The following is a 71,160-nucleotide window of genomic DNA, read 5'->3' as shown; positions in this document are numbered from 1 at the left end:
TTAACTGACATGGGGAAAAGATTAACATTATACATATTAGTGAGGTACCATGTAATGTCTGATAAGTTTATACGTGGTATAATGTTTAAATCAGGTTAAATATTTATTTCCTCAAACATTTATCATTTCTTTTTTTAAAATATTTTTTTTAATTCATATATGACAGCAGAATGCAGTACAATTCACATTGCACATATAAAGCACAAATTTTTCATATCTCTGGTTGTATACAAAGTATATTCACACCAATTCGTATCTTCATACATATACTTTGGATAATAATGTCCATCACATTCCACCATCATTTCTAACCTCTCCATTCCCCTCCTACCCCTCTGCCCTATCTAGAGTTCATCTATTCCTCCCATGCTCCCCCTTCCTATCCCACTATATAAGAGAAAACATTCAGCATTTTGTTTTTTGGGATTGGATAACTTCACTTAGCATTATCTTCTCTAACTCCATCCATTTACCTGAAAATGCCATAATTTTATTCTTTTATTGATGAGTAATATTCCACTGTGTGTGTGTGTGTGTGTGTGTGTGTGTGTGTGTATATATCACTTTTTTTATTCATTCATCTACAGAAAGGCATTTAGGTTGATTCCATAGTTTACCTATTGTGAATTGTGCTGCTATAAACATTGATGTGGCTGTGTCCCTGTAGTATGCTGTTTTTAAAGTCCTTTGGGTATAGACCAAGGAGAGGGATAACTGGATCAAATGGTGGTTCCATTCCCAATTTTCTGAGGAATCTCCATACTGCTTTCCATATTGGCTACACCAATTTGTAGTCCTACCAGCAATGTGTGAGTGTACCTTTTTCCCCACTCCTCACCAATACTTATTATTGTTTATGTTCATAATAGCAATGGTACAGAATAGAGGACATAGAGACTAACTCACAAAATTACAATTATCTTATATTAGACAAAGGTGCCAAAAACATGCATTGGAGAAAAGATAACCTCTTCAACAAATGGTGCTGGGAAAATTGGAAATCCACATGCAACAAAATGAAATTAAACCCCATCTCTCACCATGCACAAAACTCAACTCAAAATGGATCAAGGACCTGGGAATAAAACTGTAGAGACCCTGCGTCTAATAGAAGAAAAAGTAGGCCCTAATCTCTATCATATCGAATCAGGCCCCAACTTCCTTAATAAGACTCCTATAGCACAAGAATTAAAATCAGGAATCAATAAATGGGATGGATTCAAACTAAAAAGTTTTTTCTCAGCTAAAGAAACATCATTTCTTTACAGTAAAAACTTTCAAAACTCTTTCTTATAACGTTTTAAAATATGTATTATCATTATCTGTGGTCACTTCAGTGTGCAATGGCACACCAGAGCTCCTTGCTCCTATCCAACTGTAACTTGGTTCCCATGATCACCCTCTCCCCACCTGCCCCCACCCCTTTCTCACTCTTCCTAACTCTCCCCATCCCTCCCCTCCCCCACACTCCCAGACTCTGGTAACCCTCCTACTTTCGACTTCATGAGATCCCTGCTTTAGACCTTAGCTTCTTCAGTAACAGACACGAGGTGGGGACAGCAGGGAAGAGGCCTCACCAGGAGCACAGAGATGGTGGCGATGCCCCCTCCTCTTCCCACAGTGGCAGTGCAGTATGGAGGTTAGGGAAGAGGTAGTCCCAAGACCAACACCTGAGTCCAAGGACAAAGTGTCAACCAGTTGAGTTTCCAAGGTCAAATTGGTTGTTATCTGTGATCTGTGAATCGGACAACAGCCCATCTACAGAAGAGAGAGGCTCAGTGAGCCGAGTCAAGGGCGTGGGCTTTTTAGCAGCATGGCTGAAGAAAGCAGAAACGGAACAGAAATTAGGGTTAAAGCAGAGGAGATTTAAGTATTATGCAATGTACACTGACTGGGCCCCTTTGGGTTAGCTGCTGTGAAGCTCCTGTTTTTCTTAGTTTGATTATATAGCACTGAGGACAAGCACTGGAAGGATCTGTTCAGGTGGGCCTGCGATAGGAGTTCAGTTCAGAACAATGAGTCCCGTGGATTTCATTTATCACTGGGAACTCTGTGCACAAGCTTAGCTCCGTGCTTCCTCTGCCCTTTGCCCTCGAATCTGACCCCTCAGAAAGGTGGGCTCTGGTGAGGCCGGGGAATGTAGAGTTAGAGAATGGGCAGTGGAGCCCAATGGTCTTCATTCAAATCTCAGTTCTGCAGTTGAATGTGGTTACGCATCCCTGTAATCCCAACCACTCTGGAGGCTGAGGCAGGAGGACCACAATTCAATGCAGACTCTTGTCTCAGAATTTTGAGCATTGACAAGGGCTAGAGAGAAGGCTCAGTGATAGAGCACCTGCCGAACATGTGAGGCTCTGGGATCAATCCCCAGTCCTGCAAAAAAAAAAAATTTAACAACAACAACAAAAATAATTGTTACCTCTGGGTGACCTTAGGTGAGTTAATCTTTCTGTGCCCCAGTTTTCTCATCCATAAAATGAGGCTAAGAATAGTATCCACCTCTGAGGGAATTTGTGAGCATTAATTGATTTATCATGATTGCAGAAGAGAGCCTGGCATACTGCAGGTCCTAGTTGTGTTTGCTGTTATTCTTTCCAAGACATCTCCAATGTACTTCTCGTTATGCATTGTTACAAGACTAGTTCAAGCCACCATCATCACTTGCCAGGACTTCTGCAGTAACCTCCTTGGCAAGTGTCCTGTTTTTATTCCTTATTCTCTCTTTGTTGGTGGTGGTGATGGTGATAGGTTATTTGATGTTGTTTTGGGTACCAGGGATTGAACCCAGAGTTGCTTAACCCCTGAGCCATATTCCCAGTCCTGGTTTTCATTATTTTTTATTTTGAGACAGGGTCTCACTAAGTTGCTTAGGGTCTCGTTAAATTCTTGAGGCTGGCTTTGAATTCTCGATCCTCCTGCCTCAGCCTCCCAAGCTGCTGGGATTACAGGTGTGCACCACCGAGTCCAGCTCCATTCTCTCTTTAACCCACTCTCACACCACAGTCAGGGAGACACTGTGAAACTGCAGGTCAGTCCATGTTACTCCTTTGCTTTGAAACTTCCAATGACTTCTTATCCGTGGCATTTAAGATAAAGTTCAAATCATTATACGTGGATTTCAGCAAAGTCCCTTATGTGGTCTCCTCTCCACCTCATTTCTGCACCCACTATGTTCACTGCACACGACATTTCTTTTCTTTGACATGCCGAGCACATTTCTGGTTTGGGCCTTTGCACCAATAGCTGTCCCTCTGCTTGGATATCCTTTCCCCTCGTCTGTGCATGCCTAGATTCTTCCTGTTACTCGGGTCTCAAAAGAGGCCTTCCATAGCCCCACATCATGTGGCATCTGATCACTAACTTGGTTCAACCTATTTTAATTCTCTGTATATAACAGTTCAACCTGTTACTATTCTCTTGTCTTTATTTATATTTGTTAATTTTGGATTTCCCCCAAATGCAGGGACTGAGACCTTTGGACACAGACAGTGTATTTGGAAGGAATTGTCAGAAAACACAGAAAGTGAGTCAGGGAAGGTGCTAAGCCAGGAGAAGAGGATTATCAGCCTCACTGCTTATTCTGCAGCTTTGCTCCACCAGGACCTATTGGAAGCACACAGAGTACTTTCTAGAAGATGGGAAGCCAAAGCCTTTATCCACTCACTCCCACTCCCCCCCCCCCCGTAGGGGCTGCCTCAGGGGTTCTAACTCCCTTGGTTTCCAGAATGCATGTGCCTGGGGTCAAGCCTGTTCTAGCTGCACTGAGAAGGTTCTGGCACCCAGCAGGGACTCAGAACTTCCCCCACAGCTGTGGCTCATAGGTAGAATGAACAGTTGTAGGGCAGGCACAGGTGTTGTCTGCTGCCTTGATCCATTCCCCCCACTAAGCTTTTCATAAGTGGAGGTACCTTGGTTCTGTTCAGTGATATATTCCGGGGGCCTAGCATGGTGCTAAACACGTAGTAGGTATCATACATATTAGTTGAATGAATCTAACTAGTCCTTTCATCAAACCAGGACAGGCACCGTTGTTGTCCTCTTTTTAAATGGGGTAACAAAGACTCTGCCTTGCTTTGGGGTCACCTGGCTCATGTAGGTAGCTTACCTGGAGTACAGATTCAGACTTTCTGCCCTCAGACCTCAGGCTGCTTTGCCAGTAGCTACAGTTACTGAGGGATAGCATTAAACTTGATCAGCAAAGTTTGTGTTGGCAGTAGAATGTTTCTGGATTTTTTTTTTAGAAATTGTCTTGCTTACATTGTGTTCTGCTTTAGATCTGAAATGTTCCCCAAAGGTTCCTGCGTTGAAGGCTTGGTGTCCCAGGCAGCCATGTTCAGAGGTGGGGCTTTGGGGAAGTGATTGGATTATAAGGGCTCTTATCTCATCAGTGGATTAATCTGCTGAGGGATTCAGTGCTGAGTGGATTTTTGGACTCTTGCAAGGTGATAGAAACTCTAAGACATGGGACTTAGTTGGAGGGGGTAGGTCCTCAGGGAATGGGGGTGGAGAACATTTTGTCCCTAGCCCTCCCTCCCTCCCTACCTGCCTGGTTTGTGTCTGCCATGGGGTGAGCAGCTCGGTTCTGCCTTGTGCTCCCAGGCAGGCTGTCCCGCCTCACCACAGGCCCAAACCGTGGGTACAAGAGACCACAGACTGGAACTTTGTGGGACCAAAGTCCTCTTTCCTCCTCTGAGCTCATCTTCTCAGGTGTTTCCTCAGTGACAAAAAACGAACATGTGTGGCATAATGGATTTCATGTTGTATTAGGCTGTGATTGAGAGAATTAATAAGAATGAAAAACTCAGAAGGTTCCTAGGCCCTGGAAGGACAGGATAAAGACGTGGGGTGAGATAGTGGGATCCTGGAGCACGACTCCATTGGAAGGGCACCTCTACCTGTTCCGCAGTTAGACCTTCTATCAGGGTCAGGAAGACTTTTAGGCAAAGGGCTAGATGGCAAATAGGCTTGTCAGGCCACAGAGTTTCTATTGCAATTACTCATCTCTGCCACCTTAGCAGAAAAGCAGCCACTGAGAATTTATGATGAGGTGAGCATCGTTGTATTCCAATAAAACTTTATTCACAAAAAATAGGGGCCAGGTCAGATTTGGTCTATGGGTTATAGTTGGTGTTTAAGAATACAAGTCAGATCTGATATTTTGAGAGAAAATGGAAATCAAGATTTTTATGTAAAATTCCCCAATTCCAAAAACAGTACGAGCTGCCAGTTTTCCTTAATTTAGTGGACTGCTGTGTTGCTCAGAGGTTTGTACACTTTCATTCATTCCATAAGACATAAGTATCAACAACCATAATACCATGGCACGTTAGAAACACTGCAGTTCCAAAGAGACAAAGATTCCTCTGAAGCAGGAAATAATAAAGACAGGTTTTATGGGAAGGTGGTTGGTGGGAGTTAAAAGTTAGGTAAAGATTTTCCATGAAACAGTCGGGGTTGGGCACATTCCCAGAAAAACAACGGCCTAAGCAAAAATATTTGGGAATCACAATATTCATTTGACAGGGAGTAGCAGGTGATAAGGTTGGAACAGCAGGGTGGGAGACCCACTGACTAGGGATTGAAGTCTGGTGTGAGGACTGTGTGCAGTGTGCTTAGAACCACTTTTTGTTGTTGTTGTTTTTTAACAAGTTCAGTCATTTAATAAGTCTGAGTTCATTTTCACCACATGGTATTGGACACGGTCATCTGTTGAAACAGATTTTTTTTTTAAACAGATCTTAGTTTTAAAAAGTCATAGATACTGTGAGTACATTTTTCATGTATATTTATTTTTTAATGTAGTACTGAGGATCGAACCCAGTGCCTCACATATGTGAGGCAAGCACTCTACCACTGAGCCACAGACCCACCCATAGAACCACTCTTCAGGAAAGTTGGTGTTGACAGGACACATTAAGAATTGGGGCACAGAGCAATCAGAACCAGGAGGCCGGTTCAGAGACTGTTAAAGTAGACAGTAATTGTTTGTTTGTTTGTTTCTTTGTTTCTTTTTTTTTTTTTTTTTGATGCTAGGTATTGAACTCAGGGGCACTCGACCACTAAGCCATATCCCCAGCCCTATTTTGTATTTTAATTAGAGACAGGGTCTCACTGAGTTGCTTAGTGCCTCATGTTCGCTGAAGCTGGCTTTGAACTCATGATCCTCCTGCCTCAGCCTCCCAAGCCACTGGGATTACAGGCATGAACCACGATGGTCCTCAATGGTTTCTTGAAATAAACTCTGAGCTCACAGTCAGTGTGCTGGATTATTAGTCCTAGAACTAGAATCCCAGGATGCCAGAGCCCTGAGGAAGCGCAGGCCTACCCCTCCACCCCCACTGATAGATGGGGGAGCTGAGATCTGAGAGGAGATGTCACATGTCCAAGGCCACATAGCAAGGGAGGACTGAGGCAGGCCTAGCACCCGGGATCCCAGGAGCACATATGCCAATGTGCTTTGGAAATCATACATTGCCACAAAGGAAACTGAGTCTGACCACGTGTGTATTGGAGGTCCTAAAAATCAATGCAAAAAAAAAAAAAAACCATTTAAAGACAGCAGGAGGGCTCGGGATGTGGCTGGCTCAAGCAGTAGCGTGCTCGCCTGGCATGCGTGTGGCCCGGGTTCGATCCTCAGCACCACATACAAAGATGTTGTGTCCGCCAAAAACTAAAAAATAAATATTAAAAAAACTCTCTCTCTCTCTCTCTCTCTCTCTCTCTCTCTCTCTCTCTCTCTCTCATTCTCACTCTCTCTTTAAAAAAAAATAAATAAATAAATAAAAAAAATAAAGACAGCAGGAAAAACACATGTAACAGGTCCAGCAGAGCAGAGCTTGTTAGTTTCAGCACATAACTGACTCTTCCTTTCCCAAAACTCCAACACATCAACAGAAAGATGAGGTAAAGGACAGTTTGGAGAAGAAGAAATACAAATGATAGATTTGGGGTAGGGGGAGTTGGGAATTGCACCTAGGGATGCTCTACCATTGAGCTACACTCCCAGCCTTTTAAAATTTTTTATTTTGAGACAGGGTCTTGCTGAGTTATCCAGGCTGACCTCCAACTTGCAATTCTCCCACCTTGGCCTTCTGAGTAGCTGGGATTATAGGCAAGCATCACTGTACTCGGCTCCTACTTTTTTTTTTTTAATGGCGACTTAATCCTGATGAAGATCCAACTTTCTAACATGGCTGTTGATAGGGGATGTTCTGGTATAGGCTTCCTAGAGGTCAATTTATAATCTGTTTCAGAAGTCTTAAAACTGTTCACACCCTTTGTGTAAGTCAGGGTTCTCCAGAGACTCAGAACCAATGGGGGTTGATTGGTTGACAAATTAATTATGAGGATTAGGCTCATGTGTTTATGGAAACAAGCCCCAAAGTCTGCAAGGCAAGTTGTATAGTTCAACTGGTTCAAGTCCAAGTCCTACAGCCTGAGAACTAGGAGAGCTGGTGGGATAGTTCCACTCTGAATGCTGGTGAACTTGAGTCTGAGGGTAAGAAAGAGCCGTGTCCCAACTCAAGGGCAGTCAGGCAAAGAGAGAACTCTCTCCCACCTGCTTTTTTTATTCTATTCAGGCATAGGACTGATTGGAAGAGGCCCACCCACAACAGGGAGGGCATCTGCATCACCCCGTCTATCGACAACGTTAATGTCTTCCAGGAAGTCCTCACAGCCACACCCAAAACAGTAATCCACCAAATATGTGGGCACCTCATTGCCTGATCAGGTTGACACAAAAAATTAACCATCACATCCTTCATTACAGCAGTTTCACTTCTAGGAATGTATCCCCAGTATGTAATTGAAGAAGCATAAAATCATTACATTTTTAGAATCTTCCTCTCCATGTTGTTTATAACGGAGAAAATCCAGAAACGTTGTAAGAGTTATAAGGTGTTTTTAGTCAAATTTTAAAATATTCAATAACTTAAAAACTGGTTAAATTATCCCTGATAGAACTTTTTTTTTTTTAATTTGGTACCAGAGATTAAACACAGAGGTGCTTAATCACTGAGCCACATCCCCAGCCCTTTTGGGGTATTTTATTTAGAGACAGAGACTCACTAAGTTGCTTAGGTCCTCACTAAGTTACTGAGGCTGGCTTTGAACTCAAGATCCTCCTACCTCAGCCTCCCACGCCACTAGGATTACAGGTGTGCACCACCAAGCCCAGGTGTATGATAGAACATTATGCAGTCATTAAAATATCTTCAAAGGGGCTGGGATGTGGCTCAAGCGGTAGCGCGCTCGCCTAGCATGCGTGCGGCCCGGGTTCGATCCTCAGCAGCACCACATACCAACAAAGATGTGTCCGCCGAGAACTAAGAAAAAATAAATAAATGTTAAAATTCTCTCTCTCTCTCTGTCCCCCTCTCTCACTTTCTCTTTAAAAAAAATAAAAAATAAAAAAAAATAAAATATCTTCAAAAGGCATTTTTAAGGTATCTCATGAAAAATGCTCATGAGATCATTTTGGGCTTAGAAGCAGCAGGATACAAAACTCCGTATATGTGAGATAGCTTAATGATCCCATACTAATTTTCGCTCACTCTTATGCAGCACCCTCCAAAGGCCAAGCATTCTTGCCATTTGATCTTCATACTATAAAGTGGGTACTGTTGTTATCACCATTTTGCAAACAAGGACTCTGGGGTTAACTAACTTAGCCTGAGATCACCAATGGGAAAGAATCCAAACCAAGGTTGAATCAGAGGCATTCTTACTCTGAGTCTTAGCTTTCATCCTTGAGCTGGTGGGAGGCAGGGTAGGTAGGTAGGGGAGGGCTTGGGTGAGGACAATACATCACAATATCCTGAGAGGTGGGATCAAATTCCATATCTCCCTTAAATGGGAACTTCTTCCTCAGGATGCTCAGCACTAAAACCTGGGCTCAATCTGACTCCCTTCTCTCTCTTCCACCCCACATCTAGTCCATCACCAGATCCTGTCAACCCTTATTTTCAACTCAGCTGTGGATCTGGTTCCTTTCCTCCTCTGCTACCTCCACCTGGTCCAAGCCACCGCCCCTCTTGTCTGGGTTACAGCTGTCTCCAATGGTCTGCCTTGCCTCCCACTGTCCCTGTACCCAGCCAAGGATGCTATTGCACTGATATGAATTGTTTACCTGCTGGGGGGGGGGAGGTGTCAAGACCTTTCGTTATATTTAATCATGCTCTAATAATGTTAGAAAGAGAAATGATATTTACATAATTTTAAAAAGCTTTAATATTTCAAGGCATTTGCCTTTAACCCCAGCCTCAGACCTCTCATCTAAGGAACTGCTATCCTGATCCTCATTTTGAATTCAAGTCTCTGCATATCTGGAAGCTTTGGTAGCTCCTTATAGAAGGTGACTTTAGTGACATCCTGGTGGCCCAAGGAAAGCAGTGCCCTTTTGCTGGCAGTTGGGGCTCCTGGGCTTGAGGGTCCCATGGGCAAGCTTGTCTGGTCACTTTTTTACTGTCCAGTCTCAGTCTCCTTCCTGTTCATTGTCTGTCAGGGAAGGGAGGTCTGGCAGGCTTTGGGAGCTTTGAAGTTAATGGTTCCTTTTATTTTCTCCTCCTGCAATCTGGGAAGTTCTTGGCATCTTGTTCCATTATTCCCCACAGAATCCTAGTCAGACTGGAAGGCTCCTACTGCATCCCTAATCCTGGTTCCCAAACCAGGGCTGGTGCTGTGTGTGTGGCCCGTGCAGAGTTTCTTTAAAAAGCCAATATGGACCATTCAGGAGATGTCCCCAGTCCCTCAGGGAGTTTGCACAGACTTGCATTTGGTTCTAAAGAGCAGTGTCCTAGGAAGATACTAGCGTGTTCTATTATTATTATTATGAATGACAAAATGATGTTAGAGAATAGTGTATGCTTCCACTCAAAGTCAGAACAACCCTTTAATGAAAGAGTGGTTCCTTCATTTTACTAATATGAACAAGGCCCTAAGCAGCTTGTCTGAGGTCTTGCAACTTTCTGGGGACAACTCCTTATCAGTCCAAAGTTTGGGCCAGAGGGTTCCTTTAGCACCTTTAGCACCCCCCCCCCAACCCCTACTTGCTCTGCCATTCACATGTCCACTGTTATTAATTCAGTAAACTCATATCAATGCCTCCTTTACTTCAGGCTCTGTGCTAGGCACCAGGGATACAAATATGACAAACGCTGTCCTCGTCTTCCAGGAGTCAGGCCTGTGTGAAGGCGGATACAGATGGACATGGGAGAACTAGAGGAAAGGGGATGGCTAACTCCTTGGGGACGAGGGACACCTACTCTCATCTGGGCCTGTGGCACTGTGCATGGCAAACAGATTTTATTTGCAAACAGATTTTTATCATATTTATTGACAAAAATATTAAAAATTATCATAAAATTGAAGAATAAGTTTTTGAAAAACTAGAAAAGGGGAAATTTTGGCCCCAAAGAGGAAACTAGGTAAGTGCCAGTTAAGAGTAAAAATGGAGCTGGGGTTGTAGCTCAGTGTAGAGCACTTGCCTAAGTATGTGTGAGGCACTGGGTTGATCCTCAGCACCACATAAAAATAAATAGAGAAATAAAGGTTAAAAAATCTAAAAAAAAAAAAAATCTGTTGGTCATACTTAAAAAAAAAAAAGAGTAAAATGGCATAGAACATCTCTGGAGGGAAACATAAATGGATTTCTTCTGGGATGGAGTTCATAGGAACAGGATGAGAACAGTATTGACTACACAATTTGTGGAACCCATTGCAAAATAAAGATACTGGACCCTTTGTTCAAAAAGTAGGAAAAAGTGTTATGAAAGGTATTCAGATAAACAGTTTTTTCCCTCCCTCCCATCTTTCTTGATTTTTTTTTTTTTTTTTTTTTTGGTGGTACAGGGGTGGAACCCAGGGCCTCACACATGCCAGGCAAGAGCTTTACCAACTGAACTATAAATATCCAGCCCAGTTTTTTTTTTTAATAATATGCTATTTAATGTTCTCAGTAAAGGAAAATTTGAAATATTAGTATTAAAATTAGTATTGATACTTTTGTTGTAGAATAACATTGGTGTTAATAATTCATCTTTATGTTGTAAAATGCTAGTTTTAAATGAAAAAAACTAACTCATGCTGAATCACTGAAATTGCACACCTATTTTGCAACTGATACACACATACATATTTAGTTCTAACCACAAACAGTAGAAATGCTGCACAAAACTAACTTGATTATTTTTATTGCCCCTCTTGATACATACATGCATATCTATTCAATATTCTCTACCTTTGGCTTACTAAAGAGTAAAGAAGAGCTGAAGGAAGATGAACTAGTGATTAACCCAATATTCTTTTCCTTCTCTGTCATGGTACCTGGATGCCTAAGGCAGGAAGTTAACAGTCATATGAAAGCATATAACAGGGTTTCTTGATAATCCATGTTACTTAGAATGATATTGCTTTTTATTACAGGGCAGAATTGTGTACTCCAAAAGATAACCCTAACTCTTAATACCCTATATTGTGACCTTTTGCGGGGGGGGGGGGATAGGGTTGTTGCAGATGTCATTAGTTACAATGAGGCCATCCTGGAGTAGGGTGGGCCCTTAGTCCAATATGACTGGTGTCCTTATAAGAATAGGTGAAGGCAGGAGGGAAGAAGGTCAGGTGAAGATGCAGACAGTTTGGAGTCTTGCAGCCAAAAGGCAAGGAACAAGGACTCCTGACCACTACCAGAAACTAGGAAGAAGCAAAGAAGGTCCTTCCCTAGAGTCTTCAAGGGAGCATAGCCAGGCCTGACTTCAAATTTCTGGCATCCAGAACCAAGAGAATGCATGTCCACGTCCTTAAGCAATTTTGCTTGTGCACTTTGTTACAGCAACCCTAGGAAACAAGCAGCACCTTCCTTCTGGGCACAAAGCAAATTCTGGTTCAAATGGAACCCTCAGCCTCCCAAGGCTATCACTGCCTACCCTCCCCTGCAGCTTGTAAACCTAACCCACCTGCTTTGTAATCCCTTGGAATCTCAACCCACACAATGCTTCGTAGATCCATGGGAATTCTGTGCTCATGAGGCACAGGATATGAAAGGCAAACGAGACTGCAAGGAACAGCAGACACCTATTGCACTTATTTGCTCTGCTCTCCTGCACACTCCACTGTCCTAACAAGCTTCATTTATGGAACACAGGTTCAAAGATGAATTCTTCAGGATTTCAGTGGTGGAGCATTGAACTGAGCACAGATGCTATACAACTGCATGGGTCACACGGAGAGGCATGAAGCTGACGCTGGGCATAGGGAGACTTTTCACTTATTCCTCTTGTATTTTTGTCACATTATATCCTTTTCTATTATTATTTAAAAAGGTAATATGGGACATATTCATAAATGTCCTAATTTTTTAGTTCTGTTTGCAAATTGTTGCTTTTTTTTTTTTTTTTGGTATTTCCTGCCTGATTGTCAGGCCTAATCTGCAGAATGATATCTCAAGAATTTCTAGGCAAGCATCACAAAGGATTTGGCAAATGTTCTTTTGATTATGTAGAGGAAACAGCTAGGAACAGTTTAAAGGGGTGAGCTTGAGTTTTGATTAAAGACCAAAGTGATAACAAGGCAGATGTCTTCCAAGCCAGACTTCAGGTGTTTGGTCCTAAATAGCAAGTGCAAACCATTAAGACCTAGAGAAAACACTACTCAAAGTATATGCCTCAGGGTCCCCTGGAAAGTTGTGTTGAAAGAATTTATATCTTTGACCCATTTGCCCAGAATATCCACTGCAGTGTGGTTCTGGCAGCAAAAGCTGGAAACAGCCTCAAAGTCCAGCAAAAGAAGACCAGTTACATACATCACTATAGATCCATCCTTTGGGACTATGGGATACCATGCAGCTCCATGGGCACTGCCACAAACAACCGAGTGGGGAAAAAGGGGGTTCATAAAAACATTCATGTTATGCTACCATTGATGTAAAAGGAAAAAAGGCATGAGGGTCTATGTTGGTAAACGCATAGGTCACATTTTAAGGAAACATAAGTGATGGTTGTCCTTGGGAAGGAGCTTGAGGTCTGGGACCAGGGTGACAGCATGTGCATTTTACTGTATCTGTGAGTTTGTATCATATAAAAAACAAGAGAGTCAAATCTATTGCCAAATTTGCAGTCAATAAAATAATACTATGGTGGAAATATTTGATCAATTTGTCTTTAAGGAAAGTTGGAACAAGCAGAGAATTCTCCCCTCCCCCGATTTAAACATAAGAAATCTGAAGACAGGTAGAATACATTTGTTTTAAGTGTGTGCTTCCCTGTCCATGAGGTTCAGGGGGTGAGGGTGGAGCCAGGGTAACGGATCCATAGCAAGTTTAGTTTTTGAATGAGTGAGTGGATGACAGAATATTTCTTCTTGGCTTGGCTAGGGATGGAGCCGATGAAAGAGGCTACTCCAGCTCCCTGCTGCCCAGCACAGGAAGCCTCTCTCTGCTAAGGGCACTTTTGGACAGTGACTCACCACCAAAGCCATCAGTTTATTGGTGCAATGTATTTTTACTCTTCGGAGATAAAACTGGGAAATGAGGGGCTCCTGAGAATGTGGAATACAAGAGCACGGAAGGAGAATGTTTAGAATCCTCTTAAAATAGCCTCTGGAGAAAAGCCCCAAGTATCTGCTTCCCTCTGTTATCAGCACTCCTGATAACTGATAGCTGAGCTTTAGGAAAAGGGGACCACAAACTACCTAATAAGAACTGCTGTGTGTGTGTGTGTGTGTGTGTGTGTGTGTGGTGGGGTGGGGGGATGGGAGGTTGGGGGGGGAGCAAAACAAAAATGCAACCACCACAAGTTGTTGAATGGAAGGCCTCTCTAGTAAAATCTATGTTGTGATTTTAAAATAGCATTCACTGGGAAAGATAGTGGAATTAGTTGGATGTAACGTTCCTGCGTTCACGTATAAACACACAACCAACATAACTCATCACGTAAGACCACAAGAATGGGAAGTTACACTCCATGTACGTATGATATGTCAAAATACACTCTGCAGTCATGTACAACTAAAAAGAACAAATAAAAAAAATAAAATAGCATTCACTCTTTTTATGTGGTTATGGAAGTAATACATGTTTCTTGTAGAAAATTTAGAAAATTGAAGATATACTAGAAAAAAGTATATTAAAATTTCCCATAATTCTACTGCTCTGATTACACAGTTGAATATGAATGAACATGTATGAATGTAGTACAATTGGAATTATACTGTAGACTTCTATTTATTTAACGTATCGTGAACATTTTCCTAATTAATTATACATTCCTTTAAAAAAATTTTTTTAAGATGTGGACTGTTGTTAGCCAGGTCCTGTTCTAACAGTTTGCTATTAAAAAAAAAAAAAAAAAAGCATTTTGATGAAACCTCTTCTAAATAAATCTTTGTGCTCATCTGCTTTTTTTTTTTTTTTAAGAATAAATTTTCAGGACTGGAATAGTTGGGTCAAATGATACACTCTTAAAACTTTTTGATTCATGTTGTTGTTCAGACAGATGGCATTAATTTATATACCCAACAAACTGTATATTTGCCAACTTTGTGTATTATGCTTTCAAAACTCTTTGCCAAAAATGTACCCACTGTTTTATAAATTTTTACTGTGCTTGCTAGTGAGTATAGGCACTTAAAAATGATATTTACTCATGCACAGTGGTCCATACCTATAATCCTGGCTACTTGGGACACAGGCAGGGGGATTGAAAGTTCGAGATCAGCTGGGGCAATTTTGTAAGATCCTTTCTCAAAATAAAATAAAATAAAAGGGTTGTGGGTGTACCTCAGTGGTAAGGGACTTGCCTAGCATGCATGAAGCCCTAGATTCAATTTTCCATAAGGCAAAAATTAAAAAAAAAAAAAAAAGTTTACCTGTGTGAATTTCTTGTGGATTTCTTTGATGGCATGTCTGTTCAAGGTCTTCCTTCATTTCTGCATGTAGCATGGTTAGTGTTTTACATATTGATTTATAAGAGATCTATATACTAAGATCAACCTTTTGTCACATGTGTTAAAAAAAATTCTCCTATTTGTCACTTGCCTTGTTGGTAATGATATCTGATGTATCTAAGTCTTGCATATTTCTTCAAATTTATCTACTCATCCTTACTCTTGTTTTCTTCCTATGTCTTAGTATCTAGACCTTCCCCTCTGAATAATTCACCTATATTTTCTTCTAATTTTTCTGGTGATTTTTGTTTGTTTGCGATTCTTACATTTTGCTGACAATTTAAATAAATCCTTACTTTTATACCTTCCATTAATTTCTGCAATTTTACCTAATTTATTAAATAAAGAATTTATCCATTTATCCCTTTCCCAACAAAAATGAAATTCCATAATTATCACAGTGGATTTCTAGATATACTGAATATTTATAGATTTTCAGTTATTCCCCTGATGCTTAATGTATTCATTCTTGTGACAACATTGGTTGTAGTTTTCAATATGATTTAAGATTGTGGGGGCTGGGGTTGTGGCTCAGCAGTAGAGTGCTTGCCTAGCACGTGTGAAGTGCTGGGTTCGAACCTCGGCACCACATAAAAATAAATAAATAAAATAAAGGTATTGTGCCCGACTACACCTAAAAAAATTTTTTAAAAAGATTTTGTAAAAATATAAGTATCTTCTCATTTAAAACATTAATTTCTTAGCTTTTCTCACTGATATCCTTTCATTAGTATGTTAGAAAATTGTTACATTCCCTCTTACCCATTCTGAACCATTAGGATTTTGGTAAAGTTTATGTTTTTACCTCTTTCCATACCTTCTAGTATTCCTTATTATCTTTCAACCTTTGTGATTTCTTCATTAAAGGCCTACACTTTTCTATTGGCTTATTCTAGGAATTTTCTTTCACAAGGGCTCATATTTGTTTTATGTTAAAATTTTTTTTTACATAAACAAATTTCATTATTACAAACAATTATAATGCACTCATTAAAAAATAGAAAAAGAAAAAAAAAACAATGCTTTTCAAGGGGCTGGGAACACAGCTCAGAGGTATAGTACTTATCTAACATGCAAGAGGCCCTGGGTTGAACCCAGGACCACACATAAGACTGCTGTTCATTCCAGGCACCTAGTGGCACCCACCTGTAATCCCAGCTACTTCGGAGGCTGAGGCAGGAAGATTGCAAGATCAAGACCAGTTTTAACAATTTAGGGTGAATTGCTATCTCAAAGTAAAAAGGGTTAGGGATGTAGCTCAGGAGCAGAATGCTTGCCTAGCAGGAGATATCCTGGGTTTAATCCCAAGCACCATAAGGGGTTGGGATTGTGGCTCCGTGGCAGAGCGTTTGCTCTGGGTTCGACCCTCAGCACCACACAAAAATAAATAAATAAAATAAAGGTATTGTGTCCATCTACAACTAAAAAAAAAAAAAATTTAAAATAAATAAATAAAAAGTAAAAAAGTATAATTAATTAATTAATTAAACGTGCTTTTAAAGGTTCAATTGAAATTTATCAAAGTTGACTTAATCTTTTTTTCGTGGGTTTTTGCTTATAGACAATCAGACAGAAACTAAAGACTCTTCCGTGTTCACTTTATACCGGGCATAGTGATTATTCTCTTACGTGCATTATCTCATTTAATGATAACATATCTCCAGCAGGTTAGTGCAATTTATATTCCCATTTTACATGACCCCAGACTCTTGAGAGGAACTTGTCAAAAAAATCACCCAGTTAATAGGTAGATTTGATCTGAAGTTCGTGATCTCCAAAGATCTCACAAAAATCAGGACAGTCCTATGCTGTGCTACCAGATGGGCTGATTAAAGAAAGCGCCTTTCTGAAAACTACTTAATTGTAAACACTGCTTTCCATCCACTAACCTTTCAAGGAGACTAGTTTTCCTACAATGTACGGCTCGGATCCATACTTTGCCCAAGCACAATAAATACCAGTGAGGAACTCATGGATAACGAGGAGTGGCTTTTCCAGAGCTTTTGTGGGAAGTTTCTGTCGTTTGAAAGCCACCTCCTCATCCCAGGGCGGGTTTAAAAATAAAAAAGAAAGAAAAAAATAAACAAAACAGGTGGAACTTATCGCAGGTTGGCTAGAGCAATGCACGCGGAAGGCAGAACTTTCTGGGGACAGCCTGCCCGCGCGTTTCACGCGTGGTGCGCGCAGGTGGCGCCGCGTCCCCACGCTCGCGGTGCAAGCCGACGGGGTGCCCAGGAGCCCACCACAAGTGTCCGCGAAGGTGAGAGGAAGCTTTCTACCAAGGCGAGGGAGGAGGGCGGGCAGGAAGCCCAGCCAGCGGTGGGGAAAGAAAGACTCCAATTCCCAGCCCCCAGCCCCGCGGGGAGCGGGGCGCTGGCAGCGCATGCGCGAAGCCCGGCCCCCAATTCCCCCAGCGAGGGAGGGAGGCCCCCGGCGGTCGCGAGCTGCGAGCCGCGGCGGGACCCGAGCGCACGCAGGGGCGCGGCGGCGGCCCGGGACCCGGGCTGCGGACGCCGCAGCTGAGAGCGCGGAGGGCCCGGGACGAGGTCCAGCCGCGTGCAGGCACCGGAGGGCACAGTCCTCTTGACCCTGGGAGGGGCCCGGCGCCCGCAGCCCCCCACGCCCGGAGAGGGATGCGTGAGTTTCGCCCCGGCTCGAGGGCAGGATGTGGGAGCAGGACAAAGGCTGGGCGGCGGGGGAGGAGTTGGGGACGGCGAGCCGGTGGCCGCCGCCGGAGCTCCAGCCTCGGGCGAGCTAGCGGACTCGGTAACTTTCTCTGCAACTTTTGCAAAAGGGAAGATAAAAATTCTGCAAGTTGTTGCACAGCTCCAGATCGCCCCGGGTCCAGCGGGCAGAGAGGAGGCGGCACCCGTAGGCTTTCCAGGACAGGAGGTGACCGCCAGCTTCGCTGAGAGAGGCAGGAGGGGCGCCCGTCTGGGCCCCTGACCAGGGGCGAGGGAGGATAAGGGTACCGGGGTGAAGGGCGGGGGTCGGAGCCGGCTATAGGCTTCGGCCACTGTAGTTGCCTGTGTCCTGGCAGGGTACGCCCCAAGATCCCGATAGCCGCGGACCGCAGCGCTGCAGTCGCGATGATGGATGAGCCGTGGTGGGAAGGGCGCGTCGCCTCGGACGTCCACTGCACTCTGCGCGAGAAGGTCAGTCCCTCCCCGCCCTTGTCACTCGCGGGACTGGGTATTTAAAGTCGGCCTTCTTTCTCCATTCCTCCTCCCACCTCCCGTCGGTGTCCTCAGGTCGCCCCGCGTGGGAACTCAGAACTTTGGGTGCCTTTCTCGGGAGTGCTGGGGTGTGTAGGGGTCGGGAGTGAGGACTAGAGCAATATTAGGGAACTTGAACTAGTTTTTGCTGATTAGGAGCCTAGAGCTCCCAGCCAGGACGATTAAACGGAGACAGTCACCTTACCGCAAAGGCAGTATGTCTCATAGGATTGCCACCCCTTGTTGGTTTAAATTGTATAGGAATAGATCTTTAAACATATTTTAATTAATTTTAATATGAAATCTATAGGCATTTATATGTGTTGTGTGCGTGTGTGTATACGTATATATGGAGGGAGAGAGAGAGAGGTTCTACATAGGATAAATGATGCTGATTTTCTATTTATTGTGGTCATGATATAGCAGTTCCTTTTAAAATTATTAGGCTGGGGGTTAGCTCAGTAGTAGAGCGCTTAGGCACAGTAAATTCATTTAAGTAAAAGGAGTAAGTTTATGTAAAGAAATATTAGGTCAATGGTATTTCGTGATAATGCGTGTTTATGGCCATATGTGATGTGTGTGTGTAGGAAGGAACGGAACTAATGAAATTTAAGAAACTCCAATCTACGGGACAGAGGCTACAAAACTGGAAGGCTGAGGGAGAAAAGGAGAAAACAAAACCTCCCTGCCTGGCTCCCCTCCTGTTGCAGAAGGTGGCAGCTGAAATGTGACCCCTGCACTCTCCTCCCCTGGAGAGAGGAGTGCTGGTGGGCGTGGGAGGCTGGAGGGCCAGGTGGACTGGAGGCCCTGGCCTGAGCTGAAACTGGGAAAGGTGACTTGGGGAACAGGTGTGAAGCAGGGGAGTAGGTGGGTTTTCCCTGGGGCCACCTGAATAGAGCACTTGAAGCAACAGAAATTTATTCTCTTGAAGCTCTGGAAGTTAAAAATTCTAGATCAAGGTGTTGGCAGGGTCACACCCTCTCTGAAAGCCCCAGAGAAGGATTACCTTCTCTCTTAAATTTTGGTGGCTGCTGGCAATCATTGGCATTTATGGCCTCCGTCACTGCAGTCTATCTGTGTGTATTTTCTCTTCTTAGCGACACACCCGCCCTAATCAGTATGACCTCGTTTTAATTTAATTACATCTGAAAAGACCCTATTTCCAAGTAAGGTCACATTCTGAGGTTCTAGGTAGACATTAAGCAAAGGGGGTGCGCTACTCAACCCATTGTGGAGAGGGAGAGGTCTTCTCTGGGGCACCCCAGTCCCTCCATACACAGCTCCTGCATTCAGCCCTTCCCTACCAGGTGTCTGTGGGACCTGCTGCCAGCTCCTGAGGGTTTTGCTCCCTCAGGAGTGGCTGTCTTCCAGCTACATGGGAGCTCTGCTGAACCTCTATAGATTTCCCCGTTTCCCTTGATCTTCCTGGAGCAGAATGGCCAGTGTGACAAACTGGGCTTCTGGAGAAGTCCAGGTCTTGCTGGTTCCATTAGCAGGGGTGGTAAGGGTGGTAGACCAGGCGCTGGGGTCTTGCCCTTTCCTGGAGGTGGTGGCTGGATGCAGTGAGTGAGGGCTGCCTTGGAAACTGAGCCTCCTTGCTTATCAAAGGCTCCGTGCTTGTCCTTTTCTGCTCATAGCTTATGAAGAATGACTTTGACCTAGAGGGAGGGATTACTGAGAGCAATATAAACTCAACTAGTTCAGTTCCCTGACAAGCCCAGCCCTTTATATATAAACATACGAATATAAGCCACACAAAGGAGGTGATTCACCCATGAATTGTGCTTTACCGAGGCCATAGTCCCTCCTATAGTTCCCTCTTGGCTGCTCACCTCTAAATGAAGTCAGGTTTGTCCCAGGTTGAGAGGTTAGAAATAGAAAATTCACTCAGGGATTGGTGTCCAGGGCCACCCACTACCTGAAGCTGATCTTATTAGGGCAAATCCCAAGTGTCTTTGGCTAGCGTGCCCCCCCCCCCCCCCCCCCGTCCTCCAAATGCTGCTAATTTTTTTTTTCTTTATTTCCTTTCCCTCTTCAAAAAGATGTTTCTTAAGAACATTTGGCTTAATGGAGAGTTTGCAGCGGAATGTGCCTTGCCTTCCTTGAGGAATGAGGGCTGGCCCCTTGTTTTTCCCACTAGGGGTAGTTTTTTTTTACTAAACGTCTTCTGATAATGCATTTTTAACACTGTAGAACAACCTCACCTGGCGCACACTAGACACTCATTCTTTGTTGAACATTGTTGGATGAATCCAAAGTACATGGACGCATATGCCATGTGTTGTCACCACAGAACCTCTAGCAGTTATACCACGTGAGACAACCCTGAGACTCTGGAAAGAGCGGGAGGCCCGTTTCATCAGATCTGAGTCCAGTCGAGCATCAGACTACAGTGTGGGAAAGGAAACACCACAGAAACAAGGCTAGGTGTTGGGTGCAAGGTAGTAATGGCAGTGAACCCCTGAGCTGCATGCTGAACTTCCTGACTGCTGAGGTCCATTTTCCCACAATAGCCATGATTTAGATTGTGTCACTTCCTTGCTTAAAGATCTTGAAGCCAGGCATGGTGGAGCACGTTGAGGTCCCCAAAGAGAGCAGTTACCAAAAGCCTGTAATCCCGGCAGCTCAGAAGGCTGAGGCAGAAGGATCGTGAGTTCAAAGCCAGCCTCAGCAAAGGAAAGATGCTAAGCAACTCAGTGAGACCCTGTCTCTAAAAAAAATATAAAATAGAGCTGGGGATGTGGCTCAATGGTTGAGTGCCCCCAAGTTCAATCCCTGGTACAAAAAAAAAAAAAATTCCCTGGATATAATCTCTGGTCCTTGCGTACTCTACTACATTCTCTCCTGCTCCCTTCCCATGCTTCATGTCCCTCTTTCCTCCCTCCCCTCCCTCCTTTCCGTCCTTGTGCTGGTGATAGAACTTAGACCCTTGCCCATGCTAGGAGAATGCTCTGCCCCTCTATACCCCCAGCTCCCTTCATTCCTCTGGAGGCACACTGACCTCAATTCTGTTCCTTGAACAGGTCCAACTTGTTCGTGCCTTTGCACTGGCTGTTCTTTGAGGCTTCTTATGTATCTATAGTGTGGTTCTCTCCCCTCACCCAGTGTGGTATTTCCCCTCCGTATCACTGTTTTATTTTCCTTATAACAGTTACCAGTATCTGAAATCATTTCCTATTTGTTTGCCATCTTTCCTCCCACACTAGACTTTCTGCTCCATGAGAACAGGCCTGTCTTGTTCAGGGCTGGGGACTTGGTGCCTACCACGGAGCCTTCCTGCTTTGTATGAAGTGATGAGCAGGATGAATACATCAGTGTTTACTGTCTTCATGAGAAATCTGCAGAGAAGTGTTTCATAGGAATGTAAGGATTAAGGGACCTTGTAGGACTTGCTGTAGGAACCTTACAGGTGCTCTGCCTTTCCATGTATCACCCCTGCGTGGGACACCATGGCCCCTTCATATAGTGTGGACTCAGGATAAGTCTTGGGGTTTGTAGCCACCCTGCACAGGGCCCACTGGGTGACAGGCAATCCTTGTAAGAAAGGCTTTGTTATTTCTTTGGATCATTGGACCAGTGATAGGGTTGAGGTCCCCAAAGAGAGCAGTTACCAAAAGCCATGTGTCTGGCAAGGGCCTGGTGCCCAGGAGCAGGACCCTGTATTGGAAGACCGCCTGTCTGGGTAAGGCATCCTGTCCTGTGAATGGGGCAGTGAAGCCCCCCTCCTGCCCTGGGGGCTCTGGAGGAATCTCTCCTGCTTCTGGCTCTCAGACTACCTTTCTCCCATGTTAAGCCCTTAAATTCCTCCTTTGATCATCCTTCCTGGCCCTCTTGCTCCTGTGGAAGCCACCTAGACCCCGCCTCCCTTCCGCTCCCCCCCTCTGAGCTTTCTGCTGGGTGTGGGGTGCCGGTGCACAGGAGCAGGACCCTGGATTGGAAGACCGCCTGCCTGGGTAAGGCATCCTGTCCTGTGAATGAGGCAGTGGAGTCCCATTCACAGGGAACGGGAGAGCCAGGTTTCTTACCTGCTGTTGCTACCTGAGTGCCCTTTGGCCCTATTCACTGAACTTGAGGGAGGAGCCAGCACATCACAGCCACCTGGCAACAAGGACAAGGGGGCACGCCTATAACCTCAGTGACTTGGAGGTCTGAGGTAGGAGGATTGTAACTTTGAAGCCAGCTTCAGCAATTCAGTGAAGCCCCATCTCAAAATAAAAAATAAAGAGGACCAGATAGGCTGCTCAGTGGTAAAGTACTAGTACCAGACAAGCAAACCCATAGTCACTTTTTATTTTCTTTTTGGGCAGAAAGATACATCTACCAAAGTTTAAAATGAATACGGAATTTTGACTCCAAAGGATTAGCAGGTTTGGGCAAGTTTGGAGTACCCATGGTGGAATTAGAACACGACGGGATGGCACTCAGCCTGAAGGCCACTTTTCCTGCCCAGCCTCTCTCCCTTCTGCCATGTGTCCTTGTCCCAACAACCTGTGTTTGCCTCTCTCATGATCTTTGTTACCTATGTAGTAAACATGTCCTGCGCATTAGACCCTGAGCTTCTGTGGGCATGAACGTGCCTTGTACTTCGGGGTCCCCAGACAGAGGGACCTTGCAGTCACAGACAGTAAGGAGCCCATAGGTTGGAAACAGGTCCAGGATAGACTCTACTGGGGGATGTTGAATGGCTGTGCAGAAGTTCTTCCCAGGGATCCTATGTTGGGTCCTTGGCTTCTGTCATGGGGTATCTCCTAGCTTATCCAGTGTTGTAGTTTAGTTATCAGATGTCCCCAAAAGCTCACATGTGAGACAATGTAAGAACATTCAGAGGTGAAATGATTGGGTGAGGAGAAATTTAACCTAATCAGTGAGTTAATCCCCTGGTGGGATTAACTGGGTGGTAACTGAAGGTAGGTAGAATAAGGCTGGAGGAGGTGGTCATTGGGGCCGTGTCACTAAATGTCACTGTCTTAAGAGCAAACACCTGATTGTATCAGAGCTTGAATGTAAATTGTTTTGGGGTAAAATTTTTTTTTTTTTTTAACAAGGCAGGGAAATATTTAAACTGTCAATCAGGACTCTAGGGTCTGGTGCTTTAGTTTGTTTGCAATGGTCTCTAAGAAATATGCTCTCCTTAAACCACCCTGAAGAGTTAGCCTCTGTGGGTGCTGGCCTCATTCTAGGCCCTGAGAAGGACCAGGCCAGACCTTGTCAGGTCAGGACCTCCCTGTTTGGTCCTGGTGGGTGTCCATACCTATATATGGTGCTTCTCACCTTGAAGTGCTTTGGCCTCTGCTGTTGTCTGGCCTTTAATTTATCAGGGGAAGAAATGCGTCAGGGCTTCTGTCTCGCCTGAACTCTACCAGCAACTAATGGTAGAATCTCATCCTAGATCCATCCTTGGCTCCTGAGTTACAACTGTGTTGTTTTCTAGCAACCCCTGAAGTTTGCATGTTCTTTTGTTTCTTTCTTTCCATATATATATATTTTTTTCTCACTCTTTTGCCTAGATTCCTTACATTTTTACACCATAAGCTGCACATCTGTCTCCTTATAGAAAGTGGTGGTTTTTCCATGTCTTTACCCAGCTTTGAGCTTCTGCAGCCCCAGGCAGGAGTTCTTCCCCCTATCACAAAACTTGCCCAGATCTGCCAATAGGAAGGTATTTCAGACCCTGTTGTTGGGCTGCGTCTGCCCAGCTTACATCTAGGAACATGCAGTTCAGGCCTTCCTTTCAAACCCAAATGTGGGCCTTGACAAGACCTTATCTACTGTACTGACAGGGTGCTTCCTGGTGATGCAAGTGACTTGGCATTGTCACTTGAGTCTTCGAGTGATATCTTAAGTGATGGACCCTCATGGTCCTTCCTGGAGGTGAGGGCACCAAGCTTCACAGTACAAGAAGGAGTTTTCCTTCAGTTCACATTGCCAAGGTGATTTGAGTGATCCTCAGAGATGTGTACAGACAGGGTGAAAGATGGGAGAAGAACCAAAAACTGAAGATGGGGTTGGAGAGCTCGACAATATGTCATCCAAGAAAGTGTCCAGCTTTGAGACTCCCTGGCTGCAATGCCTCACCTATGTCTTGTTTTTTTGTTTTTCTTTTTTTCCTTTATTTTTATGGTCCAGGGAATTGAGCCCAGGGGTGCTTTATGACTTGACTACATCCCAGCTCTTTTTATTTTTATTTTGAGACAGGGTCTAAGTTGCTGAGGCTGGCATAGAACTTGTGATCCTCCTGCCTCAGTTTCCCAAGTCACTAGGATTATAGGCATGGCCCCGGTACCTGGCCCTCACCTGCATCTTATAGGAAACTAGTGGCACAATCGAATCAGGACTCGGCATTGTCACTGAATCCTTCGGTCTTAGAATACCAAAGTGCACACTGTGTGTGTGTGTGTGTGTGTGTGTGTGTGTGTGTGTGTGCGCGCACAACACCCATTTGAAGCTTGATCTCAGCGCACCTTGTCTGTGGAAGAAGCAGACTTATCTTCAAAGGCTTTTTTTTTAATCTGTAACACCTGCCACCCAGGTGTTCCAGGGAGAATATGGATCTGTGTGCACTCTGTCAACCTCCAGGCCTCCAGGGTGTGGGATGGGGAAGGACTTGGCTGGGCACCCTGGTTGACAGGGGAAGTCTGTGCACTCTATGTAAGGGGAGGACGTTGAGGGCTGGGAGCTGGCCCCATGCCCCTATCCTTGACTTGTCCTTTGTCTTCCTAAATCACTTATCCCCTTGGGTAAAGGGAGTGCAGCCAATGATTCTCTGGTGCACCTGGCAGCGGGAAGTGACTCTGGGTTATTACACACACGTACACGCACACACACACAAGCACACAAAGTATTTGTTTCAGAAACTGCAAAAATAAATATAAGCAATCGGAAGAAAGTCAGGTTCCCCTCCCAATCTACCACTTGAAAATGACCTCTGATAACACTCGATGTATATTCTGCTCTTTTGTATGCAGGAATTTTTAGATTTTTTTTAAATTTCTTTTTAGTTATTGGCAGACACAACATCTTTGTTTGTATGTGGTGCTGAGGATCGAACCCGGGCCGCATGCATGCCAGGCGAGCGCACTACCGCTTGAGCCACATCCCCAGCCCAATTTTTAGATTTTTTTAAAAGTAAAACTGGAAAGGGACTTTGGAAATTTTCTGTTCATTTTGCCTAAGCATCTTTCCACATCATTCTTCTCCACCCAATTCCTGATTGCCGGATCCTAGCAAAAAACTTAGAAATAATCACTTGTGTTTATTAGGAATAGAGAATACATGAACATGATTAAAAGGAAATGCTGTATAAAAGGATAGTGAAAAGATTTCCTTTCATCCTATCCCCCAGTTTCTCTTCCCCAAAGGAAAAGGATCTTAACATCTCATAGTCATTTATGAGTCGTTGTGTGCAAGCTTGAGCAAGCATAAATTGTCTGTGTTTTGATATGCTTAGTAGTATGATTTGCATACTTTCCTTTACCATTTTATTATTTTAGTGTTTGCATAATCATCTAAATATTTTTGTAAAACCGTGGAACAGAAGCTCAATGAGCAGAAAGGGATGCTTTGTCTTCTGCTGGGGTTATAACAGTAATGGTGTGTAGTAGAAACTCAGCAGGTTGGGCTGGGGATGTGGCTCAAGTGGTAGCGTGCTCGCCTGGCATACGTGCAGCCCGGGTTCGATCCCCAGCACCACATACAAACAAAGATGTTGTGTCCTCAGATAACTGAAAAATAAATACTAAAATTCTCTTACTCTCTCTTTAAAAAATAAATAAAGTAGGAAAGGTATATTAAAAAAAAGAAACTCAGCAGGTTCATATTGAATGAATGAATAGAATGTTTTCTTTTGGTTACTTCTATTCATATAGATGCATTTTATTTTACAAATATGCCATCAAGTGTATTATAGTTCTCTAACTTCGCTTTTTTCATGAACTAGGTGTAAGACACGATTTTCTAGGTTATTAGTTACTCCTCTCCAGTCTCACTATAATGTTCTATTTCATGGCTACACCATGGTTTGATGAACTCATCTCCTTATTGGGTATTTAGGTGGAGCTGCTTATTTTTTTTAATACCAAAGAATAATTTATATATGGTATGACATACAGATCTTAGGTATACAGTGAGTTTTGCCAAATTTGCCCACTCAGGTCACAATGGAAGATGGAAGATATTACCATCAACCTAAAAAAGCTCCCTATTCCCCTCCTCGGCCAGTCATTCCATCCCACGCCCAGCACCAAATAGTCCTCGACCTACTTTTGTTTTTGTAGATTAGATTAGTTTTTGCCAGAGTTTCATATAAATGAAACTTATATGGACTCCTTTCTGACTTCCTTTTTTTTTTTTAACTTAATGTAATGCTTATGAGATTCACAGACATTGTTTCTATCAGTAGTCTATTTTTTTTTAAGGCCGAGTAATAAATCATTGCATGTATGTAACACAGTTTGTTCATCCATCCCCCCAGTGAATGCTTTTTGGATTGTGTCTGGTGAACCATTGAATTTACCATTGGATTTTACATAGTCCTATGGTGGTGGTCCTTGTCTGTATATCTGTAAGTATGCTTATGGTAATGAATTTCTAATTTGAAATTGCTGGTCACAGAGTATGATTTTAAGAACCTTGAATGTCATCAGTTAATCAGCCTGAGAGGTTGCACTGTTTTGCACTTGCACTGATGTGATAGAATGACTTCTTCCCAATAACTTTGCGAACCCTGAACATAATCCTTTAAAAAAAAAAAATTACTGCCATTTGGATTGGTTAAAAATCATGTTTCATTGGTTTTGTTTAAAATGACCAGGAATCCAGAATGGGGAAAACACTAGATAATGGGAAGAGTATTCTCTGGATCATCTCTGGTATCCATGGACCTCTGCCTGCAGCAGGAAACTGGCCTGAGACCCTTGTCAGGGGCTGGATGAGGACTGTTGAGGGAACCTACCCAGAAAATTCATCCTTCCCCTCTTCATCCCAGCCATTGCAGTGTGTGTTGCTCTCCCCAGCCCCAAGTGGCAGTCACTTGGTAACTAAGTCTTTGGGAGGCAGAATTTGAATTGTCCTGAGGCACCAGTCCCTTGCATGTCACTGGAGAAAATGGTGCCAGAACCTGGGCATTCTTATGACAGGAAGCACCACACAGTGATGCCAGATACTTAGTCTAGAAGTGCTCATTGGGGGACTTGAGTGGGTGGGTTGTGGGGAGACAAGGAGGGAGGGAAGGATGTAATACAAGACAGAGCATTAGGAATTGGATAGATTCAACCGCAAAGCAGAGTTGGAAAGAACTGCAGTGCCCATCAGAAGGGAGTCGCTTACACCGTGGCTCATCCATACACTAAAATTATGGTGGAGTCACTAGGTATGGCCAGACAGACAGCCTGTCTTGTGTGATCATTGATGTTTCTGAATGTTGTAAAAAAAAAAAAAAAAAAAATTCCAAATAAGTAATATTGGGGATAGCTCAGTTGGTAGAGTGCTTGCGTAGCATGCATGGGGCCCTGGGTTCAATCCCCAGCACCAATCAAAAATAAATTTAAAAAAAAAAATCCAAATAGGGCTGGGGATGTGGCTCAAGCGGTAGCGGCATGTGCATGGCGCTGGGTTCGATCCTCAGCACCACATAAAAATAAAATAAAGATGTTGTGTCCACCGAAAACTAAAAAATAAATATTAAAAATTCTCTCTCGGGCTGGGGATGTGGTAGCACGCTCGCCTGGCATGCGTGCGGCCCGGGTTCGATCCTCAGCACCACATACCAACAAAGATGTTGTGTCCGCTGAGAACTAAAAAATAAAAATTAAAAATTCTCTCTCTCACTCTCCTCTCTCACTCTCTCTTTAAAAAAAAAATTCTCTCTCTTTAAAAAAAAATCCAAATAATTCAGAGAACCTCTGACTCTGATATTAACTGCTGTTTTTGCCCTTAATTTTTATAGAAATCTTAAAATATTATAAAAGTAGAGAGAGTGATTCCCCCTGTGCCTTTCACCCAGCTTTATTACCCATTTGGTCTGTTCTTTGGACAACATGTCATTTTATTCACAAAGGTCAGCTGCAGTTAAGGCCTTTAAAAAAAAAAAAACATAACTATGCCATTATGACACCTAACAAAATTACCAATAGTTTATCAATATCTTCCATTGTTCAGTCCTTGTCAGTTTTCCCATTGTGTCAGAAATGGCTCTTATAATCAACCAGATGTGGTGGCACGTCTACTTTGGAGGCTGAGGCAGGAAGATCACTTGAACCCAGGAGTTCAAGGCCAGCCTGAGCAATATAGTGACACCCAATCTTTTATTTTTAAAAAGGTTTTTATAGGGATTTGTTTACATTATAATCCAGATAAGTCTGTGCATGGTGGTTTTTTTTTTTTAAATTCAGTTTAGTATATTATTCTCTAATGTCTCCTTCCTCTGACATCCTTTAAATTTTTTTTTTTTTCAGGCCGTTGGTTCTCTGGGAAGCCAGTACATGTGTCTGCCATGTTCTTACCTGTTCCTTCCTCATGCTCTCATTTGTACTCTCTGTGAACAGTTTGGTTTATGTACTTCCCACTCTTGTGGGATTATAACGTGCTTTAACCTACTTCTTCTCTGGCTTTAGACTTCCTCAGTGAAGGTGTCCCTGACTCCCCAACAAGTTCAGGGCTGGGCCCCTTGTTATATCTTCCCAGACCACCCACATGATTCCTTCAACTCTTAGCAGAACTTGTACTCACACACTTACGTGATTGCCTGATGTCCGTTTGGCTCCCTCCCTAGACCACGGGCCATGAGGGCAGGCGCTCCCCCCCTCCCCCAGCAGTTCTAAGCCAGGTTCACGGTTGCACAAGGGCCCCTCAGTGTGTGCACATCACAGACGCCTTATCTGACTGTACGTTGCAGCCCACAGATTGCCTTCCTGGACTTCCCTGTCGCAGCAGTCTGGTGGGGCAGGTGGCGCAGCTGCCAGTAACTCCATCACATTGGTAGAGAAACAGCCTCCCAGAGCTTAGGCACGTGGTCCCAGTCCACCTGTCAAATGGGAGACTGGAGGCCTCAAAATCTTGTGATCTGCTACCCCTAGCCTCACCTTAGCCAAAACACACAGGCTGCAGAAGAATTGCAATGGGCCCTGAAGTTAGTGATGGTGTAATGTGGACTTCCCCTCAGACAGCTGACATGGGGCAGTGGCCCAGCTAGGTGAGAAGGTGGGGGTTAGTGATACAGAGCTGTTGACTTGGAGTCAAAATCTCTCTTTAGTCTCCTTTGCTGTTAACTTTCAGTTTTGACTCGATTTCAAACTTAGAGAAGAGTTGCAAGCATAGAACCCGATTTTGTGAACATTTTAACGTATTTGTTTTATCTTTGTCTTTTCCTACATGTGCACATTTCTTTTCTGAACCCTGTTGCAGAAATGATACCCCATTAGCCTTTAATGCTTCAGAGTTTGTTCTCATGGTTATGGTTATCTTTAAGATTGACTATGAAGTTGTTTCTGGAAGGTTTTTTTTTTTTTTTTTTTTTTCAGACAAAAGCTAAGGACCGGGGTTGGGGATTTAGCTCAGTGGCAAAGCGCTTGCCTAGCATGCGCAAGGCCCTGGGTTCAGTCCTCAGCCCTGGGGGAAAAAAAAAAGCTGAAAAAAGAAAACCAAGGTAAAAGCTAAGGACCCCGTGCCTGGTGTCAGGTACACTTCTGGAGGGGAGATTGACATTGTGGTCAGAAATGGAGAAGCCGTGCATGGGTCCTGGTAGGCTCTGTCAGCCTGAGTCTGGGGAAGGCAATGTTCTGTCTTATTTCCTTGGTCCTCTCCTTGGTTTGATTGGCACACACTGTCCAGGAGGTAACCTGTATTCATCCACTTTTTGTTGCTGTGATAAAATATCTGAGAAAATCCACTTAAAAGAGGAAAGATTTACTTTGGCTCACAGTGTCTGAGGTTTCAGTCCATAGTTGGCTGGTTTCGTTGATTCCTGGGTCTGAGGTGGGGCAGCACATCATGGTGGAAGGGTGTGGCAGAGCAAAGCTGCTCAGGGCAGCAGAGATGCAGAGAGAGAGAGAGAGAAGGAGGGAGAGAGAAAAGGGGCCAAAGATAATATATATCCTTCCACTTGCATACCCCAGTGACCTACTTCCTCCAACTAGGCCCACCTCCTGATAGCCCATGGATCTGTGAACTCTCAATGGATTAAACCACTTATATGGTTAACATCCTTGTGATCCAATCACTCCCTGAAAGCCATCTCTGAACACTTCCACACTGGGGTCTAAGCCTTCAGTACAAGAATCTTTGTGCAGCATTCCTGATCCAAACCATAACATAGCCTCGTCATTCACAGTCACTGAATGAGTACAGTGTATTACCTGTGGCCTCATGGGAAGCTCTGCCAGGAGGAACCATGGCCCAAACTCTGCCCTCAGGGTCCTTGGCATAACTGAGGACATGGTCATATAAAGCCACTTGCAGCCACACATTGTGGCCATAATGGCTAGTAATGATAGTCCACCTTTAACAAGTTCACCTTGTTATATCTTCCCAAACCACCCACATGATTCCTTCAACTCTTTTGTTCACTTTGTGCTAAGGGCTTGCATTCTGTTCCCTTCCACTAGCTCAGCCTCCAGGCAACCCCCTCTAGAAGGTCTTATAATTGTTCCCATTTCACAGGTGAGACATGCAAAGTTTAGAGAGTTAAATAACTTCCCCAAGACCACCCAGCTAGTAGGCAGCCTGGCCCTAAAGCTCACACTGATGACCACTCTCCCCTTGCCTGGGAAGTCTTGAAAAGCTGTTAAAGAGGACATGTTGTTTAATACAGGTTTAAAGGATGAGTAAAGGAGAGAAAGGTATGGAGGAAGTTCTTCTACCAGGCTCAGGGCAGCATGTGATAGTCAGATGCCAGTGTGTGAGCCCCATGAGGCCTGGTTTGCTGGTTTGGTGAGGTGAAGATGGGCATCAGGGAGATGGATCAAGAGCATTGGCTTTGGGGATGTTGAGCTCCCTGGATGTTTCAGTCCTGAGAGCAGGTACAGAGCTATGGGACAGATGTAAGAAGGGGGTGCTGGCTCACTGGAAGTGGACCCTGACTATTGAGGTGTTGTAGCCAGCCAGGGTGATGGCATCCAAGCCAGCACAGGAAGAACAGAGATTTGAGAGGTTTTAGACTCAGAGGTCAAGAGGACCAGTTAGATAGATGAGACAGGAAAGATTTCAAGTTGCTTCCTCGCTGGAACAAAGTAACTCCGGAACTGAGCATGGTCAGCCTTTTTCACAGTGAACATTGTTCTTGAAGAATCCCAGAAGGAAACTGTTAGCTTCTAGTAATCTCAAAGGACACGCTGCCCTGAATGAAGGGAGTAGATGTTTACTGGGTACCTGCTGCGTGTGCCAGAGACTGCCAATGCCTTGTGGACATTATCTCATTTGTTTATTAAAGTTGCTTCTGAAAGAGAAAGAACCAGTTAAACGTACTGCCCGAGGCACTGGCTGTTCTTTGAATATCAGTGCCTGTTCATTCTTTCTTTCAACGCATTTTTATTTATTTATTTATTTACTTACTTACTTACTTACTTACTTATTTATTTACTTTAAGCAGCTGACTGTGTGCCAGCCTCAGTGTAAGCCACCATGTTTTGAACAGAATTAAGTTCTTTACCTTTTTGGAGCTGATAGTTGGGCATCGGACTCAAACTTGCCCAGCTCCATCTCCAGGGATTCTGATTGAGTAACAAGGGAGTATGTTCAGTTCCTAGGGTTGCTGTGGCAAAGCGTACACACGGAGAGACTGAAAACAACAAAGTCATTCTCTTGCAGTTCTAGAGGCTGTAAGTTTGAAATTGAGGTGTGGGTAGGGCTGTGCTGTCTCTGAAGCCTTCTCCAGCTTCAGGAGATCCCAGGCAGCTCAGGGTGGTCCTGAGCTTGTAGCTGCATGCCTGCACTTCCTGCGTCCACCTTCGCAAGGCCTTCTTCTCTGGATATCTACCTTGTCTTCCCTCTGCATATCTGTGTGTGTGTGTGATCATTCCCCATCACTTTTTTTTTAATCATACTTGGGACTGAACCTAGAGCCTTATACATGCTGAGCAAGAGGTCTACCACTGAGCTATCTCCACCCATGTTTTCTCTTCTTATAAGGATACCAGGTGTTGGATGAAGGCCCATCCTATTCTAATTTGATCCCCCCCTTTTTTTTGTAGTTGTAGATGGACAGGATGCCTTTATCTTATTTATTTTTTAATGTGGTGTGGAGGATCCAATCCAGTGCCTCATGCATGCCAGGCAAGTGCTCTGCCACTGAACTTCAGCCCCAGCCCCCATATAATCTTATTTTCACTTGATTCCATCTGTAAAGACCCTATTTCCAAATGAGGTCACGTTCTTAGATTCTGGGTGGATGTAAAATTTGGGGGAACACTATTCAACCCAGTGCAAGGAAGAACCTCTGTTTTTAAACAGGTCTCCAGGAGACACTAATGCATGTGGTTAACTGATGACCCTCTGAGAAACTTTGGACCATAGATGGGCAGGGGAGCAGAGTCTCAGCCTTGCGGGGAGTAGCAGGAGTTACTCACTGAACCATTCTGGGCTTCATGCTAGAGTCAGGCTGCCCAGGAAAAGCACCAGAACCAATCTGGAACTCAGGGATGGAAGCTTGAAGTTGACAGTGAAAAGCTTTGGACACAGAGTGGTAAGAGCCACTGCACAAGAGTGGTAACCCTGGGCTGGGAATGTAGCTCAGTGACAGAGCTCTTGTCTAGCACGTGTAAGGCTTTGGGTTCCGACCCCAGCACGGAATGAGCAAGGGGAAGAAAACAAGGTGAGTAACTCAGAGGGGAAAAGAGAGATTCAAGCCTAGGACTTATTACAGAGAGGTTGTGTCCTGCCCCTGGATATGGCAGGCATGGAGAATGAGGAGCATTCCTGGTTCGGGCGGTGTGAGGGATGTGGTCCTATCAGGAAGCCACTGAAGTGAAGAACTTTGGAAGCAGGGATATAAAAAGGCCCTTTGCAGGTGTTTGGAGGGGTGGAATGGGGACCATCAGGGACCATGCAGATGCATATGGTCACCATCAGGTGCCCTGGCAGCCATGCCTGAGCATGGTACAGAGATTTGCTCAGGGGGCAGTGACTCTGGCTCCTGGGAATGAGGAGTGGTGCTGGCCCGCCTGCCATTTGCTGAGGGGTAGAGGGCCAGTGACAGACAGATGTCCCTGGGTGCAACTTCTCACTCTGTTGGACGGAAGCTTGGGCCAGACTTCAGCAGGAGGGTCATTGCTAGCATTGCTGGCTTCTCGTGCTGCGGTCTGCCCTCCAGAGGGTGTCGAAACAGTTCCCACAGAGGTGTAACCACTTTACCGAAAGTGCCTCCTCAGATTGTGTTAGGCAATGACAGAGAGGGAAGGAGGGAGGTGCCTGGCTGGGCTTTCGGGTCAGTGCTGGGGACTCCTGAGGCCTCTGAGGAACACTCCCTCTTCTGTCTCTTTCCCTTCAGATCTGCAGGTCTGCTTCCTGTTGGTCACTTAGGTTATACATGGTCTGTCTTTATATCTTGCTATAATAAATAAAAGGCTTTAAATTATTTAATTATATCTGTCTGTGGAATATGGATAGATATGCATAAATCTGTACTCTCAGAAGACGGTATACAACTATTCATCATAATAAGCAATTCCAAATTACACATGTAGGCCTGGGGGTGGGGGGCGGGGATGCGCAAGAAGCTGAATTTCTGCAAAAGAGAAGTCTGTCCTTCCTTGCCTTAGGGTGGCACGGGCCTCAGTCTACCAAATAGCAACAGAGAGCTTCCAAGGAGGGTGCTGTTTACGGAGGATTGGGAGCTGCCAAAATTATAATATATTAAAAATATATATTACATGTGAGGTGGGACAGGGGCAAGGGATTTCATCTGGAGTCCAGTCCCAGGACCTCTCAAGGGAGGGCACCCAGTTCTGGACTGCCTGGGGCTTCTGCCATCTGCAGCCTCTTGTAGGCCTATCCCGGACCCTTCGTGCCAGGGCCATATGGAAATTTTTACCAGGGCAGTTCTGCAGGTGGAAGCTTTGCTTGTTAATCTCAGCAAGCTTTTCAGTAAATCTCTAGGCTTAGAATCATCAAATTATTAGGCACCTAGCCAGGGATTTCTGCCAGGGTCTAGCCTTGCAGATGTGCTAGAGTTTAAATCCCCCAGCAGCAGCACCCTAAAGCACTATTTCCCAAAAGAAGCTTTCTGCCTCCCGCAAATGGGGTAAGGAATGGTATCCTGTGGATCAATGAATTGAAACTAGAGTTTCCCAAAGTTATATACGTTTTATTGCTGAATATATGTCTCGGGGCCTCTCCTGGGCTAATGCACTATTCCTTATTCACGAAGAAGCAGTGTGATATGCAGTGTTTCCCAAACTATGGCTCCTAGAACCCTTTGCTCCAGGGAGCATACTCTGAGAAACATTGCCTCTAAAATGGATACATAATTTATCATTCTTCTTGAAATTCCCAGTTCTCCATAAACACTGACCTGCTTCCTCTGGAAATCCTTTATTGCTGCTGGGTAGACCAAAGCTCCTTTCCTTTCCCACCCTAAGGCAAGGAAATGCCTCTCTTTCCCCTGGAATTTAGCTACTCCGGTTCGGTTTTCTCCTGCCTCCCATCTGGCCTTCCTGAGGGTTTGGAATTGCTCACTAGCATGGGTAGTTTGCTACAACCTAAATAATTTTTTTTCCCTCTCCTGTTCTTTTCAAGTATTTTCCATAGCGAGCATCTCTTTCGGGTCAGATATTGGGGTCACTAGGCTGAGCAGCTGAGCCCGGTCCCTGCTTTTGTGATGTTTGCAGTCTGGTGGGAAGAAGGGCAGTAAGAGTGAGTGGGCTGATGGATGAGGAGTCCAGGGCACCTGGGGAGTAGCTGACAGAAGCATGAGCAGGGGGCAGAAGGCGGAGGTGACTTAAGCTGACGTGTGACATAGCCAAGAGTTAATAATGAGAGTGAAGCTGCAGGCAGCTAGAAGAAAATACAGCCTGCAGGACAGCAAGGGTTAAAGGGAGGATGTCCCCTTCTCCCCTAATAGGAGGAACCCGCTGATGGACTGAACTCTTACAGTGCACATGACCTTCAGACTCCTCCAAGGTTAGCCACAAAAGGCCTTAAGAGCCTATGTGTGAACAGCATGTGTGAAGCATTTTCTCCCCACCCTCCCTCTGTCCTGCAGCAGTCACAGGCCGGCCCCTGGGGCAGTGTCTGCCACATTCTGGCCTGTGGCTTGGGGTCTTGTGTAACTTTACTTGGGGTTGGCCCTGCCCATCTGCACGCCCTCCTGGCACAGGGTAACCCAGCTCAGGCAGGGAAGTGTGCCCCACTCTGCCAACTTGAGCACCACTGAGAGAGAGGGGCACCACGGTTGGGGAACAACAAGCACCTGGAGTGGACATCTTTTTTTTGGTATCAGGGACTGAAAACAAAGGCACTTAACCTCCCAGCCACATCCCTAGCCCTTTTTAGTTTTTATTTTGAAACAGGATCTTGCTAAGTTACTTGGGGCTTCACTGAATTGCTGAGGCTGTCTTTGAATTCAGCAGTCCTCCTGCTTCAACCTCCTAAATCACTGGGATTACAGGCTTGTGCCGCGTGCCCAGCTTACACCTGGAGTCTTCACAGATCTGTGCACCCGGCCCAGCGCTTCTGTATGTAGCTGTGTTTGGGGCTCTGTGTAAGGTTGTCACTCACTGATAACCCTCTTCCTACTGGAGCGCCCCCAGGCAAAGAAGTGATTTCCCTCTCCTTCCCTTCTTTTCTTTTGTGTTACTGGGGACGGAACCCAGGCCCTGGATCTTGCTAGACAAATGCTTTACTACTGAGGTGCACCCCAGCCCAAGGAGAGTAGAGTCAAGGCTGCCTGATACCACCCCTCCCAACCTCCTGAATGGCTCCTCTCATGTCAGAGATGCTGGCTTACAAGTCATGACAATGTTCCCATGATGGGGAGAAGTTACTTCTGGCAGTTACAGGGAAGGATGCAGGGGTAGGTAAGAAAGCCTCAGGGCATAGAAGGCCACAGGCAGATTGAGGATTCCCTCAGAGCATCCCCTCATTCAGTCCTACAAGCATTGTCTCACTCAGCAGGTGTTTTTATTTATTTATTTTTTTGTATGTACTACTGGGTCCTTTAAATGTTTCATTTGTTCTTTTTAGATAACATGACAGTAGAGTGTATTTTGACATATTATACAGACATGGAGTACGACTTTATTCTAATCAGGACCCCATTCTTGTGGTTGCACATGACACGGAGTTTCACACTGGTCAGATATTTATATGTGAACAAAGGCAAACTAATTCATCCTTACTGTGAGACAGGTAACCAGGGTACAGACTGAGCAGCAGGGAGCAGTCTGCTGCCTCAGGGAGAGCCCATTGTGTGGGGTAGGAGGGTGGACAGTTAATAAAAGCAGGTAAACTGCTGCTTGTGGGAAGTCCCCGGATGCTGTGGAGAAGGAGAGTTGGGAAAGGCCTCTGAGGAGCAAGATCCGAGGGAAGAGAAAGAGCCCAGATGTCCAGAATCAGGGTTGGTGAGGTCAGGGTCCAACACTGCAGTTAAATGCTAGGCAATGCTGAAAACATTGTCTGCGAAGCTGTCTTGGGGGCAGTGGAAAGCAGTTGTAGGTTGTGACCCTGTTGTATGAAAGTTTGCATCAGGAAGCAGCTAAGGGGTCCAGGTACCGCTCAGTCCTTGGGCTGGGGGGAGCTCAGCAGAGCAGCACTCACCCCACATGTCTTGAGGCCCTGGGCTCCATCCCCAGCACTAAGAAAGATGGACGAAATAAAACTCAGTTTTTCCCGCTGGGTCCCTCTGCGTTTCTATCTTTTTAAAAATTCATCAGTGCAGCTGGGCGCGGTGGTGCACACCTGCAATCCCAGTGCTCAGGAGGCTGAGGCAGGAGAATCATGAGTTCAAAGCCAGCCTCAGCAACTTAGCAAGGCTCTAAGCAACTCAGTGAGACCCTGTCTCAAAATAAAATATGAAAAATGTCTGGGGGTGTTGCTCAGTGGTTAATTTCCTATACTAAAAAAAATCATTATTTAAAATTCATCTGTGAACATATAATTAGTTAAAAAGAGAAAGGTAGAGAAAAGGAATGCCCTGGGGAAGACGCTGGTCTGGGCTTTGCATGGTTGGAGGATGAAGTGAGTACTGACTGGGCATTGAAGGGGCATTTATTAATAAAGGGCTGATTTTTTGTTAAAGGGCTAATGTAAGGTTGCCAGGAAACCCTTGGGAATGAATTGAGCTGGACTTCAATACAGTGGGTGTCTATCCTCTCTTCAAACTGGAAACCCCGTTGTTGAAATAAAGTGGTTATACATTGAATGTGTTTTGTTTTAATTTAGACAGTGTCAAAAAGCAGGAAAGTGAAAATCGTGAAAAACGTCAACACCTCTCACCCACCTGCCAGATAACTACTGAGAACATTTTAATATATTGTCTTCTAGTTGTTTTTTTTTTTTTTCTGGTCTGTAGTAATTATTTTAAAAAATAAACTACTGTGACCAAGTAGTGTACCAAGTGGTGGTGCACTCCTAAATCTCAGCTATTCCAGGGGCTGAGAGGCAGGAGGATCTCAAGTTTGAGGCCAGCCTGGGCAACTTAGCAAACCTTGTTCCAGAATAAAAATTAAGAAAAGGGTGGGGTGGTTTCATAGCTCATGGTAGAGCACTTATCTAGCATGTGTGGGGCCGGGTTCAATCCCCAGTACTGCAAAATAAATAAATCAACTACTGTGAGAAGTGGGTTTTTTTTTTTTTTGATCAAGAATGTCTTTCCACCCCCAAACTCAATCATGACCATCTGTCCCTTGCCACCATCTGCTCATCTCTAGAGGCACCTGTGACAGACAGGCTCTCCTGTCCAGCTCAGGTGATAAAGAGCAGGAGCTGGGAGGAGGGAAGGTTGTCAGGAGACCGAAGTCCTTCCCTCTGCCCCTTTGTCTCCAGTCCCACCACAGCCTGCTGCCGGCCACCCTGATGCTGCCCGGCCCTGCCAGGACTGTTACTGAGAGGAAGGCCACCTGCCCAGCCCAGTTGCTGCCCAGGCTCCTGTCTGAGCTGGTTGCTAACTGCCTGGCAGCAGCTGCCTGATCCAGGGAGAGCACTGCAAACTATCCTGGGCAGGCTGCCCTCTTGTTTCTGGAGTCCAGGCCACTCGGCAGAGGGACTGGCCTCCCGCACGTGGGCTGCTCCGCCTTCCCCGGAGCAGACCGACCAAGGTCCAGGGGGCTTGGGGAGGAGTCCAGATCCTTAGAGCACAGTCTTGAAACCCGTGCTTCTCCTCCCCTAATTGGGTTAGTGAAATAATCAGCTGGACGCAAACCAAACAGGACAGCGGCCCCACATGGTTGTCCTTGAGCCAAGGAGTCGCCCTTTTCTGAGGGACAGGAAGAAGCAGAGGCTCAGCAGAGGCCACTAATTCCATTTGGTTTGGGGACTCTGCAGGGGGCACAGAGATAGACAGGTGTCCTTCCTAGCTGAGGTGCCTCAATCCAGCTGTCAACAATCCCAAGGTAGAAAGCTTCATTCCATGTTTCTCAAAGTGGATTGGATTCCTTTTTAAAAAAAAAAAAAAATTTATTTTTCAGTTTTTGATGGACATAACATCTTTATTTTATTTTTATGTGGTGCTGAGGATCGAACCCAGTGCCCCACGCATGCCAGGCGAGTGCACTACCGCTTGAGCCACATCCCCAGCCCAATGCCTTTGTTTTTACGTGGTGCCGAGGATCAAACCCGGGTCCCGCCCATGCTAGGTGAGCGCTCTACCACTGAGCCACAATCCCAGCTCAAAGTGGGTTCCTTTGAGCTTACAAAAGAGACCAGGGCTCCAGGCCTTCGATAAAATCTGCTTACGTGGAGTTTGGTTATCTAGGAGTTTGAGAGAGGGGCCATTCATGCTTGCTGAGTGCCAGAAACTCCACATTTACAGTGGCATTTCTCCATTGCTCAAAGAGGACACTAAAAGCCAGAATTCACATGCCCAAGGTTAGCAAACCATGAAACTGAGATTCCAACCTAGAGCCACCAGACTCCACATCCTGTTCAGCAGCTTCCTGGTAAGCAGGGATTGGGGCAGTGTTTGATGCAGGGAAGGACGACCCTGTAGTCATTCTTTTTTACTCAACACACATTTTGTAACAGGGCCACCAAGAACAGCATGCCAGGAGAGAATAGGGAACCTGATTGGGGTGTTGAGGAAGTCAGAGAAGGCCTATCTTACGAAGTGACATTTAAACCAATATTTGAGCTTCAAGTAGAAATAGGGAGGAAGAGTATCCCAGGGAGACAGCTGTCAATGAAGCCAGATTTAAAGTTAGGTAGTCAGTGTAGTTAGATAAATCGGGTCTAATTCCGAGTGAAATCTAAAATGGAGCCCATGCTGAGAATGATTCCGAAAAGCAGGACAACTCATGGAATATTAATGAAGTCCAAAAAGGCCCTAGGCCAAAGTCCACCTCAAAGAAGTTTTAGTGAACAGCCCCCAGCAAACTTGAAGGTGCTGACTCAGAAGTCCTTCCTGCCCAGATTACTTCTTTGGCCTACCTGTGTCCCACCCCTCGGGCCTTCCCACCTACATTCCATCACTGAAAGAAACTGTAAAATGGAGAGACAACCGCACTTCCACGGATTCCACCTCTTGGGTCCCCTTCTTCCTCCGGGAGAAGTCTTTTCTGCTGTCCTTTAATAAACTTCTAATTTCTACTCTGACCTTGACTCGGCGTGTGCTTTTCTGGTGTTATTCTTCAACATTGGGGAAGCAAGGACTCGTCACCGGTCAACGGCGGTAACATCACTTTCACAGTCCTGCCCCTTTGAGACAGCCTTTTCTAGAAAATCTTGCCTGTTCGCTGCTCCTTCAACAGGGGTTGCTTGCCTACTCCAACTGTCCATAACTTTTATTTTTTCATGTGTTCGTGGCTTCCTTTGAGAATCTGCTCAAGGCAAAGGTTGTATTTTCCCAGAAGTGTGTCCAGAGGACAGGCATAAGGTGTGCTGCACTGATCTCTCTTCTCTCTCTCTTGGCACAAAGGAAAATCTAGAAGATGTTGAGCTCGATTGAGTTGAGTGGGAACGGGAAGGCAGGACGTTGCATTATCTGACTTGTGTCTCAAGGCCCTGGGCCTCCCTGATGAGGGTAGCGTGGTCCAGCCAAGGGTCACTTGGCAAAGGCTGACTTCCGGCAGCTGTGGCCTACCAGACATGAAGGATCTGTGATTGTGGTTGCTTCTGCTTTGACCTGAACTTAGAGCCCCTGTGCTTAGAGGAAATACCCAAACAGCAGCATGCTGGGGGGCCGGGGGTGCTGGAGGGCAGGAGTGGTGTTGGGAGGAAATGGTCAGCCCACAGTAGCTGCTGCTGCTGTATGGCCTTAGCTCAGGAGGAAGGCTGGCTGAGAGTTCTTCAAGCAAGGCTGTCCTGACCAGGTCGAGGCCCTGTCGAAACCCTTCAGAGGCCCCCAGGCCCTCCTGGCAGGATCTTAGCAGGGCCTCTAAAGCGGAAGCCAGCCCACCTTTCAGCCTGCTTTGGGTAGGCACACCCTGCCTGCCTGGCTGCTCCACCCTCTCCAGTTTCCCTAGAAACTGGAGCTCCAGGTTCCCCTGTGTGACTTTGCAGATGCTGTTTCTTCTGCTGAGCATACTTCCCTTCTGCCTCTTCACAAGTAGTTCCTAGATGTCCTTTCAAAACTTGGCTCCAGCCACCCTGTAATCCCAGTGGCTCAGGAGGCTGAGGCAGGAGGCTTGCAAATTGAAAGGCAACCTCAGTAACTGAGCGAGGCCCTAAGCAACTCAGTGAGACCCTGTCTCTAAATAAATCACAAAAAAGGGCTGGGGATGTGACTCCATTTCTCCTCTTTGAAGTCCATTCTAGGCCCAGGACCATCTGTACCCACCCCTGCAATTTACACCTTTCCTCTCTCCCTTTCCCCTCCCTCCCTGCCATTTCCCATCAACTGTGGGTTATTGAACACCCACCTGTTCTGATCACACTGGGAAGCTGGGGACACAATGATGAGCAAAAGCACTTGGAACTTGGACCCAAAGAGTGGGGTGGCCACATAAAGCATCAGATGGGGCGGGGTGTGGCTCAGTGGTGGAGCGTTTGCCTGGCAGGCCTGAGGCTCTGGGAGGGTTCAATCCCCAGCTCCTGCACCCAATCAGTAAGTTGAAGGACACACAAGAATGGTGGGTGGGGTCTTTTCCTTAAAACAGTTAAGCTGGGGATAAAAGATACCATGACTTCAAAAAAAAAAAGTTGGAAAAAAAGGATACGTTGAAAATTCTAGTCTCAGATCTGTTGCTAGTTCAGTAAAGCCTCAGGGTTAAGGGACTTTCTCAAACTCAGTTTCTTCATCTATAAATATTAGGGAGAGGAAGTAATTTATTCTGGCTCTGAGCACCTTCCATAAGCAAAGCCCTTGGGCTACGAGGATTGCTGAGTCCTGCCGTCTGGAAGATAGGGCCAAGAGGGGAGCAGTGTGAAGTCTGTACCCCAGCTTTGCTTGTGTAGGGCAAGCACCTCCCTTGAGGAGGATGGGGGCGCTCCGGGTCTGCAGCTGTTCCCCAGCACTCCTCACTGGTTGGAATTATGTAACTGCCTCACTGTTCATTACCGGCTCTCTTACTGGACCATAGGCTGCGTGAGCGTGGGTGGTGTGTCTGTCTTGTCTTTTTTAATAACAGCTTCCTTGGGACAGAATCATTCACTTCCCATAAAATTCGCCCTTTAACGTGTGCAGTTCAGTTGTTAGTATATTCGCAGAGTGATACAGTCATCTCCGTTGTCCAATTTCAGAGCTGTTTCCTCACTTGGCAGAGGAATCCCACCCCCCACGAACAACTCCCCTGGCCCCTGGCACCCGCTCATCTACATTCTGTTTGTATGGACTGACTCTTCTGAACGTTTTTCATAAATCAAGTCATATAATAGGTGGCCTTCAATGACTAGCTTCTGCCCCAGGTTTATTCCTGTGTGACCTGTGTCACATGTAGCCGTCCATTGCACAGCTATACCGGACACTTTGGTGAATCCATTTGTTAATCAGTTGATGGACATTTGGGTTGGTCCCACTTGGGGGCTGACATGAATAATGCCACTGTGAGCATTCGTGTCCAAGTCTGTGTGGCCGTGGGTTTTCCTTTCTCTTACGTATAAAGCAAGGACTGGAATTGCTGGGTCGTGTGATAACTCTATATCTCATATTTCAAGGACCTGCCAAACTCTTCCCACAGTGGCTACACTACTTTGCTTTCCCACCAGTGGGGGTTCCTATTAGCTCATATCCTCACCAGCACTTCTTTGAGTTGCAATTTTTTTTTTTTAAATCACCATCCCAGGGGGTGTGAGGTAGTATCTTATTTTGGAGTTGCTTTTCATTTCCCTAACAATAAGTAATGTTGAATATTTTTGGATGTATTTACTGGCTTCCTTTTTCTTTTTCTTTTTAAATTTTTTTTTAGTTGTAGATGGATACAATATCTTTATTTATTTATTTTTATGCGGTGCTGAGGATCGAACCCAGGGCTTCACACATGGAAGGCAGGTGCTCCACCCCTGAACTATAGCCCCAGCCCCTGTCTTCCTTTTTTTTTTTTTTTTTTTTTTTTTTGCAGCACTGTGGAACCCAGGGACTTGCACGAGCTAGGCAAGTGCTGTACCACTGAATCCCATCCCCAGCCCCAGGTTTTTAATTTTGAAATCTGACTTATGTATTTTTCTCTTGTGGCTTCAGTTTGGGCTATCATATCTAATCATATCACAGAGATTTCCTCCCGTTTTCCTCGAAGAATTTTATAGTTTAGATCCTACATTTAGGTATGTGTGTGCCTTATGCCAGATATAATGCCTCACATTTGGAAGGCACAGCATACAGATTGAGGAAAATGAATGCATCTGTGTGGAATGGATGGACACACCCCTCTTCCTAGTCCTCATCTTTGGTTAATTGAGTAAAGGATTGAGAGAGGCATTATACAGTGCTGGGGGTGTAGCTCAGTGGTAGAGCACTTACCCAGCATGTGTAAGACCTGGATTCCATCCCCAGCACCACCGGAGAGAGGGAGGAAGGAAGGAAGGGGGAGCCGGGTTTGTTTTAATGTCATCCCCCATGAAGCTGCCATTAGTGAGCTCTCATAATCCCTTTCTTGCCAACTTCTTGTTCCATTTTCCTTCCGTTTTGCTTCTCTTTAGTTCTTCTATTGTCAAAATACTGCTAAGACATTTCCTAAACACAAAAATCTAACGTACTTGGTTAAATGTTAAATATGGTAGATACACAAAAGTTTTCTTTCTGTCGTATAAATCTTTGTTGCTTTGCTATTTCTTGGGCTGGCTCTCTCTTCTTGTGTTGGACATAAAATTCAAGATAACGTGGTGGTGTGCTGTTCGCAAAGCAGAAGGCACCTCCCGAGAGCTGGGGTCACAATGTCTGGCACTTACTTTCAGAAAAAAAGTGTGTGCATGCAGAGGGAGAGAAGGCAGAGCATCAGCAACCAGTGAATCCGAGTTCAGGGTGCTTGGGAGTTCCTAGTACTATTTCAACAACTCTCCTTGGGTTTTGTTGTCGTGGTTGTTTTCAAAACTCTTGCCTCATGATCCTACCCACGGAAGGAGTGAGCTGTGGACCGTGAGAGGTTATTGTGTGCCAAACATCTTGCATATATATATATTTTTTTTCATTTAATCCTCAGGGATTAGGGAGGAAGCAAAGGGAAAGGCAGGTAACCACAGTCTTAACGATTTGGCTGAGCAGTGGAACCGAAATCCAGGCATGGGTGTCCGGCCACAAGGCTGTCATTCTTTCCTGGCCTGTGTGTCTTGTAGAACAAAGCCTCCCCCGACCCCTTGGAGAATGACTGGCTTCTGTCATCCTATAGTCCCAGATACCCAACATATCTTTAGGAAGGTCAGGGCAGAGGGACTGTCCAGCCATTCTGGGACAGAAAGGCTGCCTGCCTGAGACCTGAGGCAGAAGGAACGAGGGGACAGAGGGAAGCACCACCCAGGCTGGTCAGCAGCTGGCTCTGAGGTTGATGGGCAGCCTAACCCCCACCTGTCCCACCTGTTCTGCAGGAGCTGAAGCTGCCCACCTTTAGAGCTCACTCCCCACTCCTGAAGAGCCGCCGGTTCTTTGTGGACATCTTGACCCTGCTGAGCAGCCACTGCCAGCTCTGCCCTGCAGCCCGGCACCTGGCCATCTACCTGCTGGACCACTTCACGGACCGCTACAACATCACCACCTCCAAGCAGCTGTACACAGTGGCCATCTCCTGCCTCCTGCTTGCAAGTAAGTGGAACCCGGCCTCTTTCTGTGCCATCTCCTCCCCCTCAGCAAGCCCTGCTGCTTCCACTCCTGTTTCATACTCCAGTGGTCTTCAAGCATCTTCTGGGTTCATCCTTAGCTGGGTGTGAACTGTACTAATAATCGTCACTATTTTTAGAGTCTATAATGTTCCCAGTGTACCAAACTGATAAGGATTTTAGCAGCTTGGTCTATTTTTTTTTTTTATTGGTACCAGGGGATTGAACTCAGGGTTGCTTAACCACTGAGACATATCCTCAGCCCTTTTTTGTATCTTATTTAAAGATAGTATCTCGCTGATTTGTTTAGTTGATGATTTGCTAAGTTGATGAGGCTGGCTTTGGACTTGCGATCCTCCTGACTCAGCCTCCCAAGTTGCTGGAATTGCAGGTATGCATTACCACGCCTGAATTCACACAGTGGCCCTAGGAGACAGATACTCTTACCTACCCCACTTTATCAAGGCCCAGCAATGTTAAGAAACTTGCTTTAGAGCTGGGCGCAGTGTTACACACCTGTAATCCCAGTGGTTCAGAAGGCTGAGGCAGAAGGATCATGAGTTCAAAGCCAGTCTCAGCAACTTAGCGAGGCCCTGTCTCAAAATTAAACATTAAAAAGGGCTGGGGATGTGGCTCAGTAGTTAAGTACCCCTGGGTTCAATACCCAGTACCAGAAAAGAAACTTGCTTGGGTGCCCCGTAGTACAGGGTAGACAAGATGCAAAGCCAGAACTGCATGATTTGGAACTGTGCTCTGCATGTTTCCTGTTTCTCAACATGGAGCTCTGAATGCACTGGAAGGGAACCCCAGCAACCACTGTTCTTAGAGGTACTTAAAAATGTGACTGCTTGATCTGGACCTGAGCAGATCTGTTATGTAGTCACCAGGCTTCAGCATGGGCCTCTTGGGATTTGCACTTTCCAACAAGGCCTCACCAAAAACACAGTGTGGCTTTGACCATCTGTCCGCCTCCGGAGGGATTACTATATTAATACGCTGCTGCTTTTACAATATTCCAAGAACACAGATCTCCCATGCCACCTGCCACTTAAATCCACCCATGGTTGCCACAAGTCTTAGGATAAGGACAACCCCCTCAGGTTCTGGCCTCTCTGATCTTTCTCCTCCTCACTGCTGGATTCAAGCCAAACTAACCAGTTCCCATTCTACCACAGAACTTTGCACGCTGTTCCCTCTGCCTGGATTGCTTCTCATTCCCTTTGCCTTCCGGGTCCAGGCCCTGCATCCCTGTGGAAGCCCTTCCCCACTGCCCTGGGCGGGTCATGTCTGATTATAGACCCACAGCCTTGGATGCTGTGAATTTTAGCATCCACTGCCCTCTCCAGCCTGTGACTTTTAGAGCTTGGCACATAATAAGACCTCATGGAATCGTTAATGAAATTAATGGCTCCTTCCAAACTGAGAGTCTGCACTTCTTCAGATTGCCCTGAATGCAAAGCAATGGTGTCCCCTAAAGACCTTGGGTTCTAAGTAGACAGCTGCAATTCAGATGGCTTTTGGGTTGTTGTTGGTTTTTGTTTTTTTTTTTTGTACCAGGGATTAAACCTAGGGCGTTTAACCACTGAGCTACATCCCCAGCCATTTTTATATTTTATTTAGAGACAGGGTCTTAGCTGAGTTGTTTAGACCCTCATTAAGTTGCTGAAGCTGGCTTTGAACTCTCCATCCTCCTGCCTCAGCCTGGGATTATAGGCGTGTGCCACTGTGCCTGGCTCAGGATGTTTGTTTGTCTTTGCATAGTTTATCCTTAAAATTCAACCAGGTATTGCGTTCTCCTCTGTGATGTATCATTGTCCTATTTTATTGCACGTTTTCCAGTTGATACCCAGGAGGACCACACCCGTTCTCTTCTGTGCCTTTGTCTGTTCCTGGCACACTGCCATAGACCCCCACGGGCACCATCACCCAGTTGGAGAAGTACAGCTTTAGAGTGTTCCAGTCCTGTCTTGTTTTCCTCCCTGGGACCTTCTACCTGAGGCTGATTTTAATTCCTTTGGCTGCTTTAGGTTTAACATCCCCAAATTTGTAATTTTTCTTTCCCAGCCAGTCTTGCTGGGAGTCCAGCTTGTTTGCTACTTAAAAGTCCCCAATCAGCATGCCAGTGTCCTTTCTCCTTGGGAAGAGATGCAGGGCTTGCAAGACACCCCTGTCAGCAGAGGGCCGAACGGGCATTGCATTTCAGGTGGTGCAAGGAAAATCTGCACGGTGGCCTTTGGCCTGTTGCTGTCTGTGATCTGAGGTCTGCTGGGGGCAGGGACTTACATTTCCATGGGGGACTTACATTTCCCCAGCAGGCTCTCTGGGAGCTGGGACGTGAGGAGCACACTGCACACGGGAGACTCCTTTGTGCGCTGTCGCCATGGTGGAGGGAGGTGGCCGTTCAGATGGGGAGGCAAACGCCCCCACCCACATGTCTGCAGGCGGCAGCCAGCCTGGGTGGGTGGCAGGAACGGATTTTTTTTCAGGACACCTGCCATATGCTTCGGAGGCCCCAGGAAAGAAAAGTTTCCATGGCAGCCTGAAATCCTATTCATTCCTCCTGCCCTCCCCAGGAAGACAGCCACACAGGGGTCACCTTGCCTCAGGAAGTTTAGAGTGGTGCTAATTTGGTCCCACAGATAAGAAGAGCTAGATTCTTGCCCCACCTGTCAGACTTCATGTTTGTAGAACTGCTTCCAGATAAGGAGGGCCTTTGCATAGAAGGGACTTTCTCACCTGCCCAGAGCCCCTGTAGCCCCCATAAAATGGGGATTAGGCAAGGGCCCAGATCTGCAGGCCTACAGAAGAGGGTGGAAAGGGAGACCTTCCCCAGAAGCCATGTGGCAGAGCCACCCCTTTGTCTCTGAGGTGATGGCATCTCCTACCTGGATAGAATTTTAGCATAAATATCGTATAGATATGAACATACCTTGAATCTTCATCTTATACATTACCCCTCTCCTGTCTTTTTGCTCTTGTAGTTTAAATGAAAGGATAATTTGAGGGCTGGGGGTACAGCTAGTAGGCATAGGCCCTGGGCTCAATCCCCAGCACCTCCAAAAAAGGATAATTTGACAACCTGGACACCCAACGACTTCCTGTGAGTTCAGCTTTGACAGTGCACAGTGATAATTGTCATCACAGCTGCACATGACAGTGCCCTCCTGTAATCCCAGCAAACTCTGGGAAACTGATGCAGGAGGATCACAAGTTTAAGACAAGCCTCATCCACAGCAAGACCCCCCCACACACACCTCTGTCTCAAAATTAAAAAGGGCTGGGGGTATGGCTCAGGGGTAGAGGGCTGCCTGACATGCCTGAGGCCCTGGTTTCCATCTCCAGCACCAAAAATATAAGTTTTATCACAGCTGCAGCCACCACTTCATCACCAATTGGCCCTTTCTACATGCCCACCCCATGCCAGGCACTTCTGACACACCACACAGAATCATCCCACCACCCTAGGTGGTCACACTGTCATGCTGAGAGTGCATTGAGGCTGGGAAACTTGCCTACCGTCATGCTTAGGGGTTTCGCATTTTGCTTTTCAATGAAAGTAAAATTCATACTGTAACGTAAGATTTACCATTTTAACCACTTTAAAGTGTGCAGTTCAGTGGCATTTAGTACACTCACACTATTAGTTGGTGGCTGTCATTCTGTCTAGTTCCAGATCATCTTCATCATCTTTAAAAATTCCTGGTGCTGATTAAACAGTCACGCTCCTTCCCTCCTCCAGCCCTGACACCGCGATCTGCTTTCTGTCCCTTTGGGCTCTCCTGTCCTGACTCTTTCACCTAAAGTGGCCTGCAGGGCCGGTTCCCTTCACTTCACATGGTGGTTTCGAGGTTCATCCCTGCCCTGGCATCCGTCGGCACTGTGTTCCTTTTTAGGGCTCAATAATATTCCCCTGTCCGTGCCACAGGTTGCTTACCCAGTCACCCGTTGATGGATATTTGGGTCAGTTTCACCTTTGGGCCATGGTGACTAGTGCTGCTGTAAGCATTCGAATGTCTGGTATATTTGAGCACTTGTCTTTAGTTTTGGGAGGCATACAGCTGACGGTTGGCTTGCAGGTTGTATGTTAACAACTCTGTATTTACTTTTTGGAGAGAACTTGTAGGTTTGCTTTTGGTGGTTGCTACTCAGAGGTGACATTGAGTCCTTAGCTCCATCCAGAGCAGTTGCAGGAGGAGGGGTGGCAGGAGAGAAAGCCAGAAAGGCAGGAGTAGCCTTATCCCCTGCTGTAGCATGGCCTTAAATGTAAGACTTAATCATTGTGACGTAAGATATATGGGGGACACTTTTATTGTAAAAGCTCAAAAGCTGTAGAAGCACCTGGTGTAAGTAAGTAGTTTGCATCCTGTGCTCAGTCTCACCCCCAGAGCTTGTGTGTGTCCTTGCAGACCTAGACGTCATGGTGTGTTTTCACTGAGAAAATAAACTTATCTTTGTCAGGAGGGGGAAATGCCTCATGGATTACACCCATGTCAATCTCCCAGGGAGCAGAAGTGCCAGATTCCTGCTCCTCTTCTTTTTCCGTTGTTCTTTCCCCCACCTCACCCCAGTTCTGTCACGCTGTGCTTTCTCTCATTGTAAACCTCTGGACCCACCCCACGCCCTGGGAAAGCGGGGTCTGTGATGGCTGAGTCGTTAGCTGTGGGTCCGAAGTCTGTCCAGGCCCTGGCTGATGGCTTCTGGGCTGCGATTCAGTGCCAGATGGGGGTGGCAGATCCATCTGTTCCTCAGGGTCAAGTTCAGACTTCCGGATTTAGTGGATGAAATTGAGTCCTGTTTTGACCTTCATCTCGGCCCTCATCCTCCTCCCCAGGGAAGAGAAGTATCAAGCAGTGGCCTGTGCCAGGAAGGGACCCCTTTCTGGACACAGGCCATCCTGTAGGGCAGGATCCCTTAGCCTACAGAGCTACAGAATCTGTTCCGCAGCGCTGAGCTAACCTGTGGAAGCCCGTCTCCTATCTGTAGATTTGTTAAATTAGAAATGTATGCTCACTTGTAAAGTGAGATTCCCCAAAATAAAATAAAATAAATAAATAAAATAAAAAACAGTCTGTTTCCCATCCCACACTACAGAGGTAACTTCTGAGAATAGTTTCTGTGTCTTTTTTCCAAAATCGATCTCATATATTTTTCTAGAAATGTTCTGTGCATATACCAACCTATAAGCGATCCTGGCTCACTGATTCTGTACCTGCAAGTTTGCCCACTTGATAAAAAAAAAAAAAAAAAAAAAATTCTTTTGCGGTGCTAGAGATTGAAACCAGGGCCTCACACCTGCCAGGCAAGAGCTGTACCACTGAGCTGCACTCCCAGCCCCTCGTTAAAATCTTTTTAAACCCCAAATCAGTGCCAGTGCTTTTGAGGTAGTTCACGGACACAGGCAGAGCAGCAAAAATTTAGAGTTGCCCTAGATATGTCTTCCCCACTAAGATGGAGCAAGGCGGAGCTCTCAAACTGTAAACAAGTGTTCTTTTCCTGTTCTACTCAGTGCCTCGTTTTCTTCAGTTTTGTACTTTTTGTCGATGGCTTGCTGTTTCAAGTGGCCCCCAAGCATCTAGCTGAGTGCTGTCTAGTGTCCTAAGCTCAAGAAGGCTTTGATGTGCCTTGGAGAGAAAATATGTGTGTGTTGGATAAGCTCCACTCAGGCATGAGCTGCCGAGGTTTTTTTGCCATGAGTTCAGTGCTAATGAACCAACAGGACAGTACATTAAAAGAAATATGCAAGTTCTGAGTTACGTATTGCTCAGTTGACAAAACATTGCCATCAGATGCTCTTGGGGACCTAACCCTGTATCTTCTAGGAGCTGTGGGTTAGCGTTCGCTAATTCTGTGACTCAAGGTGACTTTACAGAATAGAACCATCATAAATTACAAGTCATTTATGTAAGTGGGTTAGGAGTGAAAGTGTTCTTTTTGTTGTTGTTAACAGTACATCAGGGAGCCTTTTACCCATGCCCCACCCCAGCCCAGGTGGCAGCACTTTACCCGTCTTATAAACACTGCTGCTGATTTAATGATTCCTCTACTGATGGACCTTTCAGTTGCTGTCCTCTTCTTCTCTTGCACCCTGTATGACAGAGCTGCATTTCTCCCTGCATCTCTGCACACTCTGTGGGTAGGATGGACTCCCAGAGTGGGAGAGCTCAGCTCAGAGCCTGTGCATTCAGGACTTCGGTAGGTAGTGCCTCTTTGCCTTGCAGAGGTTTTAACAGGAGAGCTAATGAGATCCCTTTATGTAAATTGAACTGAACTCCGTGGGAAGCCTCTGCAACCACCAAGGTCTACTGGTGGCTTGCCCTGTGCTTCCAGTGGTGAGTGCATTTGCAGTCCACATGCATGCCTTGCCCTGTCCACCATGCACAGACAAGAGCAGTTCCCAAACCAATTGCATTTAGGACTTCTTAAGCCAGAAATCAATAGTCTCATCTCTTAGGGCAGATACCAATAAAAAAGCTATTGCCTGCCAGGTGCTTGCATGGGGCTTCTGGAGATTCTAGGAGAGGCCTGTCTTTCTCCCAGGAAACCACTTCCATTCTCCTCGCTCCCCCTGTACACCCTTCCTACCTCCCTTCAGCCCCCCTGCACCCCAAATCCTGCTTTGATTACTTGGCAACCGTCATCATTTCTACAGAGCTACTTCTTTGACAGGGAAGCAGGGGTAGGATGGGCTTACCCCCTTGGAGATTTTGTTGGGAGATTTTGGAAACTTGAAAGCAGTCTTAATCCCTTGTGGTAGACAAGGATGAACTGTAGGGCTGCTTCCTGCCTGAGGGAGTTAAGCAAGGCTGCTCCCCCGCAAAGCGCAAAGCCCCGAATGCTCTAGATGCCTCCAGGGTCAGATTGTAGGCAGCAGAGAGAGACAAAGGGAGCGGCTTTTCCAGGTGATCTCTTTCAGGGATATTTTGGACAAAACCTGAGATTTCTTGCCAGAATTAAACCCAAATCTGCAGGGAAACACAGCAGCCCCCATGCAGGGGATGATTGCATAGCTCCTGGCACGCTGGCACAACAGTGGCTAGGAGTGGCCTACATTTCCGTCCTGCCATGGAGAGCATTTTGTAAATGGTTAAGCATTTCAGGAAGCAGGGTGGAGCTTACATTTGAAGTGTGCACTTCATGTGGCAATTTTTTCCCTTCCTGAAAAATACTGATTCAGCGTCAGGGGTGCATCTTCTAATCAGTGGCATTTGGTGGGGGGCTGCACAGCGCAGAGCACACTGGGAGGGTGGTCTGCCTAATGAGGGCCATGCCCAGCAGATCTTGGAAAGGCACAAATGTCACAGCACCGTGAGCCGAGGACATGGTGGTTTTCCATTTACTGTTCCCATCTCTGCAGACTGGCAGGCTTAGAGCTATTTCGGGGGAGGGATTTTGTGTAAACTGCCTGTCAGACAGCTGGCTGGGCCGGAAGCTCATATTGTACTATTTGCCCCCGCAAGTCTAGCACCCAGACCTGCTTTTTGGGAACCAGGACTCTGAGCTCTGTGTGTGTGTGTGTGTGTGTGTGTGTGTGTGAAGGGGGGAGGGTTGTCTCGTCTTTTTGTTTTTGCAGAGGCCTTGGATTTCAAACTGCATGAGTGCATTGAACATGCAATGTGCAGAAGCCCCTGACCTCACACAGGTAAATCATTCGGAAAACATTGATTTGCCTTCTACTCTATTAGAGACACCGTCAGCTCTGGGGACACAGTGGTGAATGGAAGAAATGTACACAGCCCCTGTCAGTGAAGATGGTCCATTCCTCACAAATGTGTCTACTATGTGCTCAGCCTGTGCTAGGGGTTGCTGGGACAGTGGGGTATGAAATAAATGGAGCCTCCATCCTCAAGTTACTTAAGATCTAAACACATCTCTGAAAGACACAGCCACAAGCCTGGCATTACCAGCAGGTCCCTGGGCACTTGCTGAGAACTAGCCAGTCGCCCTTCTAAGAACATGCAGGTGTCCTTGCCCTTAGGAAAACTGGCTCATGCTGTTAGTGGGAAGATTGGAAGATGACAGGGACACTGGTGTCAGGTGCCCCTCTGCTCTCTGTACTTTCTGAAGTCCGGCTGCTAGGAGCCGGGCTGTCAGTGAAGGGTTCTTTTTGTTTATGTTAGCCATGGTATGGAGGATGCTTATCTTCCAGCACATTTTGTACCATTAGAGCCAGGATGTATTATGCCCATCCTCCTGTTTGGTTTGGTTTGGTTCTTGTTTGGGGTCCTGGAGACTGAACCCGGAGCCTTACATACACTGAGCACTGAATCTCCCACTGAGCCGCACCCCAGCCCCAGTTCTCTGCTCACACTGAAGTCCTGAGGACAGAGCCCTGGAGCCTTCTGCATTAGACTTGTTGCTCCCTGGGAAAACCACCTGGAACAGAGCTTTGACTTGCCTTGCTTAGGTCAGTTCATGTGGTGGAGAGCTCGACTAGACCCTGGTCACAGCTGTCACCCTTCGCCAGCCCCCATCACCCACAAAGTCACTGAGGCTGGCTGTTTCATTTGGTTTTGAAACCCAAAGGAAACAGGCCTGCACCCTGCTGCTGAGATTAGAGATTATTTCCGTGTTTGGTGTGTTTGCCAGGATTTCAAGACTGTCTTCAAGGAGCATGTGCTGCCTCTCCCGTCTTCTACGTCTTAATTATAATCACAAGTATTTCGGTGTCTAGACAGGAAAAGTCTCTTTTTTGTCACCGACATGGTGGCGTTTGGCTCTTCTAGGAAACTCCAACGCCTCCTGACTGGTGGGCACTTGTAAAAGCAGGTTCATACTGAGATATTCTTGGACCAGAGCAGACCTGCATTCTGGAACCTTCTCTGGCAGTTACACTGCCAGTTCTGGCTTCTAGGTTTCAATCAGCAGTGTTTTGCCTTCTGAAGAGTTTTTAAAGGTCCCCCCTCCCCTCCCCCCCGTGGCACAGTGGTATTTATTTCTTGTAGAAAATTAGAAGATTAAAAAAAATGAATAAAGTCACTTCTAGGGGCTGGAGATGTGGCTCAAGCGGTAGCGCGCTCGCCTGGCATGCGTGCGGCCCAGGTTCGATCCTCAGCACCACATACCAACAAAGATGTTGTGTCCGCCGAGAACTAAAAAATAAATATTAAAAAATTCTCTCTCTCTCTCTCTGTCTCCTCTCTCACTCTCTCTTTAAAAAAAAAAAAAAAACTTGTGATCCCACCACGGGTTCTCACAAGTTTAAAATTAAAAAAAAAAAAAAAAAGTCACTTCTAATTTCATTACATTTTCCCCCAGTAGTTTGGGGTGGAGGGTAAATCCTAGCCCCTGTGATAAAATAAAATAGTGTTCACACGTCAAGCAGTGTTTTATTTTGATGCACATTTACTCATTTAATCTCGAAACAATCCCATGAAATAGGCAGTATTATTATTTTGCAATTAACAGGGAGGAAACTGAGGCCTGGGAAATAGGTAACTGATCTTAAATGACACAGCTGGGGGCAGGGGGGTGGCTGGGTGCATGGACAGGATGAGGAGCCAGGTGGTCAAGTCAGGGATGGCTTGGTGACTTTTTGCACAGTGGCCTTAATCCTTCAGTCAGATCCCCTCTCCCCTGCCACACCAGGAAGGCTCAGGCCAGCAAATGAAGAGACTGCTGGGAGGTCACTGGCTACAGATTGACTGACGGGATGAAAGCGCCAGCCCTCAGGACTAGGTTTCCTATCTGGAAGCGACTGCCTTCCTTACCTTGAGAGGTTGCCTCTCCTCTTCCTTCTGCTTGCTTCCAGTGGGAGTGGGAACCTGGGACCCTGGTGTCCACACTTTTGACCCCACAGCCAGGAGAATTCAATCTGCTCTTCCTGCAGCCGAAAGCCCCATCAGACCTGTCCAGGGGCAGTCCCTGGGGAGTCAGGAAGGAGCATTCTGCCCAGCAGTGACCCAAGAACTTCAGGTGCCTGATCTTCAGGGCTCCCTTCTTTCATGCTTGATGCCAGCCATGCATGGGAAAGTGGCCCCCCCGTGCCCCAGGCCCTGATTTCAGGCAGCCAGTAACATTATTTGGGTCACTTACAAAGTGGAGCACAGGAATCAGGGGTTGGCCGAAGCTTCACTGTGTGAAGTCATTGTGCCAGTTCCTCCATCCTAAGACAAGGAAGTCCTCAAAAGCAGGATGGGAAGCCTGCGTGTGACCCAGCTGGCTGAATGCCACCTCTTGAGCGGGAGCCATTTCCACAATTTGCTCCCTGAAGAAAACAGCCACCCACACAACCTCACCTCTAGTCTGTTTCCAGCATTGGACTCGAGAATCGATCTGGCCTGTCAGAGCTGAGCTGGCTTTCACGCCCCTTTTCACCCGCGCATCCGCTCCTCCATTCATTATTTATCCAGGCCTGCTCCATGCCAGAGACGAAACCCAGCCGTGAACAGAATAGCTTTGCTCCTAAGAAAGGAAGGAGAGAGGAAGGGAGTCTTTTCTTTGTATCCTTAGGCAGGAAGTCGGCTCAGCCAGGTGGGGTTCCACCATCACACCAGGACAGGCCTCTGAAGTCCTGGTTTGATGGATATTGGGGACATTTCCTGAGCTTGGAATCCCCAGAAGGGCCAGGGATCTTTGAGGCAGCTGGAGCAGGTCCTTAGTGCTACCCACTCCCCAGCCCCCAGTGGTGGGTCTAAAGGCTCCTCCTCCCTGACAATCACCCATCACCATAGCACTGTCTTACACAGCAAGGGTTTTCTTTGTCCCTGACTTTCTTCCCTTTATCAAATTCCACCCAGAAACCTGCCACTGTGATTACAGGGTTGGTCCTGAATTAAGCACCACTTGGAAAGGGCACCGTTTTTAAGCACTGAGCTGTCATGTCAACCTCACCATAGTCTGTCTGCTTCTGTTATCCCCATGTCACAGATGAGGAAGCACAGGCCCAAAAAGTGGATACATGCCCCAGACCATCTGGCCAGTTAGTGGCTGAGCCTCCCTAGAGTGGCTCTGTGCCCGTCTTCTGCATTGCAGAATCAAAACTGCCTCTGCAGAGGATGTGGTCCTCCGTGGTGTCTCAGCTGTCTTCTGACTTGGCTTCTCCACCAAATGACTCTGGTCTGTCTCCTCTGGTTCCTAGAAAGACGCTTGCCTGCTTATGTCTGAGCCGAGCCTCCTTTGGGGAAGAGGAGGGAAGCATCCTTTTTGTCTCCAGTAACTACAAAAAGCCAAAGAAAAAAATTTTTAAGGTGTCTGGGGGAGAGGCAACCTACATCCTGTTAATCATGTGGATCTGTAGTAGAAAGGCTCTGGAATTAAATTGCCAATTAGCATAAGTAGAGCACTCTCAGAAAACAAGGTAGTTAGATGGGGAGTGGCTGCAGCTGGCTTGACACCCACATCCATGGGAATTCCTGCACCCAGAGAGAGAGGTTCCTGGGGACTGTGGGATTGCCTTGAAAGTCTATGAGGTTTTATGTTTGCGGCATAGAAAGCTCTGGACTTAGGAACCACTTATTCATTGATTTTAAAAATCAGGTCTGGGGACTTAGCTCAGTGGTAGAACACTTGCCTAGCATGCATGGCCATGGGTTCAATCCCTGGTACCAGGAAAAGCAAACAAAAAAACCATGTGCATGGTGGTCCACACCTGTAATCTCAGCAACTCAGGAGGCTAAAGCAGGAGGATTGCAAGTTTGAAGCCAGCCTGGGCAATTTAGCAAGACCCTGTCTCAAGATAAAGGAAAAAAATAAAATTAAAAAGGGACTGGGGATGTCAGTTAGCACCCCTGCATTCAATCCCCAGTTTAAAAATACACACACACACACACACACACACACACACACACACACACACACCTCATGCTAAATTCTGTGCTATAGTATTCTATGACAGGTAAGCACCCTCCCATTAGGGAGCCGACAGCCAGACTTTTAATTCTCCTTTGTCTTTTAGGATCTAGATGATTGTGCAACTCACCTAACCTTTCTGGGCTTCCTTTTCCACATGGGGAGGAGCCCCAACCTCCCAATGTTGTTACCAGAATCAATTGAGATAGTACCTGCTAAGGGCAGGACCAGCTCAGCCCGCAAGACTCCCCTTCACCCCTGCTGGGGTAGCTCAGAGAGGGTGGCTCAGGCTGCCCTGAGTATTTTGGTACCCAACCTGTGTCTGGCCTGAATGCTGCAGAGAGCCAAACAAAGATGTTCCTGCTTTCCCTGAGCTCACATCCTGGTATGTGGATTCTCTGCATCTTGTTAACCAGCTGAGTGGCCTGGGTAAAGTCCCACCCATGGCAAGGTGGGGGGCATCTGGAAAAGAGCCCAGAGCCAACACTCCCCTCAGCCTCTGAACCTTATAACCATCAGCAGGAGAGTTGAAGTTCAAGGTCACAGACCTGGGAAAGGAAGCTGGAGCAACTGTAGTGTCCACACTGTCCAGCCTGGTCAGTGGGATTGTGTTGAAGGTGGGGGAACATCTTGTTGAATATATTTCCACCCACCCGATTTTCAGAACCTATAAGAAAATGCCTGTGGCACTGGTTATCACGCTATACATTTTCAGTTTATTTATACCCAACTTTAGAAATCAGGCGTGGTGGTACATGCCTGTAATCCCAGCAAATCAGGAGGCTAAAGCAAGAGGATCACAAGTTTGAGGCCAGCCTCAGCAATTTAGCAAGACCCTAAGCAATTTAGTGAGACCTTGTCTCAAAATAATAAAGGACTGGGGCCAGGTACGGTGGTGTGCGCCTGTAATCCCAGTGGCTCAGGAGGCAGAGGCAGAAGGATTGTGAGTTCAAAGCCAGCCTCAGTAATTTATAAAGGCACTGAGCAACTCAGTGAGACCATATCTCTAATACAAAATAGGGCTGGGGCTGTGTCTCAGTGGTCAAGTGCCTCTGAGTTAAATCCTTTGCACTCCCCCCACCTCAAAAAAAAAAAAAAAAGACTGGGGTTGTGGCTTAGTGGTTATGAACCCCTGGGTTCAATCCCTTGTACCCAAAACAACAAAAAACAAAAAAAGCAGGACTTTAGAAGATGCTAGGTCTGGGGCACAAAGAATAAATATCACATTCAGTGAATAAGACAGCAGCTACTGCTGCCATGGACGAGAACTTCCTGGGTGCCAGGGAGCCCATTGCCCCACATGCTCCCTGAGATAGCTCTTTGAGCCTTCCTACCACCCTATGAGGCACAGGGTTCCAAGTGATTGCCCAAACTCACAGATGGTAACCAGCCCTAAGCCTCCACTTGAGGCCCTTAGAGAGGGCCTCCTCCAGAATCCTGGATCTCTCTGGTCACTGACTCCATGGTCATAAATAAAACTGACCGGGTTCTGCCAGTCCTGGTCCATCTTTCTCCTCTGAGGAAGAAGGATGAATAAAAAAGAATTAGCCTCAGAAAGGTCCACCTTGAGCCTAGCCCTGCTTGGGCCTCCACTTCTCTGTCCCCAGGAGGTTTTGTGACACTGAGAAAAAGCCCTTTCTACCAGATCTGTCTGATTCCTCTTGGGTCCCAATCACCTCCACTGCCTGGCACTTCCCACTCTTGCGTGGGAAGGCGCCAAGTTCTACTTGAAGGTTAGGCAAGGTCAGGATGCCATTGGGGCAGCCCGCTATCTGTCTGGCCAGGTTCATCATCAGCATCACCAGCATATGCATGGTAGGGCGGGGCCTGCTGCAGGGTCCCAGGGTAGCCATGAGGTCTCAGTTCCTGCTCAAATTTTGGTCCTTTCTCAGATGAAAAGGGGAGAGACATGTCTAAAAGGAGAGTGGCAGTTCTTGGGGAGCCATAGCTTCGCCTTTTTTTTTTTTTAAAGTATTGCATTTCTTTAGGGAAGGAAGTAGCCAGCTTTTGCTTTAAACCTGGTTCTCTTTAGCAGGAAACTCTGGCCTCTTGTCAGAGCCTGTGTTTAGCGGCTGAGCGGGCAGCAGGTAACGCTGCGTGAGTTGTAAATGGGCACCATGCCAGGCAGGAAGGACTGCTGGGGAGATTAACGGGGCACAGGGCAGGAAGCAGCCTGTCTACTTGAGGGAGGCCAGTGCCCGGCCCCGGACAGCAGGAATGGGGGAAACCACTGAATTTTCAGTCTCATTTCATGAGGTTTGCCTTTTTTTTTTTGTTTTAAGATTTTTTTAAAAAAGGCGTTGTAAATGATGATGATTGCTGGAAGCTAGTCAGTGTGTTTATGGGGGTTCATTACAACATTTTCTCTTTCTTTCCTTTTTTTTTCTTTTGTTTTAGTACGTATATTTAAAATTTTCCAAAACAGGTTTTTGTTGTTTTTTTTTTCCCCCCTAGCAATTAAAAGTGTTGTTTCTCTTGGCCCTAATTCAGAAAAGTCAGGAATCTTGTTGGGTCTGCCCTGCAAGAAAAGGACAAACCAGTGTTCAGGGAGGTCACCTTCATAGAGACAGAAAGGAGCAGTGGTGGCCAGGGGCTGCAGGGAGAGGGAACAGGGGTGTGTTCCTTGGGTACGGAGTTTCAGGTTTGCAAGACCACAAGAATTTTGGAGATGGCTGGTGCTGGTGGTGCTGGTGGCACATCATTGTCAATGTACTTAATGTCACTAAACTGTACATTTAAAAATGGTAAATTTTATGTTATGTGGGTTTTACCACAATTTTTTTAAAAAATACTGTAAAAAGTTGGTCACAGTAGTGCACACCTATAATCCCAGCAGCTGGGGAGGCTGAGGCAGGAGGATCACAAGTTCAAAGCAGCCCCAGCAAAAGCGAGGCACTAAGCAACTCAGTGAGACGCTGTCTCTAAATAAAATACAAAATAGGGCTGGGGATGTGGCCCAGTGGTCAGTGCCCCTGAGTTCAATCCCTGATACCAAAAAAAAAAAAAAAAAAAACAACCTGTAAAAAGAAAAGCCAATTTGCAACCTTTCCTACCGAAGTTGATCAACAGGGAGTTGCCACCACGTCCTCATCTGTGATCACAGATGCTCACCTGCAATCCAGACACTTGGGAGACTGAGACAGGAAGATCACAAGTTCAAGGCCAACCTGGGCAACTTATCAAGACTCTCAGCAATGTATCAAGATCCTGTCTCAAAAAACAAAAAGGACTAGGGATGTAGCTCAATGATTATTGTTTTAAAAAATAGGTTTATGCCACTTGGGTGGACATCTAATCATCAGTCCACGAGCCGTGACCTGCCATAAACTGCCGCAGTTTTCTGTGGAAGCAGCCTCAGGGAATGGTGTCACCAGCCAGCCAGGTGTGCAGAAGGCACACGTGAGACATTGCTTAGGCACTTCACCAGTAGCACCAAGGATGCACAGGCATGTGCCCAGCCTCAGAGAGCTTCAGTGTCTCTGTGGGTGTAGGGTCACTTTCAATCTTACAAGTATGTCAAGAGGGCTCCAGAAATCAGGTTTGCGGTAATGTGAACATCAAAAAGAAAAGTATAGACGGAATGATAGGGTTGTTTCAACCCCTGATGTAATAATTCATCCAAGAAAGGATCACCGGTGATTGCCAAGTCACTGAGACAAAGGATGTGGGAACAGGATATTCACAGTCTCAAGGTGTCATCTCACAGGTTCCTGGTTAATTTCACAGGGAAGGTGGTACCTTCAAAATGGAGAGGTCTGGTGTCACCACCGTAACCAAGCTTTCAAACCTCGCTTTGCTGGGACAGATTGGCGATGTCTGTAACTCCTGATGTGACAGTAAGACAGATTGAACATCACTTCTGTGGTTTTCTTGCCCACATTGACCTGTACCTCACCATGAGGAAACCCATCTGGCAAATCCAGAATAGCCTGGGTTCTTCCAAAGTCGATGAGACCAAAAAATGAGACTGAAAAGATATAAAGACTCCATGTGTGAACCTAGTTTGGATCCTAGATCCTAAAAACAGGTTGTAAAAGGCATTTTCTGTACCTTGGAAAAAAGAAAGATGAACTGAACTGAATATCAGAAGATGCTGTAGTTAATGTCGTTTCCTTGGAATTGCCGATAGTATCATGATTCGTAGGAAAATGTCCTCAGGAACAGATGCTGACATGTTTGGAGTGCCATATCATGTCTGCATGTTCACCAGCAATGGTCCAGAGGAAGCAATATTTATATACAGCATACACACAGAGACTCAGAACCAGTGTGGCTGAGTGTCCACAATTGGGGAATCTGGGTGAAGGGTCATAAGCACTCATTCTAATCTTCCATCATTTCTACGGATGTGAAGATTTTCAAAATGAAAAAGGAAATCAGAGAGAGCCAGTGGCCATTTTCTGACTGAGAAAGACTCATACTTCTGTCCCCCTTCTCTCCCAGGGGACCGGCCTGAAGACTTGCAGGCATCTGTCGTCTGCAGACTGTCGATAAGGAGGAAGCAGCTGAGGAACTGTGTTGGTGGTGGGAGCACTGGGGACAAAGGCTCGTGGTCCTGGGAGGGAGGGGAGGAAAGTCTGCAGGCCACGTGCAACATTAAGGAACTCGTAAAAATCTTTTCTGGCTGCGAAATGTTTGGGGCTGGGAAATAGTCACTAAGCTGGGGTCAGCCAGGGCAGAGGAAGAGCAGGGACTCCAAAGTGGCTTCTGGGTGTAGAAGCTGGGTTCTCCCACCCTGGGAAGCCTAGAGGAGCCTATCTGGAGGGTTCCGCTGCAGGGCCAGTATAAAGCACAGGCCTCTTCTGGGTGCTGGGTACTTGCAAAGTACTCTCCATTCCGCGTGATCATTTCCTCTTCACATGGGGTGTGTTCCTACATTACAAACAAATAAAACTGCCCGTATAATTTAGAGCTGTTAGGTAGGTCCAGAGCAAACTCATTGAAGATTCAGACCCAGCTCTGCCTGGCTCTGGCTTGCAGAGGTGGGGTGGGGAGCAGGGCAGCCTCCCCAGCAGGGGGGAGGACCTGGTAAAATGAGATTCCTCAGTAAGCCATGGCCCTTCCATTGGAGGGTAATCCTCTTGGGCCTGATAGCAGAGTTCTGAAAGGTTTGAAAAGCAGGGAGGAGGAGGAAACTAATCTGATTGAGCACATCTGCCGCGTGGGTGGGTCGCCATAGATTGCTAGCTGCCAGCAATACCCTACAAGGGTCTTAATGCCACCCCCAGCACAATAGGCCTCACTGTGAAGAAAAAAGAGATCATGGGGCTGGGGGCATAGCTCAGTGGTAGAGCACTTGCCTAGCATATGTGCATACAACTGAAGTTGCCTCAGCTGTTCAGCACAAGGTTCAGGAACACCTGGGCAATTTAGAAAAAAAAAAATTCTTCCTTTTAAAATTGCACAATGAATATAGGGTTGTTGGAGAAAAACAGACTATAAGATCATTAGAGAAATTCAAATCACCCAAAATACCACTATCCAGAAATGAGTGACCGTTTGTTCGCGGAATAAACTGGGCACCTGCTTGGGCGCCAGGCACTGCTGGAAAGTGAAGGCAGAGCAACAAACGGGCCAAACCCATGAAGGTAGGAACCGGAGGTCTTAGAAGCCAAGCTGGGACCAGCCGTTCATGTTAATACCTATAACAAGTAATCTGAACATGAGAAGTGCTAAGATGATGTTTAGTGGCCTCTGCCCTGATTCCTGAGGGATCTTAGATGGGGTAGGTGAGGGGTCAGTTTCACATGGCTGTGTCCTGCCCCTGGGGTGGGAATGTTGGGCGTGAGACTTAGAAGCCACTAGTGACCGGATCCCAGTGGTGCACAGGGCTCTTCCCCCGGGCAGCTTGTGGTTCCCCCGCCCCACTGCCCAGAAGTGCAAGACCAGAGAAGGTGTGTGATGGGGGCAGCGCCCTTCCGCTGACTGTGGAAGGGGCTGGAGGGGCTGTGGGAGGAGGTGGGACACAGGCTGTCAGTCTCTGCCCTTCCCTCTTTGGGACTTGTCACTTGCTCATCTCCTAACCGTGTCAGACCAGAGCTTCCTGTGTCGACATTCTCACTTGGTCGCTGTTACTGGGCACACTAGAGAACACAGAGCCTGGCTGCCCGGAGGCCTGTTTCATTTCGCAGTGATAGTCTTTGAGTTCAGGAATGGGTTGTTTCTCTTGTAGAGCAGCCTGTGGTTGGCATTGCCTTATCTCTTGAAAAGTTCCAGAGGCTGCTGGGAACTGGGTCAGAGGCCCTTGCAGTTGTGAGCAGGTGCACAGAGGCTTTGTTTGCTGTTCCCTTTGAGGTCCACCGGGCCGCCCACCACCTTTCTGACATTGCCTTAGCTGCTTTGCACCCCACAAGGCTGAGCTTGGAGGCCACAGGTGGCCAGACTGTGAGCAGGCCTTTGAGGGGCCCGGCACTGATGTGGGAGTGGGAGCTTCCAAGAGGCAGTGACTTGGCAGGTGATGGGCAGATCAGGGTTGGCCCAGTGGCGGGAATGGGGAAGGGCATTCCAGGGAGGGGAACTGTCATGAGCCCCCCCTACACACAAACACAGCCCCTGGACCTTGGCCCTTGGTACATGAGGAGCCTCTGTGGCTCCTGGGAGCTGTTCACAACTGATAACAACCAAGAATGGATAGGTCAATGCTTCTGTTTCCCAAAACTAGGGTGGAGTAACCCAGGGACAGTATTTCAGATAGTTTCGAAGAAATCTTCAAGGGTCAAGCTCCAGCTGCCTACAATGGTGCTTGCTAATATGCCCTCTGAGGCTTTTTCCCCCTTCCTGCTTTCTCTTCCAACCTATCAGTCTTTCCTGGGCTCACCTTCTGAGCCAGCTGTTTCCAAGGCAACCCAAGCTCATATCCACATAGAGAATGCAGAGGGGCCGTTGAAGGGCTTTTCTACATTGGGAGGGAACAAAGTCAGATTTGCAAGGTCATTCTCACTGTGGCTTGGAGGTTGGATAAGTGAAGGCCATTCAGGGTGTTGGGGAGCACCTATCCCCCAGAGCTTGACCTGACTGATGTTGCTGGCTGCTCTCTTAGGTCCCAGACACCAGTCTGAGCATTCGGTGTGTGTTTTCTCATTGAATGTACAAAAGCCTTATGAAGTGTAGGTTCCATTTTATAGATGAAGAAGCGGAAACCGAAGTATAGGTTCCATTTTATAGATGAAGAAGTGGAAACCGAACGTGGTGTTGCACGCCTGTAATCCCAGCTTCTTGGGAGGCTGAGGCAGAAAGATCACAAGTTCAAGGCCAGCCTCTGCAACTTAGTGAGACCTTGTCTCAAAATAAAAATTGTTTTTTTATAAAAGACTGGTAGTGTAGCTCAGTGGCAGAACACTTGCCTAGCATATGCAAGGACCTGGATTCAATCCCCAGTACAAAAAAAAAGGAAGCTGAGCCCCAGAGAGGCTGAGACCCCTTGGCCATGATCACAGCCGGAAGCAGAGGCTTGAGGAGTCAAGTCCAGGTTTGGCAGACCTGGAATGTGCTTTTAAAACCCATCAGAAGTCCAGCCTCTCTGCTTTCTTTCCTCCCTGCCCAAACTCTCCAGGTGCTGTAAGATGGCCTTTCGATTCCTGTGTGTCAGTAACATCTGCTTCTGCTTCCCTGTAGGTAAGTTTGAGGACAGGGAAGACCACGTACCCAAGTTGGAGCAGATAAACAGCACAAGGATCCTGAGCAGCCAGAACTTCTCCCTCACCAAGAAGGAGCTGCTGAGCACAGAGCTGCTGCTCCTCGAGGCCTTCAGCTGGAACCTGTGCCTGCCCACACCTGCCCATTTCCTGGACTACTACCTCTTGGCCTCTGTCAGCCAAAAGGACCACCACTGCCACACCTGGCCCACCACCTGCCCCCGCAAGACCAAAGAGTGCCTCAAGGAATACGCCCATTACTTCCTAGAGGTCACCCTGCAAGGTGAGGGCAGCAGAGGTGGCTGGGGTCCCCACCACACATACACAGGGCTGGGATCAGAAGGCGCTGAAGGGCATGTCCATCTAGGTCTGCGTGTAGAAGAAACAGCAGAGGCTTCTGGAGAGGCATCTGGTCCCCAGCAAACTACAGCTCAACCCATAATCTGCTTATGGTAACCTGAACATTGCAGATGATTCGAATAGCACAGAGTCACAGCTCAGTCATCCCCAAAGAGCTTCACTATACAGTAGGATATGAGATGGGAATTGTGTTTACATCTGTTTTAGCAATAAAGGTTACCCAGTTTGGGGACCCCTACTTGAAACTCCTCTCTTCACAGTGTCTTAGAATGTAGGTGTGAGGTGACATACCAATCAGAAATAATGCAGATAAAACCGCTTGATCACCTACCACACACTCGATCACCTGCCACAATCCAGAAAGATCATGAATGGCAGTATCCATGGTCCTGATATCAAGCATGAATTGAGTGCTTACTGTGTGCAGACTTGTTGGTCCAGAGCTATGCACACATGATCTCATTTGAACTTTACAGTGACCTCACACAAGCATCATTTTAGAAGTGAGGAAACTGATATTTAAAAAGTGACCTAACTTGGGGCCAGAGTTTTGCTCAGTGGTAGCGCACTTGCCTTGCATGTGTGAGGCACTGGGTTTGATTCTCAGCACTGCATATAAATAAATGAATGAAATAAAGGTCTATCAATATCTACAAAAATATTTTTTTCTAAAAAATGACCTAACTTACCCAAGATCATTACTAGGATTTGAACCTAGGAGCCTGACTCCACAACTGTGCTTCTAACTAGAATACCTCCCTAACTGACTGATACCTAAAAGGTGAAAGTTCAAGTAAGTGAAAGTCAAGAGCAATTTAAGACAACATGGGAAGGCACTGAAAACCAATACCATTCATGAAAACTGTAGGAATTTCAGCTGTTGGCCTTTGTATAAAACATAGTATCAGCTTTGCTCTGTTGCCGGCTATCTTAGTAGGACGTGAGATTTCTCAGTAAACCTAGGGAAGGTGCCCATTGTAGTTATAAATATCAAATTCCTGTAGCAGTTTATTCATTCACTGAGCACCTACTGTGGATCAAGCATTGTTGCTATTACTAAGCAGCCTTCAGTCATGCCCTAAAACAGAGTCCTTTGAAATGGTGTGTCATTCACCCATGACAACTAAAACAGGACAGATGAGTTACAGTTCTGTTTGAAGCCCATCAGCCAGCCCCATGTGGCCCCACAGGACTCATGGACAATAATTTGAAAAATCACTTGTCTAAGCTAATCTCCCAAACTGAGAGCAAAGGTGTCTTTGGGGAAAAAAATATTTATTAATGGAACTTCATGTTTTTCAAGTTTTTATCCTATTTATAGAGCATTGGTGAATAGCCTTTGAACTGATTCATTTGTCTGCCAGTTCTCAGAACAGGCACAGGACTCCAAGGGTGCTGACTCCCTCTGGGATTCTCTTTCAGATCATATATTCTACAAATTCCAGCCTTCTGTGGTCGCTGCAGCCTGTGTTGGGGCCTCCAGGATCTGCCTGCAGCTTTCTCCCTACTGGACCAGAGACCTACAGAGGATCTCAAACTATTCCCTGGAACATCTTAGCACATGTATTGAAATCCTGCTGGTGTAGGTTCCTCTCCTGATCTCTGTGTTTCTTAAAAAATTGAGGTTCCACTTGCCCTTGAAGCCCACCTCAGGGCATGGAGGATTTCCTGAGTCTAGGGCCTCACCTACTGTGTCTCCTGATAGAAGAGAGGGTTAGGGAATTGCCCCTTTCTATTTGGGGTAGCTTTGGGTTTGCGTTTTTAAGATCAAGGAGCAAGGGAGAAGAGAGGCTGGGTGCCCCTCCTTCTGCACACCTGGGCTGCTGGGCACAGTGGTGCACGCCTTTAATCCCAGTGACTCTGGGGCCCGAGGCAGGAGGATCACAATTCCAAAGCCAGTCTCAGCAACTTAGTGATGCCCTGAGCAACTTAGCAAGACCCTGTCTCAAATTTTAAAAGAATAATTAAAAGGACTGGAAATGTGGCTCGGTGGTTAAACACCTCTGGGTTCAATCCCCAATACCAAAAATAAAAATTAACATCTGGGCTCTTTGATCTAAGCCCAGTGTAATCTTATGGATAATCACACTGAGGGGCTTTTACAAGCTACTTTTCTCAGAAATGGCTGTGAAACTGACCTATCCAGCTAAACCCCAAGTGGCTTTACCTAAGAAGCTACAGCGTCTTTACAAGGGCCCCTGGGAATCTTAGGGAAGAAATGTTTGGTGTATCAGAGGACATGCTTAACGGCATCTTGGATCCTGCATTGTGAAATGGATATTGGAGTCCAAAGAGGTCCATGGGGACCTCAGGGAGGAGGGCAGACAGGACAGATCCTGCGTGGCCACCCCCAGTGCACTCCCTCTTGCACCCAACAGGTGGCGGTACATCTTGGATGTAGACCTGCATGGTGACAGCAAAATTCCTCAGGTCCCATGCTTGGCGGGTGGCTACCTGCTCTCTAAATTGTCAGTCCTGCTCCCTAGGCTTTTGTCTTAAATTGTGTGTTTTTTAAAGGGTCTCTGAAGTCAGAGAACACAGCCTGATCAGAGTGCTGATGGCTGTCCTCGATTTAGCCACCAGCCCAGCCACACTCTATCACTGCACTATGTTCCCAGCCCTTTTTATAATTTATTTATTTACTTATTTTTTTAGTATCAGGGATTGAACCCATCCCCAACCTGTTTTATTTTTTTATTTTGAGGCAGGTTGAGTTCACTAAGTTGTTTTGGGCCTCGCTAAATTGTGGAGGCTGGCTTTGAACTGGCAGTCCTCCCGCCTCAACCTGCCCAGCAGATGGGATTACAGGTGTGCACCACTGCAGCCGGCTTTATTTCTTATTCTGAGACAGAGTCATCACTAAGTTGCCCTGGCTGGCCCCAAACTTTCCATCTCCTGCCTCAGCCTCCCAAGTTGCTGCGATGGCAGGTGTGTGCCCCAATTCAGCCCGGCCTCACTCTTCACTGATGGCTGCCACTTTGAGATATCCCCTTCTTGGATTAGTCAGAGCTTCCATTTGCTCCTTTCTTACGTAAGCCTCTAATTGTTTTGTTTTCCCAAAAAGTTTTATGGGGAGCTTTTTTTCCGAGATGGGAAAAATCCCTATTGCATCATCCCCCTTTTCAGAGGGAGACACTTAGACCCCAGTGGGAAATTTACTTGGTGCTTAAAAGCTAAGGAGTAGCCCAGCTGGGGATAGAGTGAGCCCAGAAAGGCCTAGAAGGTAGAGGTTGTGCTGTGTGCTCATTCAGCACCCAAAGCACTTGGCTGTGCCAGGTGTTGGAAATGCAGAGGTGAGAAAAGCAGATGGGACCTGAGTTGTCCTCCAGGGTGGGGCAGGGCAGGGACCACAGGGACTGCTCAGCCTAGTCTTGAGAGGTCAGGCTTTGTGGGGAAAACTGCTCCAAGCTGAAATCTGAGGCCTGAGTCTAGTTGGGGAATAGCCGAGGGCACATGCAGACTCCTCCAGCACAGTGTGGTTGGGACCTGCAGTATCAGAGCGCACGCAGCTCTCCAGGTCCCAGATACGAAGGAAGGTAGAGGTACACTCAGGTGTCTCATTCTCTTTGACCTTCAAATCTCACTGGACTCTCTTTTTTCAGAGCATATGACAATGTCCTCAAGGATGCCGTCACGGTCAAGAGCCAAGCCTTGGCCATGGTGCCCGGCACACCCCCGGCCCCCACCCAAGTGCTGTTCCAGCCTCCTGCCTACCCTGCCCTCAGCCAGGCGACGACGACCCTGGCCCAGCTCCAGGCCCCCGTGCAGGACCTGTGCTTGGCCTACAGGGACTCACTGCAGGCCCACCGCTCAGGGAGCCTGCTCCCGGGAGGCACTGGCTCCTCCCTCCACACTCCTTACCCCACCCTCCAGCCCCTGGACATGTGTCCCATGCCTGTCCCCGCATCCCTTAGCATGCAGATGACCATTGCAGCCGAGCCCAGGCACTGCCTTGCTACCACCTACGGAAGTAGCTACTTCAGCGGGAGCCACTTGTTCCCTGCAGGCTGTTTTGACAGATAGGCCAACTTTGGGCCACAAGGGCGAGCCTCAAAGAGCCAGGCAGAGGAAGAGAACACCCCAGAGGAGAGCTGAGCCAGGTGAGGTGCCTGGAGGCCCTGCCCGAGAGCCCAGTGGACGTAAAAAGGGCTTGTTTTTTTGTTTGTTTGTTTTTTCCCTTTAAATAAAACTGACGCAAGCAAAGCATTCAATGACATACCTCACCACCGAGAGCATTCCTCTGAAAATCCTCTCCCATGTGTGCCTGGGGTATAAAGAAGGCTCAGCGGCTGTTCCTCCAAGCAGGGGTCCAGTGAATCAAGAAAGACTTGGGAAGAGGCCAGAATACTAGCCCACAAGCACCTCCAGTTCGGGCCTCAGAGACTTCTTCGCCCTTAGCTGATGGCAGCCACGTCACTGACAAAGAAGGGGCGGCCTGGCGCCTTCTCAGGACCCTGAAGCCTGCCGTGGTGGGTGCTCCCCTCCTTTGGCTCCACTGAGAGGCCTGTGCATGTGGGCTGAGTGCCTCCTTGCAAGACCCAGCGAGTGGCTATCTCGCCTTTTGTTTTTGAACGTGAAGCTTTTTCCGGCCTTTTAGATACTTCACATGCTGCTGCTTCCCCAAGTGATCTAGCTTTCTGTTCCGCAAGATGTCGTGTTTACATACTACATCAGGGATTTTGTGATACTTGAAAAAAAAAAAATTCCTTAAGAGAAATGAAACAAGTTTAATTGCCACACTCTGCCTGTCCCCCGCAGACTGTCAGTTTTAACCCATCTTGGGATGGACCCGCAGTAGCACCAGAGCTCCCTTTTCAGAAGCACGCGATGGGTGAGAACCACCTTGAAGGCTCTCGGTCCCAGAAGATTCCATGTCTTGGATGCTGTAGAACTTTGATGACTACCCGGGGGCTGGAGGGGGAAAACGAAGGTGGACACCATCCCCACCTCCCTCCACCAGTTGCTTATGGTAAGTCAGGTGACACCAGCCCTGGCTTTGAGTTTGGCTAATAGCAAAGGATAAGAATGTGGAATGCTTGTTAATGCTGCCTGGATGGGGACATGGGGTGTATCTGTCACCATCGCTGGTAGGCAAGGGGTTGGTTGCATCAAAAACCAGTATTGGGGGATCTGCAGCAAGAGGGATCTCAGGAAGATTCTTGTAACCATGTGCAATATGTTTTTTATTCCGACTCCCAGCTTCTGCTCAGCATGTTTCTTTTGGTTTGTTGGTTTGTTGTCAGGGGACACACTGTTCGCCCGTCAGAACTGGGAGGTACAAAGGACGGAAGCAAATTGTGTTGTTTGGTTTGCTTTTTATTTTATTTTTTTTTAAAAGAGAAACCCATCTTGGTTTTCTTGACTCATTGGTGTTCTTGACTCTTGACTCACTGTCTAGGAGACCGTGACGGGGGCCGCCAGGAAGGCGGCCGAGGGCTGCTGAGTCAGCTCCAGAGTTTTTTGGAGCAGATGAAAGTCTCAGCGTGGAAATGGAAAAGAGACGGGCTGTGGCTGAAGCACTGCCGCCCCGCCACACTAGCATAGGAACTGCAGGGTCCTTTGTCAGTCTCCTTCCCCTTGCTGACTCCTCCTATTTATGTGCGACTGGGTGGGACTCTGGGTTATTGTGTCTGTCTGTTGTAGGGCCGGGGGCTCCTGAGGGGCTACCCCAGCAGCCTGGCTCCCAGAAATAAGTGTCCCGCAATAAACATATCACCTGCGCTCCGTCTCTCTGTTGTCTTCCTGGGCTTCCCCTCTCAGGCCAGCCCTTTTCTCCCCAGTGGGCCATCGAGTGTCTCCTGGGATGAGCAGCAGGGTGATGGGGTATCAGGATTGGCAACAGCAAGACTGGCTTCTTTGGAGCTGGGTCCTGCCCTCTGAGCTGGAATTGGGCCTCCCTGGGGACACAGGCTGGGCAGAGAGGGTGTATGTATGACTTGACATCCCAGCTCGTGACTGTACCAGTCAGGGCTATCCAGGGGACAAACCAATAGGACACGGGGGAGAGATTTGCTTTAAGGAATTGGCTCATGCAACTGTGGGACTGGCATGTCTAAAATGTGGGGCAGCATGACAACAGGCTGAAGACTCAGGTAAGAGTCAACACTTCTGGCTGGGCATGTGGCTCAGGGACACAGTGACTGCCTCCCATGCACAAGGCCCTGAGTTCAATTCCAGTATCACAAGAAGAAGAAGAAAAAGTAGATACTGCCATGGAGCCTAAAATCTAGCTCACATCAGGGGCTCAGGCATGATTTCTGTGTTGCGGTCTTGAGGCAGAATTCCACCCCTGGGAAACTTTAATCTCTGCCCAGAAGGTCTTTGGCTAGTGGAATGGGGCCCGCCCGTGTTATGGAGAGTCATCTATCTGCTCGACTGTGAATGTCAGGCACATCTAAAACAACACCTCCACAGCAGCATCTTTGCAAGTGTTTTATCAAGTCACTGAGCACCGTAGCCTAACCGAGTTGACATATAAAATTAACAATCGTAACCACTTTTTAGCCGTTGGAAGGTCATTGACCAACTTCCCTGAGCCTCTGTCTTCTTACCTGTTAAAGTGGGGGCAGCAACAGCCCTTGCCTCAGGCTTCTCACGAAGATCAAACACCGTGATGTACATGAAGGCTGGCATCTCAAGAAAAAGGGGCAATTATCGTGTCTCTAAACACAAGATCACTGTAAGATGCACCATTATCTATGTACCAGTGCGTTTATTGTGTTGGGAGGGCCTGGGTTTGTATTTTTGAGACAGGATCTAATTATGTTGCTCAGGCTAGTCCTGGGCTCAAATGACCAAACATAGCTGAGACTACAGGTGTGCACCACTATGCCCAACTAAGAACTAAAGCCAAAAGCCAGGTGTGGTAATCCCATCAGCCCCGGAGGCCGAGGTAAGAG

The 71,160-nt window shown here is 46.6% G+C and overlaps 1 protein-coding gene across 2 annotated transcripts; it reads left to right on the top strand.

Moving 5' to 3' along the window:
• The first annotated feature begins 16,919 nt into the window (after nucleotides 1-16,919).
• On the top strand, nucleotides 16,920-69,982 carry Ccnjl (cyclin J like). Of its 2 annotated transcripts, none has more exons than XM_078051921.1 (6): nucleotides 16,920-17,200; nucleotides 17,981-18,095; nucleotides 44,253-44,466; nucleotides 63,882-64,184; nucleotides 65,684-65,843; nucleotides 67,864-69,982. In XM_078051921.1, the coding sequence occupies exons 2-6, from the start codon at nucleotides 18,030-18,032 to the stop codon at nucleotides 68,282-68,284; spliced, it is 1,164 nt and encodes a 387-aa protein (XP_077908047.1). In that variant the 5' UTR covers nucleotides 16,920-17,200; nucleotides 17,981-18,029; the 3' UTR covers nucleotides 68,285-69,982. The 2 variants fall into 2 exon arrangements, with proteins under 2 accessions (XP_077908047.1, XP_077908039.1); XM_078051913.1 differs by lacking the exon at nucleotides 16,920-17,200 and adding an exon at nucleotides 17,360-17,577.
• The last annotated feature ends 1,178 nt before the right edge of the window (nucleotides 69,983-71,160 follow it).

The sequence above is a fragment of the Ictidomys tridecemlineatus genome, chromosome 1 (genome assembly GCF_052094955.1).
Source record: "Ictidomys tridecemlineatus isolate mIctTri1 chromosome 1, mIctTri1.hap1, whole genome shotgun sequence".
Taxonomy (NCBI): domain Eukaryota; kingdom Metazoa; phylum Chordata; class Mammalia; order Rodentia; family Sciuridae; genus Ictidomys; species Ictidomys tridecemlineatus.
This window is presented reverse-complemented; position numbering and strand designations above follow the sequence as displayed.

Excerpts from the sequence above, each read along its gene's own strand:
- Ccnjl (XM_078051921.1), top strand. The coding sequence starts at position 18,030 with ATGATGGATGAGCCGTGGTGGGAAGGGCGCGTCGCCTCGGACGTCCAC. Across the intron at positions 44,467-63,881 it reads CTCCTGCCTCCTGCTTGCAA|GTAAGTTTGAGGACAGGGAA; the intron begins GTAAGTGGAACC and ends GCTTCCCTGTAG. Across the intron at positions 65,844-67,863 it reads TGTATTGAAATCCTGCTGGT|AGCATATGACAATGTCCTCA; the intron begins GTAGGTTCCTCT and ends CTCTTTTTTCAG.